The sequence below is a fragment of the Ambystoma mexicanum genome, chromosome 4p, assembly GCF_040938575.1.
Source record: "Ambystoma mexicanum isolate Mex_15411 chromosome 4p, UKY_AmexF1_1, whole genome shotgun sequence".
NCBI classification, from domain to species: Eukaryota; Metazoa; Chordata; class Amphibia; order Caudata; family Ambystomatidae; genus Ambystoma; species Ambystoma mexicanum.
This window is the reverse complement of record NC_090927.1, coordinates 1,004,766-1,076,854: the sequence shown is the minus strand read 5'-3', so window position 1 is coordinate 1,076,854 and position 72,089 is coordinate 1,004,766.

The following is a 72,089-nucleotide window of genomic DNA, read 5'->3' as shown; positions in this document are numbered from 1 at the left end:
ATCCAACTGCAATTCATGATCTTCCTGCGGCTGTGGTCCCTAAACTCCCTGCCACATTTGAGACTCCTGAAGTCCCTGCTGCAAATCTTGAGGTTGCTATAGCTACTGTGATTCCTGAAGCTACCGCTATTTCTGATGCTCCCGATGCCCAGATTTCTACTTCCTTCGCAGCTGTGCTCGCTGCAGCAGAATCCTCTGCTACACAACCTGATCCCGCAGCACCTACTCTTCCTGATCCCTCATCCGCCATGTTAACTGTTGCAAAGTCAACGAAGGGTTTCCCTGTTAAGACTACTGTTCCAGTTGTTCCTGCTGGTGTATCAATAGCACTAAGACTGCCAGACTCTACTCTACCAGTCTCAGGTGCGTTCCAGCCCGCTGGTTCTCTCATGGCACCCACACACCCAGTTGCTACAGCCTTGATACTCTCTACAGCCATTCAAGATCTCACTGCTGCTGTAACCTCTGAACTGTCTACTAATCATGGGAAAACCGCTGCTGTGACTCCTGAACTCTCTGCGCCTAACCCTAACGTTGTCATTGCTGCTCCGGATGTCTTGGAAAACCTTCCTAAAGCTACCAATTCTGCTGTACCTATGGCTCCACTTTCCAGCATCATACTGTTGCCCGTCAAAGCAAAATCCATCATGGAGCCTGCAGCAGTTTTTCGCAGTTCCTCTCTTCATGCACACACAGTTGGGGTCTGTGTTCCAAAGGCTTCGTCTTTTCTGATTTCTACATCAAAAGTTCAGAACATTGGTGCTGTCTCCGTCATTCAAGACTCTCACCTTGCAACCCGTTTCTGGTGCTTCATGATGTGCCTTTTTGGATTAAGACTCTTGTACGGTATGACAGACATTCTTCCTGTAGGTCGGTCTTCAGGGAGCCTGGAGAGGGGCCTGGAGAGGGGCATACTGTCATGCCTGTGCCATGGGCGCATCCATTTGCGCTCAATATGGACTATTTGTTTATCATTTATTTACAACAGACTCTTGGATCCATCTATATTTACTTTGGGGACTTTATTTCCTATTTGCGAGACTTTGGTGCTTTATTATTTTTTCCAACAAACTACGCATACCATAATGCACTTGGCTACAAGCATCGATTCCTGGCTGTTCCTATTGGTCATCAAAGGAACTACACCCCCCAGAAGCCCTAGGGATTTGCTCTGCTTCCACCAGCCCAGGGACAGAAAGGGAGGTGGCCGATTGCCTGCAGGTGTGCTTTGCCAGGTGCAACCAATTAGCCTGCCTCTGTGCTGGGCTAGGCAGTATATAAGGCTGCTGCCTGCAGTGGCTCAGCCTCTTGCATTGAGAGTCCTTCCTCCACCTTTCGCATCTTCCTACGGATCTTGTATGCTGTTTACCTTCACTCCTGCTTGGACCCTGCCTTGTTGCTTGCTCCACCCTGCTGCCTCCAGCCATAGCCTTCCAGGCTCCCTGCCTCACAGCCCTGCTCCTCTGGGCTTTCCACACTACAGCTGATCACGCTCTGCTGCCTTCCAGCCTCTGCCCTTGCCCTGCCGGGCTCTCCACATTGCAGCCGATCACGCTCTGCTGCCTTCCAGCCTCCGCCCTTGCCCTGCGGGCTCTCTACATTGCAGCTGATCACGCTCTGCTGCTTTCCAGCCTCAGCCCTTGTCCTCTGGGCTCCCTGCTCTGCAGTCTGCATCACTCCGGCTGCCTTCAGCCCTTGTCTTCTGGGCTCCCTGCTCTGCAGCCTGCCTCACTCCGGCTGCCTTAGCCCTTGTCCTCTGGGCCTTCCTACTTTGCAGCTTATCACGCTCCGCTGCCCACTACCTACCTTTTCCGTTGGGTTCTCGGCCTAGCAGCCCTCTACAGTCCTCTGCTACCTTCTACGTTCAGCGGCCCTGCCCCTCAGGGTCCACTCCTTGCTGCCCGGCCCTTCTGGGTTCCTTGCCGTGCAGCCTGCTTACTCTGCTGCCCTAAGCCCTTTTCCTCTGGGCTCTCTACCTTACAGCCCTGCTCCTGTGGGCTTACTCATTGCTTTCCTGCTCCTCTGAGCTCTCAACCTTGTTCCTTACTGTCCTCTGCTATCCTATCCTGTTACACGACTTTCCCTTAATTTCCTTCTGCTAGTTTGCTATCACCTCCTTTTCTGGATTTGTCTGTAGTATCTTCTCTTGTACTGTTTGTAGACCCTTTTGTACAGAGCTTGTCTGTTGGTTCCCATCAGTCAACCTCTGCCCCTTCCCTTGTCTCGTTTCTACATTACAGACACCCATAGCTGCTGTTCCAAGTCATGAGCAAACAGCGTGGGCCTCTGTTATAGCAAACTGTGCAGAAGGCTAGAGTATTTCCAAGGTTCGTGGAATACTCTTTTCCTATATCTGCATACACCCCAAGAGGGTATTCATTCTGTATCTTTTCCCTTGCTACTCTTGCCTACTCTTTGTTCTCTTTCCTTTCAGCTGTGTGTGTTCTTATCTGTCCACTTTATTTGGCACAACCACCCAAACCCTTTCTGGGTGTCCTGTGCCACTCTTAATAGAGTGCCATCCTTGACACCTGCTTGAAGGTAAATTTTGGAAGAAAGTGTTGTGCCTTCCCTCGTATGTCTCGATTCTGGCGTTAAGATACGAGCTGGACCTAGAATCCCTCAACGCGACAGTATTATGGAATTCCTTTGCCTTATACTGGAAGATGTCCGGACATGATCAAGTCGCTCCATATAAAATTCTAAAAGAAAGCCTGACTACTCCATACAATGGGATTCTAAAAGAGTGGGTGTCACAAATCTTGAAAAATTTAGCACACGTAGGAGCCTCTGTGGAATTACTACACACAAATCCCTGTGCAGTAAAAAAAAAGGTAAAAAGGTAACTCGGAATGATTGGAGCACGACAGTAGATGGACGTTTAAACCTAAAATCTGTCATCACATCAACCAGTGACATTCGCCCGGTAAATTTACTACCAAATAATTTGCAGCCGTTTCCGTCGAGATACCATCGTGATCAGTTCCTTTGCCTACGGCTGGACTTGTTGCAGACGAAAGAGATACTTTGGCAAAAACATGATAAAGATACACCTAACAACTTATGTCGATTTTGTGGAAACACTGAAACATCTAGTGGCGAGCTGTTTAGCCTTAAACTCTGAACGAACCGCCGCCTTGGGTAAGTTTGCCCCCCTTAACAACAACATGGTTGATTGGTGGTCGTTACTTTTAGCTGGTCACAAAAAAAATGTTGATATGTGCCACTGTAGGCTATCTGGACAGACTATTAGCAAAAGATCGGTCCTCTGGTGGTCATTGGAGTGCAGTTTTACAAATGAGTTCTTAAATACTGATGATTTACGAATTTAAAATAGTTATGTAGTTTCATAATACTGATTAATGGACATGGATTTTCTGTGACCATGCAGGATTATGTTATGTTAAGTGTGGAAAATTGATAAATATGAACTACAAGGAATTGTTCAAAAACTTTTTTTTAAAACTAAATACAATAAAAAAAAATCAAAAGTGCTCTGGTCTCGTCCCAAAGGACGGAATAGCCACAAGTATGGAGGAAAGGGGACGGGACGTAGAACTATGAATGGGAGCCATGACGAACCCCTGTTTTTCGTGAGCAGCTGAGAACCTGGAAGAGAAACCACTTGGCAATGAAGGATTAGAGGCTGCTTCAACTGCAGCAGGAGCTTCACAGCCCAAAGCTGGAGTCGGGGAGGCTGAGCCTAAAGGCAAGACTAAAACAGGTGTTCCCGAGAGTGGAGGTAAAAGAGTTCACAAGCCCAGGACCGCCAGAGTAGGTGCAATGCCCCCACAACGGGCAGAGCAAGAACGCCCATCTCTGCGCAAGTGCCTGTACGTCAAGAGGAGCTGGCCAACTGGACACCAATGAGTGGTCCACACAGGAGAATCAGAGGCAGGGGGACGTCAAGAGCGAGAGAGAGTAGACGGTACCATGGAAGCAAAGGAATTTTGTCATATCCCTAAGAGTATGTGAAACCAGCAAGAGTACTTTCAACCTGTGAACTGTTGTGAGATAAGAGTCAAGAATAACACAGTACATTCTGAGATACAAAATCAGATCCCGATGTGTCAGGAAAGCACAAAAGAGACATCTGAGCCCCTGTAATCTGAGCCTGCAAATAACATGCTGCAATCTGGAACACCAAAGCCAATTCTCAAGGAGCCAAAACCTTGAGTTTCCTGTGCTCTGATAAGAGTTAAAGAGTCCATTAGAAGAGTGAGCCCAGGACATTATATGCAAGGGAAAGAGCACCTTGAGACATTATACTCTGGAGAGTCAGTGACACTCACCCAATCACTCAGATTTTGGTCACTTTAATAAATATTTAAACTTTTGTGCCAGACCAGGGATACACATTATGCAGTCTATGGGCCATTATGAATCAAAAAAGAAAACCAGTCCTGAACAGCACTGGTGCTTTCCAGTTAAGATGTGTATGAACTTAAGGTAAGCTGCTAACTGGGACTTTGTCTTGAGACTGGTCAGGACTTTGAATGACTGAAGGGGATTTACAAGTCCTGAGTTGCGCTTTTACCATAAAAGGATCCTAATGCATATAGTTGTAAGCTCAATTTGAACCTTTAATAGTTAGAAATAAGTGGTTGAGTCAAAAAGAAAACAAGAAAAAATAAAGTTCAGTTGTATTCACTGTTGAACCTTTTGAAGTTCCAATAGCCTAAGTGTCTGAACCTCGACACGTGTTTCCCTGCCTTGCTTTCAGCCGGTTCTTCAGGAGGTGCAGTGAAAGAAATAATGCAGTGTCCCTCTATCTCTTTATCACATTATGCAAAAGTTCATTGTTCATTTGTTTGTATGTTAATTCCTTTGTTCAAACCATTAGTGATGAGCCTATAGACCAAGACGAAACTTACGTTGTGGGGCCACACTGCTTATAACAGTAGAGAAAGTAATTATCAAATTGATTAGAAATGTACTTACACATTTTGCTTGCTTAGACTACAGAGAATGTTGTTTGTTGCAGAGTTAGAGATCCTGTTGATGTATAAGTACATTTATTTGTTTGTCCTGCAATTCACCATATAATGGGTGTCAAAATAATAGTAAAGTCTGCTTCATAATGAATATACCTTAGTCAAAGTGTAGCCTGGTTCGATTATATAGATTATACCCCATTAACGTGCTTACCTGTAGGTATTCAAGGTGTAGCCCTGCAAGCATTTCCGGATGGTGCGGTTGCCATTGCTCTAGGCTTAAAAATGGCCGTTATTTATGTAGCACGATGACGTCACGCGCTTACGTGGGCGATGAGGTGAACGCGTGCACGCGCGAGTGCCATTTTGAAACTGTATATTATTTATTTATTTATTTATTTATTTTGAAGTATTTGCTCCCGTGGCGTGAAGTTTGACTCTTTGGATTTATGTAGATAATTAAGTGTGTTGGCCCCAAAACCAATGGTGTGTCTTTGTTCAAGGTTAGCCTCATATAACATCTGATGTTGAACATAATACAATGACCAGATAAGAAGCTGAACTTGAATCAATATAGAGAACAACATACATCATAGGTAGATAACATTTGATGCAATTTTATGGTTAAGAGAGGTTCAGAAAAAACTATAATAACGTTATAAATAAAGAGCTGTTTTATAGAAAATGATATAGTTCCTGATCAAAATTCAGGCCAGAGTGGCATGTGTCCATAGTACAAATCCATTTTGCCTCCTGTTTTCGTAGAATTTGTTGCATATTTCCTCCTCTGGGTGGTAGGCATATTTATTCAATTCCAAAAAATCTGAGTTCACTGAGATGTTCTTAATTGTGGTCTGTTTGAAAGTTGACTGCTAATGGTGATCTTGTGTCATGGTTGATGATGGCTCTGATGTGTTCTCCAATCCTCTTTTTTAGCTGTCTGATTGTGCTGCCAATGTAGATTAAATTGCATGCACATCTGATCCCATAAATTACATGAGTGCTATTGCAGTTGATTAGTTGCTTTATGTCTTTGTTTGTTCCATTAGGCATCCGGATTGTTTTCTTGGCATTATCTGAATATTTACATACCTGTCATTGGCTTTCTCTACCATTATAAGCAGTGTGGCCCCACAACGTAGTGTTGTCCTGTTTTATAGGTTCATCACTAATGGTTTGAACAAAGGAATTAATATACAAACAAATGAACAATGAACTTACGCATATGTGATAAATAGATAGAGGGACACCGCATTATTTCTTTAACTGCACCTCCTGGAGAACCGCCTGAAAGCAAGGCAGGGAAACACGTGTCGAGGTTCAGACACTTAGGCTATTGGAACTTCAAAAGGTTCAACAGTGAATACAACTGAACTTTATTTTTTCTTGTTTTCTTTTTGACTCAACCACTTATTTCTAACTATTAAAGGTTCAAATTGAGCTTACCACTATATGCTTTACGAGCCTTTGGGCCATTGATGATTCTTCAGGTCATTAGATAAAGACTCCCCCCTCACCCCTCTGATCCCACCTAACCTGTGCGCTGGCGGCGCTGCTATGCCAGGTGCAGCAACAATGGAGATGGTCATGGGACAGTCTCCAGAGTTCAGCACTTGCTGAACCTTTGTAGTGTGTTTATTTTACCATCACTTTGATTCAGGAGGAAGGCAAAATGGCATATATAACTGTTCTGCCACAGCCATTGGGTGATAATTGCGAGCAGCTAAAAGGACTAACAAAAGGGCAAAAGTGAGAAGAAGATAATTATTGGAAAGGTAAGCATTGATAGAGTCATATTATTTGGCTTTTGAACTGTGCCAATTTTGTGGGTTGAAACTAAGGCGCTGGATGTGCTTGAATGGGAGCAAAACTGAGCTGATGATCTTTGGGTCACATCAAAAACGGCCAAGTTTAATTCATGAATATATGACTTTCAAGATCAAAGACTCCCACATTCAGGCTTTAGAATAAGTAAAAACACTTGAATATACTTGGAAGCTTCATTGAGTGCAGAATTTCATGTCACCAACTTGAATGGAAACTGTCAGTACTACCTGAGACTTCTAAAACATATCAAACTTTACATGATTAAAAATAACAGAGCAACCAGGCTAGACTATGGAAACGCCCTACTGATACGAGCAAGCAAGGGCTGCATAGCTCGGTGCCAAACCATTCAAAATAACGCTCTAGGAATTTTTAGGAGGAAACCAGAAGGGAACATGTCACAGCAGACAGGAAAGCTCTTCACTGGCTAGCACTCGAGGATAAGATCACCTTTAAAACGATGACCATGGTACATCACTGCCTATTTGGGCTAGCACCTGCCTACTGGAAGGAAAAGATCCCCCACTATACTCCTGGTCGCTCCTTAAAATCAAAGGCATTGGGGCAGATGGCATGTATTCCTGCCAAACGAGCCAATGGGCTAGGGTGATCCTTTCCCATAGAAGAAGCTCAGATATGGAATGGATTACCGATGGACTTAATACAAGAGAACAACTACACTACTTTCAGGAAAGCTTTGAAAAAAAGTATCTTCAAATAAGCACACAGTTAGGATCTGAGCTAGCAAACTGAAGTCACATCTAATTTATATGTCATTGTCTAAATGTATGCGCCCTGATGCCTGTGGGCTTCGGCACAATATATATAAATAAAAAATAATAAAATTAAACAAATTATGAATGGCGTATATATTTTTCAAAGATGGGATAGACCACAATGAATGTCGAAAACTATATTTGTACTGTTCTACCACATTAGACTGTTAGGCAGAATCCTATGCAGTTCCCTTAGGGAGCACTACAGAAGATTAGGACTACAGGTATATGCAATAAATCCCCTTTGGTATCAGTCTGTACCACACAGATTTAGTTGGTAGCTGTGGCTGAGCAGTCAAACTTATCTCAAGAGGGAGATGAGCAGTATTCAGGGTTTACACTATAGAGCTACAGTACTATCGAACAGGAAAACACTGACCAAAGCTTTGTATAAAAAAAGCACAAGTTACTTATCAACTGTAACGTTCTTTCGACTGGATGTTCCTCCCACGTATTCCTCATCTTATGATAAATCGTTATCTCCAGCTTCGTTGCTTCGGAAAAAACATTTCTCAGCAGAGGGCGCTGTGCTCGAGGATGCAGCGTCGACTGTCCCTCGACGGGCTCCGTACTCTGTCGACGTCACTGATGGTATAAATAGCTCGAGCCACGCCCGTTGCTTCAGTTCTGTTTTTTCGATGAACTATAGGAGGAAAACTCTAACACTCTAAATCAAAAGCAAGTTAAAGCACAGTCAGGTAAAGTATACACACCCAGGTAAAGTATACACACCTCCCTTGATAACTATTAGACAAGTCAGAGTTAAAACACCACAATTTGTTAAACAGATGTGAGTGTGTAACCTGATGGCACTCCAATAGTTCAGTTAAAGGGAGAAAAAAAGGCAGAGCATAGGAATAAAACAGGTCTCAACACTTTTAGGAGTTCTCAGCAAGGGAATAAAGGCAGTATATATTGTAGAGCCAAAGTTCATAGGCCAGGCCCACTTTAAATGGAGCAAAGGGAAATGTGCCCAGGATCACACGGTTTAAAATGCACTAAAAGTCTTTGCAGAATGTACAAAAGAGGTTGGGGGATTCAAGAAGGTAAAGTTAGATGGTCTGGGGCCAACCCAGTTGGAAAGCCAAAGATTTAAGGGTCACCTTGGGCAAACCGAAGAAAGGGAGGCCAGGCAGGACACAGTACCTTAAAGAGAGAGGAAACTCCAGCGGTGGCAGTTGTTCCTGGCAGTGGTTGCAGTTCGTTGTTTCGACCAGGGTAAGAGAGTATCTCGTTGAGGAGGAAACGTGGAGTCGTTGCACTGCACAAGGATGAAACCAGCTGCGGAGTTTCGTCGGTAAAAGGTGCATTCCTTTTATTCGCGGTCAAAGTGGTGAAGCTTGGCTATCCGGCCGCCGGGGTGCTTGGCACAGGCGATTCGACCAAGAGACGTCTTTGGAAGGCGAAAGGGGTGAACTGGTTGGTCCCACCAGCTCAGAGGAAGAAGACTCGTCCAGCAGAAGATCTTCTCTTGTCGTCGGGAAAGCGGTGAGGTAGTTGCAGCAGGGCTTCACCGGTGGTGTCGTTGCAAATGGCTCAGCTTCTTCCCTCTTTGGATTCTTAGGTCCTATGGCGACTTCTGAAGTTCCAGTCCCAAAGGCCCTGCTTTTATGCAGAAAAACCCCCATTCAACAGCCTAGCTGTCACTCAAACATGCTAAGTGGTGAACCGGGCGGCTCACCATTGGCCCAATCCGAACAGAGTGCGACTTGAGTTGCTAAGGCAACGCAGTCCAGGGTGCCAATTCCCCTTCCGACCCATCCTGTGGAACCCAGACAGAGTGGCACCATTTGGAGGGCTTCTGTGGAGAAGCCCGCCAAAAAGTGGAACAAAGGGCTCGACCTTGGTCAGAGTTAGAAACGGACACGAACGCCATTTTAGAAAAGAGTTCTGGCAACAAAAAAAACAACCGTTAATTTAATATTAAATAAATAAACCGGCGGTATCTTTAACATTGCACCAAAAAGTGGTGCGTTCAAAATCAATGGGAAAATCCCATAGAGAATATTCCGGTGGAATATTTTGCGTGGTAACCACTGCCACCAGCCAGAAACTCGACAAGGGGGGACTGGACAGTGTCCCCTTGAAAACAGACCCATGGGCAATATAATTAACCCCTTCCAGTACTTCCACAATATGATGGTTTGTACTGGTCTGTTCACAATTTAGGACTAGTAAAGTCAATGGTGACTTTACATGACCTGGGAGACAGTAGTCAGTCCCAGGGTATGGAGTCTATGTTTGGGGGTCACTATGACACGCCTGAGTTACTGCACTGAGGGTGCTGTGTAACACATACACAAAACAGATGATACCCTATGGAGTAAAAAGAAAACCCCATAGCCCATAAGCACACAAAGAGTCAAAGCCATACCTCAAATCATGCCTAAGAGTAGGAAGAAAAGAGTCTCACTCTAGGCAGGAGAAAACAAAAACAAAAACAAATCCAGAAAAGCTGCTGGGGGACTCACTAGGTTTGGGAAATTAGCCTTATAAGAGAATTCTCCCTAACACTCTGTCATTATCAGGACATTTTTCCCCTGTACAGAGGGCAGAAAGGCCTTCAGCGCCAGTCTGATTGCCCTCAGCTCCAATAGGTTGATGTGTAGTTTGGACTCCGATGGAGACCAACGACTGCTGATTGTCAGATCGTTGGTGTGTGCTCCCCACCCCGTGGGTGAGGCGTCCGTTACTACTGTTATCTCCGGCCATGGTTGCCAAAAAGATTCTCCTTTGAGGATATTGTCGTTGCAAGCCCACCATAGAAGATCCTGAGCAACAGCTCTAGGGACTTGCAGAAGATCCGACATATTCCCTGAGAATTGGGACCACTGAGTTCTGAGGGTATCAGTTAATATTATCCCCATATATATGGTCGCCGTAAATAATATCGCCGGGAAAAGGTCGCAGCGATATTATATGGGTGACCATATATATGGGGACAGGGGCAAAAAAAAAATATAAAAGAAAAAAAAAAGTTTGGGGGTTGCGGGGGTGTCCCCCACATGTTCCATGCAATAATGTTGCCACAAAAAACGGCCATTTTTCAGCGATATTTTTGCATGGCGAGATTTTTGTGGCGACATTATTACATGGAACCGTTCTGAGTGCCCATTGGAGGGATCTCATTCTCAATCTGGCCTCTGGCACTAGGAAAATGCAGGACGCCCTGAGGCCGAGCAACCACAGAAAATTGAAGGCCGGTAGATGCTGGGCATTCTGGAACTTTGTTACCATCTGCAGAATGTGGAAAGCTTTCACCTCGGGAGGCGAGGCTTTTCCCGAGGAAGAATCCAAGACTGCTCCGATAAACTGGAGCTTTTGGGATGGTATCATGTGGGACTTCTTGAAATTGAGGGAGAAGCCCAATTTGTGAAGGAAGTGGCAGGTGACTGAAAGATGTTCCTGAGCTTGTTCGGGAGAACATGCTCTGATCAACCAATCGTCCAGGTAGGAGTAGACGTGAATACCCCCTCTTCTGAGACTCGCTGCCACCACCGCCATCAGTTTGATGAAAACCCTTGGGCGGAGGTCAACCCGAATGGCAGAACTCGAAACTGATAATGAGAGTTGCCAATCGCGAACCTCAGGTACTTTCTGTGCTTGGGATGGATTGGCACATGAAAGTAAGCACCCTGAAGGTCCAATGATACCAACCGGTCTTGGAGTTGTAGAGCCTGAAGGATCTGAGAAAGGGTCACCATCTTGAACTTGTCCTTCCTTAGGAACTTGTTCAAGTTTCTTAAGTCCAAGATGGGTCTCAATCCTCCGTCCTTTTTTGGGATGAGAAAGTTTGGGGAGTACCAACCCCTGTTCCTCTCCGCTACAGGTACCTGTTCTATAGCACCTTTCTCTAGCAGGGTTAAAATTTCCTGCAACAGGAGCGGGTCTGGAATTTTGACGCAGTTGGCTCCCGGTGGATGATTCTGAGGCCTTTTTTGGAAGGGGAGACAGTAACCTTGAGCTACTGTTTCCAGTGCCCAAGCATCTGAGGTAATGCCCCGCCATTCCTTCAGATGCTGAGAGATCCTGCCTCCCACTGGTGTATTGTGTAATAAGGTCTCAGAGAGATTTGGAGGCGGCTGCAGGAGCGGCTGAGGGCAAAGATGCTGTTCCTGAGGCTGGGTTCACACCTCTTGCACCACGAGGGAAGTTTCTTTTGCCTCTTGGAAAAACTTGTCCTCTTCCTCTACCAAAAGAGGAGTAGTATCTAAAAGAACGACCCCTCCAGGAAGATGAGCCGGAATAGGGTTTCTGAGGCTGGCACATGTAGGCACTTAGAGATTTAGCTGCCGCTTTCGAGGTCTGAAGTTTTTCTAGGCTTTCATCAGCCTTGCTGCCAAATAGCCTCGAGCCATCAAAGGGCATGTTGAAAAGTCTGGCCTGCACATCTGGTGAAAACCCAGACTTCCTCAACCACGCAAATCTGCGTAAAACCGTGCTTGCAGCCATGGATCTGCTGATACTATCAGCAGTATCCAGTCCAGACTGGAGACATTCCCCCATTGACTCCTTTCCGTCTTTGACTATATTCAGGAAGCCTTCCCTTTCCTCGACTTCTGGAATATGATCAGCCGCCGCCAAAATACAGTCCCACAGGGTATGGGTGAACCTGGCCAGGGTACAGGTAACATTTGTTGATTTAAGGGCCATGCTACCTGAAGTGAAAACTTTACGGGCCCAAGCATCAACTTTTTTATCCTCTCTATCCGGAGGGATAGTGGGATATGCTGTTTGTTTAGATGTAGATGCTGCCTGAATAACTAGACTTTCTGGAGTCGGATGCCTGTTTAAGTATTCAGGATCAGACCCAGCTGGTCTGTATTTCTTGGGAAAGTTACTGTTTGCAGCAGGAATACTTTCAGGATTCTCCCAGTTCTTCTCCACTGTCCTCTGCAGAGCCCTATGGAAAGGGAGAACTGGATCTTTTTTGAGGACCTCTGACAATTATGTCAGTCATATCATCCTGTTCGAAAACGGGTGAAGTGTTACCCCAACCCATGTATTCAATTACGCTTGTCATGAGACTCCTGTACCCTGAGTCTGCATGTTCTGCAGGATCAGGTCTGGCAAACTCTAATTCTGGTGATGTGTCAATGCCACTAGCAGAATGTAGAGTGTCACTCAGGTCTCTCAATTTAGATTCTGGATCTATGAGTTCCTCAGGAACTTGTTTTGTGCCATATTGTACTCCAAAAGGAGAGATTTCATCCTCCTCCGAGCCAGATTCCTCATAAATTGAGGACATAGGGCCTAAGGTGGTAAGGGGTTTACGGCGGCGTAAACAGCGCCGACCCTTACCGCCTGATTCCGAGGTCCCTTAGCGCCATGGAGGACTTAACACCTGCTTTTAGCAGGTGTTAAAATCCATGGCGCTAAGGGACCTTGGTGTTAATTACGCCACCATAATTTACGGTGGCGTAATTAACGCCTTCCCCACTCCCATTATGCCCTATGGGGCAAAAATGGGAATGGGGAAGGGTAAATGGGGATTGGGGACTTACCGCCCCGCCAACCTCGGAATGGGGCGGTAAGTCCGCCAACCACCATGGCGTAAACGTAGTTTACGCCATGGTGGTAAAGGTACGACCCAGGCGGTAACTTACCGCCTGGGTCGTAATGAGGCCCATAGACTTAAAAAAGTCTAATCTGGGTAATGGAGTAAATCTCCTTTCTTCCTCCACAATATTTGTCGAAGAAATGGAAAAATCCTTCGAAGTTGTCGAAGGAATCTTCGATATGATATGATATGATATGATATGATATGGTATTTGTAACGCGCCTATACACAAGTGTTTCAAGGCGCGACGAGGCAGGGAGGGAGGGAAACAAGGGGAAGACAGACAAACGATTCTACTAGGCCAGGTGTCATTCAGATCGCGCAAGTGCAGAGGTAAGGGGAAAAGGAGAAAGTGCAGGGGGAGGAGGTGGGGGGGGAAGTGCGGTACAAGGTAAGTAGCGTAAGAATAAATAAATAATAAATAATAAATAAAAGGGCCAGCTGGTGGCAAGTGCGAGGTAAGTGCAGAGCAAGTGCTGGGAAGGGGGCTGTAGGGATGCAGTGACAGTCCCACAGTGCAGGGGGAGCCAGGGAGGCAGTGCAAGTGGAGAGTGGCTGGGCCCTGGACCGAGGTCGCTGAGAGTGGCCCAGATGCAGGTTTAGTGCAGAATTCAGTGGGGAGTTAAGCAGGTTTAGCAGGGGAGAGGGAGAGAGAAGGCAGAAGCGAAGAGGAAGGTTTTGAGGTGCTTCCGGAACCTGAGATGGTTCTCCTCAAGTTTCAGGGAGGCAGGAAGGCTGTTCCAGAGGGAGGCCCCTGCTTCGGAGAGAGATCTACCCCCAGCTCGTTGCTTCGAGAAGCGGCTGACCATGAGGGAGTTGGAGAAGGATGAGCGAAGGGCTCGTGAAGGAAGATATTTAGGAAGAGAGAGTTGAAGGTATTTAGGCCCCAGGCCCCAGAAGGCCTTGTGGACAATGCAGAGCGTTTTGAACTTAATCCTCGCAGCCACTGGGAGCCAGTGAAGAGATTTCAGTCCTGGAGAGATACGGTCCCTGGGCTTGAGGCCAAGGACAAGTCTCGCAGTTCTGTTCTGGATAAGTTGCAGAGGGCGGAGAGTGGAGGCAGGCAGATTAAGATAGAGGCTGTTACAGTAGTCCAGCCTTGAGAGAATGACTTCGATGAGGACTTCGACACAGGCGTCGAAGACGCTCTTGGCTTCGATGCCGAACCGATCGACGCCGATGGCGTCGACAAAGTCGTGGAAGTCTTCGAAGACTTATGTTTTTTATGTGGCACCGGAGAGGTACTCGACTCTCGAAGAGCCCTCGACGACTTGGGGTCGACTTGAGTTTTTCGAGTATCCTCGACACTACTGGCTTTAACCATAGTAGTTTTCGACTTCCCTTTGTCATCCAATGGAGCAACTTTAGGGGTATGGCTCTTCTGAGGTTTATTCGAGGGGGTCGGGGCCGCATTCTCGAATACCTCCATGATATTTTTTCGAAATTCCTCCCATTTTCTGTGGGAATTCAATTTTGTCGGACATCGAATTTCTTCAGTCGATGACTCGGAAGATGATGAGGGAGATCTATGTCTCCTCTTCACTTTTATAGACGAGGAAGACGAAGAGCGTCTCGATCTGCTCCGAGATCGAGATCTCTTGGAATGCCTATGGCGATCCGATTCCTTCGAATCGGTCGATTTTGTATGTTTTTTGGACACAGCCTTAGCTTTAGAAGCTTCCCTCCCCACCGACAGTTTACCTCTCCTCTCACGAAGGGCCTTCTCCGTCATAGACTGACAGGAGCTACAGTCGTCGGTTTGATGACTTGAACCGAGGCACCAGAGGTGAGGATCCATAATTGACATTTTCTATCCACAGTCGATGCACTTCTTAACCCCAGTCTTGGGTGTCGAAAGTGTAGAAGAAGACAACATTTTTCACAGAAAATCTCAAAGCGCGCCGTTCTCGATAGCGAAGCGATCGGAAAAACGGAACTGAAGCAACGGGCATGGCTCGAACTATTTATACCATCAGTGACGTCGACAGAGTACAGAGCCCGTCCAGGGAGAGTCGACGCCGCATCCTCGAGCACAGTGCCCTCTGCTGAGAAATGTTTTGCCCGAAGCAGCAAAACTGGAGATAACGATTTATCATAAAATGAGGAATATGTGGGAGGACACAATCCATTCGAATATATATTTATTTTACACACCCTTAAATCAGCACACAAGTCACTAGTATTAAAGTAAATTAAAACAGTCAAGAAAAGTATACACAACTCCCTATTTAAATTGAGCGAGAGTGAAAATTGAGCAAAACAGCACAGTGTAAACCAAGCAGAAATGGCACTCTCAACATTTCTTCAGAGGGAGGGAAAGGGCAAGTTCCACAGGGTTAGACTCGTAAACACACCAGCAACACCTCCCAATTGGATTGTGAACAAGTTATCCAAGGCAGTACTTTAGCATAAGCAATACTTAGGTGAAAACCGAGCAAAATGGCACTTCAGCAATATTAAAAATGGAAGGAAAGGTGGTTATAAGAGTTCAGGTGCACCAACACATTACTTGATGAAACGTAATCTAGAGAAAGCAGTAGTAACAGATTTAGCCAGAGTCAATAGGCCTGTGCCAGAGTCAGTGGTACAAGGCAAAGTGCCCATGATCAAACGGTTCTAGTAGCTGCAGTCAAGTCTTTGTTTAACGATTGGAAAAGGCAGTTGCAGAAGGTAAAAAGATAATGTTAGACGATAGGGGTGGCCAACCCAGAAGGTAAGTAAAGGATTTAAAACACCTTTAGCAGTACCCAGCGAAACGGGAGGCCTGGCGGAAGAATGTACCTTGAAAGTGGAAAAGGCTCCTGCGGTGGTGGTAGTTCGTGCCAGTTCCTGCAGTTTGGGAGATCCAGCAGAGGAAGATAGGCTCTCGTCGTGGAGGAAGGCTAGAGTTACTGCACTGCCCAGGGATGAAGCCAGCCGCAGTGATGCCAAAACGGAATAAAAGGTACGCTCCTTTAAATCGCAGTCGTGGTGGACGGGTGCCTGGCTATCCGGTCTCTGATTGCTTGGCACTGGCGAATCCACCAAGGCAGGTCCTGGAAGGCAATTGGCGAACTGGTTGGCCCCACCAGCTCAAGGGAAGAAGACTCTTGCAGGTGCAGATCTTCTCGAGTCGTTGGAGAAAAGAGGTGAGGATCTGCAGCAGGGCTTCACTGGTGATTCAGTCGTTGCAGATGCCTTCAGCTTCTCTCCTCTTCGGGTGTCCTAGTTCCAGTGGCGACGTCTAGCCCTCCAGTCCGCAGAGCCCTGCTTTTATGCAGAAAAACCCCCATTCATACAGCCTAGCTGTCACTCACATAGCGGGGTGGTTATCCTGGCGGGATAACCCCCCAGCCTATCAGGGCAGAATGCGACGTGGGTTGTTTAGGCAACCCTGTCCAGGGTGCCTATTCCCCCTCCCACACATCCTGTCTACCCCAGACTCAGTGGCGCCGAGAGGAGGGCTTCTGTGCAGAATCCTGCCAAAAGGACGAACAAAGGATCCCCGACCTGGGTTAGGATTTCAGAGAAAGACAAGTGAAAGAAATAGTATCAAAGATCTGGCAATAAAAACCTACTGGAGTAAAGTTAATATTAAAATAAAACGGCGGTATGTTAGAGGCTGTCAGTAAAAGTGGTAGCCTTGAACAATGGGAAAATCCCATAGGGAAATATTTGCGGTCGAATATTTACGGTAGTAACCACTGCCACCAGCCAGAAACTTTGGAGAGAGGGACTGGACAGTACCCGGTCAAAAATGAACACCAGGGAAAAACTAATAACCCTTTCCAGTACTTCCATAGTAAGATGGGTTGTACTGGTTTTGTTCATAACTATTGACTAGTAAAGGCAATGGGGACTTTACATGCTCTGGGAGACAGTAGTCAGTCCCAGGGTATGGAGTCTATGTTTGGGGGTCACTATGACACCCCTGTGTTACTGCACTGAGGGTTCTGTGCAACACACATGTAAAAAGATGATACCTATGAGGGTGAGAAAAACCCCACAGACCATAAGCACGGAAATAGCCTAAACACACACATCAGCAACATGTCTAAGAGTCGGAAAAAGAGTCTCACTTTTAGCAGGAGAAAAAAATAAACCCTTCAAATCCAGCAAAGCTGCTGGGGGACTCTATACCAGAATGCAAGAGTTGTTTGTTGCATGTGGGGGAACCATCGTGATTTTTCTGACCCCTCTTTATGGCCAACCAATTGGGTTTTCTTACTAATTTGAATTCTGTATTTTCCCTTGCTTATGGAATACTACTGGTTCCCCCACATGCAACAAACAACTCTTGCATTCTGGTATGTTCTTGTTCTTCTTTTTCCTTTTCTTTGTACATGATGTCACTGTTACAACACTTGTGAATGTACGATCTTTTTTGAACCAATGGCACCAACCTTTGTTTTTGCATGTATTGCTATGTTGATATTCATTGTTTTCAAAAGTACAGCCTTGATAACGACCAGATTGGTCGAAACACGTGTCGGCTGTTTATGACCAATAAACCCTGCATACAGGCAGAAGACCTTTGGTTCCATATTCTGATGTGATTGCGTATTTTCTGGAACTGCGCATTGGATATACCTTTTATCTCATTGTTTCTGTATTACGTTTCCTGGTGCTTCCTAGGGGGCGCCAGAAAAAGGTTTCCATTGCCGCTGATCCACATACTTATATTAATTAGTGGTATTCACTAGCGCACTGCTACTTTACGACCCCCAGGTTTTTCTGCTGCAGGAATAAGAGCGGCATGTGTGTCAGACACATGTGTATTCACCTGATGTTCTGCCAGCGTTGGGATTCCTCTTTACAATTCTGGGCACTTTCTTGGTGTTACTCAATGGTGTTCACACTAAGAGCAAAACAATGTGGGATATAAACCACTCATATATTTAAAACAAAAGAATCTAAACTACAGAGCGGTGGTCATCCAGGCAGCCACGCACAAGAATGGACATGAAGAACCAATGAGTCAAAATCTTAGTAAATCTGATAAAGTTGTCTTCCAATCAACAGAAATATACCATTCATCCTCTTGTTTCTCGCAAAGTAAGGGGTGACCAAATAGAACTGCAACAAATGCACCACCCCAAAGATACAGCACTATTGGGGAACAATAACAACACGTAAAAACAGTTTTTGACAGGTACTCCCTACAGAGGGTAATGTCATACTGAATACCAAACAAGTTGCATGTATTCTGCATGACTTAGACTAAATCGTGAGTACATGTTTCACTGACGTTAGGAAACTGCATCAGCCTCATTATGTTATAGAGAGCATCTCAGGCCGAGGGACCACAGATACTAGACCTATTTATTTTGAGGCTCAATTGTGGTAGTTACCTATTAAAAAAAAAATTCGCTTTTTGATTAATGGCAGCCACCAGCCTCTAAGGGCAGGACCATGTATCAAACCTGTGCTGCTCGTCTTTGTTTTGTTCCCAAGACAAGCACCTTGCCCCTGAGGTATCCTCCTGGCCTGGGTTCCACTGGATTGAAGCCCAAGTCTTATATGATATCGATTTAATTTTTATTTTATTGTGCATTTGTAAGGGGCTTATACATCAAGTAAATTATGTTTTAAAGCGCCCAGAGGGCAACAGGGAGGTATAAAGGAAAATCAAATCAAATATAACAATGAAAGGGATGCTTATAGAGTTCCATAAAAATAACATGGTCAGAGTACGGTTAGATGAAGATGCTCATCTGTCAGAGCCAATTGAGGTGGAATGGGGAGTGCGGCAGGGGTGCCTGGGTGCACCTTTCTTTTTCAATTTATATGTGGCTGACATGGGAGAACATTTGGCTTCGTCGGCATTGGCAATTCCAGTGGTGAATGGGTTGAAGATCACTGGCTTGCCTATGCCGACGATATAGTCCTCATAGACAGTACAGCTATTGGACTGCAACGTCTGCTGAATAGGTTGCATTGCTAAGCAGAAGAAAACGGGCTCGCCCTGAACCCAAATAAGTCAAAAATAATGGTCTTCAGACAGAAAAACAAAAAAGGGGTCTACCAAAGTTGGTCAATGGGAGGTCAACAGATCCCAAGGGTAGAAGATCTGACAAATCTATGCTTCAAAATCTATGCCTCACCAGCAATACGCAAAGTAGAAAATTACATTTTAATGAAAGTGAAACAATTACCTGCGCAGATGAAGAAAATACTAATGAGGTATGGCAGATTCCCACTTATTCCATTAATAGAATTCTACCAAGCCAATGCAATTCCAGTCATATTGTACGGGGTGGAAATAAAACCGAAGTTATGGAATGCAATGTGGGAAAGAATGGAAGGACTCCTGTGGAAAAAATGTCTTGGGCTACCAATGTGTCTTTCAATGTTTAACATCAGATTTGAAATGGGTTTAAGATCTTTGAAAGGGCAAATGGTCTGTAAATTAGCCTCGCTCTTTCGCCTTATAACAACAGCACATGAAGAAACACTCTATGCAGACATAAAGGTACATATGGACAACAACAAATCAAAAATGGTGACAAACCTACGCGCACAAGTGAAAGTCTGCCTAGCAGAGGCAGATATTGGGATCCAACCATTAAGAGGCAATCCAGTGAAAGCTAGAAAAAGATGGGATGAGATGGACTGGATCAAAACGATTGAGGAAGTACGCATGGCGGCCAATCCAAATCCACACAAGAAAGCAAACAAGAAACTAGGTTATTTGAATAAATATCTGGTGAAATTCCTGGATTGGAGAGTTAGAAAGAAATTCCTAAGATTGTGGTTGAACGCAATACATACAGGGGAGGTGCTTGCAAAAAGAGGACTTAGAGATTCAGCAATCCATTTGTGCCAGGAATGCAAGAATGCAGAAGCACAAACTGCTAGACATCTATTAATGGATTGTGAAGGCAGCCGGCAAGCAAGAACAGTCCTTTTTGTAAAATTTGGTTTTGAATCAACACACTACATCCCAGAAATGTTTTGGGAGAGACTGATTGCCGGACACTCACAGGCCATGACGATAGCAGTAATTCAGATGCTTGAAAGATTTAATATAGTGCTCTGAAAGGCCAGGTAAATGCTATTTAAAAGGATAAGCAGATGAACAAGTTACTTTCTTACATGGTAACGTTCTTTCGATGGGATGGTCTGACGACGTATTCCATATCTATGACAGGTAATGTCCACAGCTGTGCTGCTTCGGAAAATCTTTGGCGTCTGTGTCCTGCGTCGATGACGTCGATGCGCCGTCCCCGAGGGCCTCCTCCGATGGCCGACGTCACCCGATGTGATAAGTAGGACGCACGACACCCATAGCCTCAGTTATAGTTTTTTCCCAGAACGTGTGCCACCAGTTTTCTGCCAGTCAGACACACAAGGCCTTGCGGAACGCAAGCTGCAATCGCACAAGAAATTCTGCAGCGGGGAAGGCAGGGAGGGAGCGATATGGAATACGTCGTCGGACCATCCCATTGAAAGAACGTTACCAGGTAAGAAAGTAACTTGTTCTTCGAAGGGATTGGGTCCTCCGACGTATTCCATATCTATGACAGACTCCCAAAGCAGTACCAAGCAAGGAGGTGGGAAAGAATTTAGAATACAAATTTAGCATGCCCAATCAAATTGCGGAATAGAGAACTGCCTTGCCAAAGGCCAGATCTTGCCCTCTGATGGAATCGAGGGAATAGTGACGTACAAAAGTATGTACTGAAGCCCAGGTGGCTGCATCACAGATGTGACGAATAGGAACTCCCCTCTGCAGGGCAGTAGACGCAGCCACTCCTCTGGTAGAATGGGCCTGCAAGCCAGCCGGAGGGTCCTTACCCGCCAAGCGGTAACACTCGGAGATAGGTAAAATAATCCAACGAGACAAAGTCTGTTTCGTCACATCTTGTCCCAAACGCTTTCCAGCGTAACCAATGAAAAGTTGATCGTCCACTCTGACCCGGGACATGCGCGAGATAAAAAAACTCAACGCTCTCCTAGGATCAAGCCTATGGAGCCTCTCCTCTTCCTTACCAGGATGCGGAGGAGGATAGAACGCCGGAAGAACAACCTTCTGGCTTAAATGAAATTCCGAAACCACCTTCGGCAGAAAAGAAGGACGAACTCTAAGGACAACCCTGAACTTGTGAAACACAGTGAAGGGTGGCTTAACTGAAAGTGCCTGTAACTCACTCACTCTGCGAGCGGAAGTAACCGCAACCCAAAACACAGTTTTCGGAGTTAACAGCCTCAAAGGGCAAGAATGTAAAGGCTCAAACGAAGCACCCTTAAGAAACTTAAGAACAAGGGTCAAATCCCAACTTGGCACCAGAAAACGTGACGAGGAAACACATTAGTGAGCCCTTTCAAAAACTGCGAAATTAAAGGAATTTTAAAATAGGAACACTCTTCAGACGAGCGCTTAAATATGGACAGCGCCGCCAGGTAACCTTTAATGGTCCCCACTTGCAAGCCCCTGTGGGCCAAAGTAAGCAAAAAAGACAGAACCATGGGAATGTCACATTCAAAAGGATCCACATTCTGAACTCTGCACCAGTGGCAGAACTTTCTCCAACGGCAACGGTACAGAGACTTAGTTGCCGGCTGCCTGGCTGAGAGCAACACCTCCATCACGTCTTCAGGGAGGTCCCAATCCTTATACCTCAACCTTTCAGAAGCCAAGCGTGAAGATTGAGGGATCTGACCTCTGGATGGAGAACCTGACCCCCCTCTCGTCTCGGTAGGGAAGACGACGTGGAGGGCAGATGGACAAGTCGAGAAGGTCCGGGTACCACGTCCTCCGGGCCCACGCTGGAGCAATGAGGATCATCCGGGAACCGAACCTCCGTAACCTCCGCAGCACTTGCGGGATGACGGGGACTGGAGGAAATGCGTACAGCAGTGGGAATGACCACTCCACCACGAACGCGTCTCCTAAGGCTCCTTTTGGAGGAAATTCCCGCGAGCAAAACCTTTCGCACTTCCCGTTGACACTGGAGGCGAAGAGATCCCCTTGAGGGGTCCCCCAAAGGGCGAAGATCTCCAGGAGAATCTCCTGAGCCAGCTCCCACTCGTGAGAGATCGAGCTCTGCCTGCTCAGAGCGTCCGCCGTCTCGTTGTCGTCTCCGGCCAGATGAACCGCCGAGATCGAAACTTCCTGCTAGATGGCCCAGAACTCGAGCTGCATCGCCTCCCTGCACAGCGGAAGTGACCCTGCCCCCCCCTTTTTGTTGAGGTAGTGCATGGCCACCGTGTTGTCCGTCAGAATCAGGACACTCTTCCCGTGCACAGTCGGCAGAAAAGCCTTCAGGGCTAGCCTGACGGCCCTCAGCTCCAACAGATTGATATGGAGTCTGGACTGCGACGGAGACCAACGACCGCTGACTGTCAACTCGTTGGCATGAGCTCCCCATCCCGTGAGGGATGCTTCCGTCACGATCGTCACCTCCGGCCAGGGCAGCCAAAATGGGGCCCCCTTCATCAGATTGCCCTCGACGGCCCACCACAGAAGGTCCCGGGCTACGGAGGGCAGCACCTGAACAGGGTCCGACAGCCTGCCGGAGGACTGAGACCACTGGAGCTTGAGAGCCCACTGCAAAGATCTCATCCGCAGACGAGCCTCCGGCACCAGAAGAATGCAGGATGCCATGAGGCCGAGCAGTCTCAAGAACTCGGACGCTGGGAGATTCTGGGCAAGCTGAAACTTGTGCACCATCTGCTGAATGTGAAGAGCCCTCACCTGAGGAGGAAAACACTGCCCCAGGAACGTGTCGAGCACTGCTCCGATGTACTGGAGCCGCTGCGTTGGTGTCAAATGGGACTTCTATAAATTGAGGGAGAAGCCCAGCCTGTGAAGGGAGTGGCAGGTGACGGACAGATGATCCAGGACTTGCTCGGGAGAGCTCCCCCTGATCAACCAATCGTCCAGGTAGGGGTAGACGTGAATCCCCCCTGTCCTGAGATGCGCTGCCACTACCACCATGAGCTTGGTGAAAACCCTCGGGGCGGAGGTCAATCCGAACGGCAGGACCCGAAACCGAAAGTGCGAGTCACCAACCGCGAACCTCAGGTACTTCTTGTGCTTGGGATGGATCGGCACATGGAAGTAAGCATCCTTGAGGTCAAGAGACACCAACCAGTCATGAAGTTGAAGGGCCTGGAGGACTTGAGAAAGAGTCACCATCTTGAACTTGTCCTTCCTGAGGAGTTTGTTCAAACCGCGCAAGTCCATGATGGGTCTCAATCCCCCGTCGTTCTTTGAAATCAAAAAATAAGGGGAATACCATCCCTTGTTCCACTCCGCTACAGGCACTAGTTCTATGGCGCCTTTCTCCAGCAGGGCTTGAATTTCCTGCACAAGGAGCGGATCCGGACTCTTCAAAGAGAGGTTCCCTGGTGGATTGTCGTGAGGCCTCTGCCGAAAAGGAAGACAGTAGCCGTGGGTTATGATCTCCAGAACCCACACATCCGAAGTAATGGCTTGCCACTCTACAAGATGCTGCGCCAGCCTTCCCCCAACTGGCGAACCATGGGACCTGGCCTCATGACTGAGTGGTAGCGGCTGCGGCATTGCCTGAGGGCAAAGAGGCAACTGCCCGAGCGGCCTTGGCACCTTGAGTACCTTTGTTTCCACCTCTGGCACTCTTACGATGTCCTCTTTGACTGCTAGCTCCCCTCGCTTTACTGAAGGACGAGTAATAGCGAAAGGAACCTCCCCTCCATTGCTGTCCCCTAGGACGAAAAGGCGAGGTTGGCGAACTGCAGCGCCCAACGACTTCGCTGCAGCTTTGGAGGTCTGCAACCTCTCAAGGCTCTCGTCAGCCTTGCTGCCAAAAAGGTATTCACCGTCAAAAGGCATGTTGAGGAGCCGGGACTGAACATCAGGCGCGAACCCAGACTTCCGCAACCACGCAAACCTGCGCATTACGGTGCTCGCCGCCATGGACCGGCTGACACAATCCGCCAAGTCCAAACCCGACTGAACGGCCTCACACATAGCATCCTTGCCATCCTGAACCATAGCAAGGAAACCATCCCGTTCGTCCCCTTCGGGAATATGATCAGCCGCTAATGCAACACAGTTCCACAGAGTGTGTGTGAAACGAGACAAGGCACATATGGAGTTGGCCGCCTGAAGCGCCATACCCCCTGAAGAAAACACTTTCTTTGCCCAGCCGTCAAAACGTTTGTCGTCCCTATCCGGAGGGATAGTAGGATACGACGCCTGCTTTGCCGGGGCTGTAGCCGCCTGCACCACCAAACTCTCTGGGGTGGGGTGCCTAGACAAGTAGCAGGGGTCGCTACTGGCTGGACGGTATTCTCGCGACAAAGACTTGCCCACTGCCGGGAGACTCTCCGGAGCAGTCCAAGCCGCCGCCACCCTTCTCTGCAGAGCCATATGAAAAGGCAAAACCAGGTCAGTGGGTGGACCGAGATCAAGGATGTCTGTGAGATCATCCTGAACGAACTCCCCTGGGGGAGCTGACCAACCCAAGAACTTGGTAACCCGAGACATAAGGCGCCGATATGAAGAATCGGCATGAGTGCCAGGCTCCGGCCGACAAAACTCTACCTCCGGAGAGGTGTCCAGACCACTGGCATCATGCAGCGACTGCCTCAGGTCATCAAACTGGCTATGGCCCGAGATAAGGTCATCTGGAACCGTAACCGGAACCAGGCCGCCATCAGAGCCTTCATCACCCTCTGAAATGTTCTCCAGGCGGGGAGAGGAAGACCTCTGTGGACCAAAGCAGTGCCGGACCTTATCCATAGCCTTTCTAGGGGCAAACCCCATGCCACGGGGCCCCTCCGACACCACCGCCTCGAAAGGCGTCGAGGGCGCCGAACGAAACGGCGCCGGCGTCGACAGAAAAGGCGTCGAGGGTCCCGAACGAGTCTGTGCCGGCGTTGACAGCAAAGGCGTCGACGTCGAGTGAATCGGTGTCAACGTCAGCTGCAGCGCCGCCAGCATCGGCGGCGTCGACACAGTCCTCGAAGCCGGAGCTCCGAGCGCGTCTCTCGACAACCTAGGCGCCGACGGCATCGACGACCCTCTCGGAGGCGGAGCCTCGAGAGAAATCGTCGACGACTTCGGCGCCACATGCGTCGACGTCTTCTTCGAAGACAGCACAGGATCACACGGTCTCGAGCGCGTCGAGGACCAGGACCTGGCACGGGCATGGCGAGAACGGCTACCCTTGTCTGAGCGGGACCTCTCCCGTGAGCCGTGCCGACCACTCGAGCCCGAAGGCGTACGAGCGGTGTCTCTCGAGCCGTGCCGACCGACCCCACTCGGAGGCGCGGACGGACCGGTGCCCTGCAATTCCAGAATCGCTAGCATCTGCTTCCCGATGGAAGCCCATTCCTCCGGTGTCGCTTGCATGGAGGGATAAGCGACCCGCCGACGGGCGGAGTCCTCGGAAGAGGACGGGGAAGGCGACCTATGCCGGCGCTTCCTGGAATGCCTCGAAGAGGCGGAGGAGTGGCGAGACCGACTCCTGGAAGGAGACCCACCGGACTTCCGACAATGACGCGGAGAGTCGCCCCTCGAGTCATCCGTCGAAAGCCCCGCAGACCTCGACTTCCGGGGCTTAGACACCCGGCCTACCGACAGCTTCTTCTTGCGTTCCCGCAAGGCCTTTGCAGTGAGCGACTGGCAGTCGACACAGACGTCCGTATCGTGGGCCTCACCGAGGCACCAGAGGCAGGCGTCGTGCGAGTCCGTGACCGACATCTTGGACCCACAGTCCCCGCAGTTCTTGAAGCCCGAACGCGGGGTTGAAGACGAGAAAGACATCGCCACGAACAGGTCTTAACAACAAACCGAACAGATTCAACGAACCAAGAATAGAAAACAGCAAACTCCAACGAGTCGAGGCGTACCGAGATTCACGAAGCGAACACGTTCGCGGAAAAAACGGGACTGAGGCTATGGGCGTCGTGCGTCCTACTTATCACATCTGGTGACGTCGGCCGTCGGAGGAGGTCCTCGGGGACGGCGCATCGACGTCATCGACGCAGGACGCAGACGCCAAAGATTTTCCGAAGCAGCACAGCTGTGGACATTACCTGTCATAGATATGGAATACGTCGGAGGACCCAATCCCTTCAAAAAAACACATTCTTTTTAAAGAAATCTTTTAAAAGATATTTTAGGCGAGGAGGGGAAAGGAAGCTGAATTTGGTTTATGGACATGATTTATTGAATATCGGTTTCAATGAGCAATTGGACAAATGGTATGCTAGGCAATGTGTTTTTCCTTTTTCTATTTTTCTCTTGTTGTTTCCCTTCGCTCTTGTCTTATGTATCATTGAGATTCTCTCGATGAGTTTTAATGTCTTTTATGTTTTTATGTGTTGTTTTCTTATGGATGTAAAAGGTTATGTTAACGAAATACAATAAAAAAATCTATAATAATGAAAGATAGAGACGGACAAACTAGGCATTGTGAGCATTAAGATCATACAAGTGCAGAGAGAGAGAAGCGATAAGGGTGTGGGGGGGGGGGTAAGTGCTAGGTGTACCAAGAGGGGAGTGCTAGGGTGTGAGCAGCTTAAGTGCCTAGGTGAGAGTGGGCTGCTGCCAATAAATATGTAAGTTCAAGCCTGTGCTGGGAGTGGATTGAGGTTGAAGGCGATTGGATGTGGGAGTCCAGGACCCAGGAGGACACATAAGGACCCTGCTCACCAATCTCAGCAACTGTGGACAGAGCAGGGAGGAAGGGAAGGAGGAGGTTAAAAGGAAAGTCTTGGGGAGCTTCCAGGATTTGAGGAGATCCGGCTCAAGACAAAGAGGAAGGGGGAGGCTGTTCCATAGGAGGGAGCCAGCTGAGGAAAGAGATCATCCACCAGCTCGCTGTTTGGCAAAGCGCTTGACACACAGGGAGTTGGTGCCAGAGGAACGTAAAGATCTAGAGGGAGAGTATTTAGTGAGAGCAAGGTGTAAATAGCTTAGTCCCTGGCCCTAGACAGCCTTATGGATGGTGCAGAGGGTTTAGAATTTGATGCTTTTGGAGTTTTTAGGGCTGCAGAGATGCGGTCCATGGGCTTGAGGCCAAGGATAAGTCTTGCAGCACGATTCTGGATTAGCTGGCGGGGTCGTAGAGAAGAAGAGGGTAGAATAAGGAAAAGTGCTATTGCAGTAGTCTAGCCTAGAGAGAACCAGAGCTCTAGAGACATTGAGCTTCTGGGGGAAAGTGAAGAAGGGAAGAATTCCTTTGAATAGATGGAGCTGCAAGTGGGCCTTCTTGGCAAGTGAGTCTAAGTGTAAGGAAAGTGAGTGTAAGGAACTCATGGTGACAACAGTAAAGACAGACACAAGTAATCATAGTTCAAGGGTGTTTATTAAACTGTAAATGCATTGTTGAAAAACGCCTAACCTAAATCTAAATTTAAGATGGGAGCAATCTTCGACCATCAAATGAAAAAAAAGGCAGTCCTTGTTGCGTCTTGTCAAAGTAAAAGGCCTTTACTAAAAAAACTATTTCCAATTCCTTACAAATAACTACACAAAGAGTGTGGCATAGGGTTTTCAAATGAAGAAAAAGGTGTTCACAAATAATAAGTCAGGATGTGATTGCCTGGAGATCACCCTTCCCCACGTTTTTAGCACGGGACAAGATAGGACTTTGTAGCACAGCACACACTTGGGCCTTCCCAGCACGAGCCAACAGTTCCGTATAAGCTATCGGGTTCTTCGATGGTTAAGTCTCTTTTCAATCAAGGTCTCTTGCCTTTGAGGGCCTGATGTTCTCAACAAACAAACACAAAGTTCTGTTCCACAAAAACTTTGGGTAATGGCTTCACCGCTGGGTCCCCCTCTTCTGGACGCAGACCCCTCACATGTCATAACCAAACAATTCCTTTCTCAGTGAATGTTGGGTGAGGACTTTTCACCCATGGATCTCCCTCGGTCGGGATTGGAACCGATTTGACATGGGGGATACTTCACTTCATCTTGTCTTGCAATATTTCGAGGTTTCACAACATTGTCTTTTCAAATAATGCAGTGTGAATTTCCCTCGATTGGGTTCACTCATGCCAACCCAAGAAAACACAATGTTCATCCGTTCATTTCACCAAGCGGGATTCATTTCCTTCAGTTTCCCAATCATCTTTCGTTCAAAGACTGTCCACGGTACAGAGGATTTTACAAGACCCCTCAATGACTACTTTGACCTCTTCTCGCCTTTTCCCAAGGCTTTCTGGTTACAGTAGTTTCAACCATCAGGTAATCGCCCAGAGTTCCCTGCGTGAGCGCCAACGTGGTGCTGGACTCCTTTGTTGCTGGTTTTTCACCTCTTACATTAATAGTATCTTTTTGCTTTTCAAAGTTCAAATTAGCCGTTGGCTATTTCTCGTTCAACACAGTTCCTTTTCTTTTCGACGCTCCCCGCGACTCACCGGCTCTGATGAACTGCTTGGCTTACTTACCATAGAGACGAGCGTCTCTTCCCGGCTTAGTAATCAGCGGAGGAGGGTCTTGTGTACCATTGACATCTGCTGCAACCCACGCTGGCTATTGTTTGCAGACTTATTATTCCTTCTGCAGAGTATCCACGGGACTTGGTCGCCCTCTTGGTCTGCACCGTCTTCTTCCTCCTCTTGAACTACTGTGCTGAGTTATCTCTCACGTCATGCGGTCTGCCTTGCTTGTCCTGCGCTCTTGTGCTGCACCTTTTATCCCTGCGGGGAAGGAAAAAGGCAGTCAGGTGTGTGTCATTTTCGTTAATGGCCTTACTTTGCCCGACCCTTATATTGGGACATGTCAGTTAAACAGCTCGGGTGTTAGTCCATTGTCTTCTGTGTTGTGCAAAAATGTTCATGTGGAAAAGGGGGGGGGCAGTGTTTTGGAATATCCTATGTGGTAGGATGGGGAAAAGGTGTTGAAAGAAGGGGGGTACCGCGTCTCGCCCGTCTGTGTCCCACTCCGACTCCCCAAGGACCCCCCATCCAGATGATCCTCCCTCACTGGTCCACCCCGAGGATCTGGATCCAATAGCGATGGCCGTGTCCTGGCCACCTGGATGACAGAACCCTGGGGTCTAGCTAGGGAGACACCTTCAGGTTTCTCACATACCCTTCCTCCATGCGATGTAGCCACATTTGTTTCACAGGGGAACCGGGAAAGAAAATCTAAATTTCCCTGGTATTTTCCTGTTCGGTGTTACACAGTGAAACAATAGGGTTGTGGGTCGAGAAACCATCGCATGACCCTAGGGTTGGAGTCTTTGCATTGGCTAATCCAAACTAGGGGTGAGTGGTCTGTAACGAATGTGAACTTTTGTACCAATAGATAATACCTAATATGGATAACAACTGTTGGGATGGAAACAAGCCTATCCAACCCCCATAGGCACTTTCACATAAGATGAAACCCATACAAAGCAATCTAATGTACAAGGGAGGAGCCGCCTACGCTCCTGGGCACCAAATAGAAACCTCGTAGTGCATAGAAGTGAATGCTAACACTAGAAATGGCCACACTATGATGCCATTTTTTATAGGCCCTAAACGAGACGGGCCGCAGACCCATGCTGCTTGCGTTCCACGCTTGCAGAGCTCAATTTCTACATAGCATGCTGGCTCCGCTTGAGCCTTGTTCCCATGTAAGTCCATTTTCCGCTTGTCCCTGCAGTGCTGCGAATAATCTGTATTGCCTTCAGGAATGTGCCTGACACAGAGCGTGAGACGGTACCAGGCCCCGTCATGTGTCTATTCAACTGCGCTAAACTGCCATCGAGCATCTGACCACCACCCAGCCAGCCCGGAGCCGGTCACACATCACTAACTCAGAGAAGCACGCGATCCCCAGGTCCTAACTCCAATAAAGCGCCCACCGAAGATCCAAAGCCTACAGGGCGGTATTTCTCCCTAGCAACAACACACGTCCAAGCAACATGAGAGGCAGAAAAAAGTAAATCAAAGATCAATCCCCAGAGGGGAGACCTTATGTGCTAGGACTGTGGGATCAATGGAGCCCTGAATGTATGGCTCAGCATGACTGCATCCTATCCTCCCCTCTCCCTGGCACCCCCTTCCTGAGCCGTCCATGTGCCTGCCATAATGAATTAATAGCATGCCTTAGTTGCTTAGTTTAGATAGGAAACAGTGTATTTCATGAGTGACCTGATCATCACTGCGAGGATGAGCCCAGTGGACCCACGTGGAGCCAGATTGACAGAGGAGAACCAGCCAATTAGTGCTTGGCATCCCCTATGGAGCAAGCCCATGTGTAGGGTGCCTCCAATCGGGAGCACCAAAATGTCTCATATAGCTATGACGCGTTTTGTGCTTATACCCCATGTTTTCTGATGTAAGACCAGAGCGCTCTCGAGCAGCAGAGTTCTTTGCTGATATTTGTACGAGTGAAACGTTGTTATCCTTGCAAAGCTATCTCTTGGCTTATTTCCTTAGCAGGTTGTATTTACTCTGCTGTGTGCGTATCACGGGACTTGCCTTCAATTGGTGACCCTGACACGATTTCTCAGCCCCGTACATGCGACGATATCCAGATGGCCTCTCTGGAATGGCTGTGCCCACCTACAGTGACCGGTCCCCCAAAAAGCGTATGCAGCAGAAGTGGTCCTTGCTGGTGCCAGATTTTCAGAAACTTTCCTGCTCGTTGGAGCTGGGTAGGCCCATTGTTGTGGAATACCCGCAAACAGAGGCTGTCGGACGAATGCGGACACGTGAGTATAGATTGCAAGGAATAACAATGTCTGGGGAAGAGGAACGAGTGATGAATGAAAGTGGACGAATAACGTGGATTTTTTTAATGTTGAGTTTTTTTTATATATGGCCTTTATTTTATTCATTTACTAGCATTTTAGTTATATGATTGGTTATTTATAACGCGTTTAATACCCAGAGGTTTCTAAGCGCGGACCCAGGGATCGAACCTGTGCTGCTCCGGGTCATCTTGCTTCCAAGGCAAGCACATTGCCCCTGAGCTATCCTCCCGACACAAGGAGAATATAAAAGAGGAAGGAAAGGGAACCTACTGGAGAAGGGATAGAAGGTGGCAGCTACAGTGGAATGTCCTGACCAGTGCAGGAAAATAAGAATACAGAGAAGATTAGTAGCCCCATATAGTTAGAGGGCTTGGGAAAAGGTAGCAGTTGTTGTTTTCGCTTGTTATTTTAGTTCGTTGTTTTTGGTGTACTTTTTTCATACGTGTGGAGGAGGCCCAGGAGTTGCATGTATTTATTTATTTATTTATTTATTTATTTATTTATTTATTTATTAAATTTATATAGCGCGCAGGCAGCCCAGGGGCATTGTGGCACTGTTACTTGCAAGGAAGACTTAGTTACAATGTGTGCAGATTGTGCCTTGGGTTACAGTGGGGCAGTGACCTGTGATCAGATATACCACATAATACATCATACAATACAATTATGAGGGCTAGGCCATGTAATTGTTAGATGAACAGGGTCGTTTTCAGGGTTTTCCGAAAGGCGGTCAGTGAGGGTTCAGAGCGCAGGGAGCTAGGGAGGGTGTTCCAGTGTACGGCAGCGAGGTACGGGAAACTGGAGCCCCCTGCTCTGGTCCTTTTTACCCTGGGTACTGAGAGCATGCTGGCATAGGGTGATCTAGTGGGTCTTGTGGAGGAGACCAGGTGGATCCTCTGGGAAAGGTACATTGGGGCGGCAAGATGGACACATTTGTGGGTGATGCTTAGAGCCTTGAATAGGATCCTCTCCTTTATGGGGAGCCAGTGGGACGCTTTTCTGGCAGCGGTGATGTGCTCTCTCTTGGCAATGCCTTGTGCAGCGCGTAGGGCACTGTTCTGTATTACTTGGAGCTTCTCAAGATTTTTGTTGGAGGTCCCAAGGAAAAGAATATTGCAGTAATCAAGTCGCGAGCCGGTTATGGCCCTGGCTATGTTAGTGCAAGTGTCTTTTGACAGATAAGGTCTGATTGCGTTAAGGAGTTTTGCATGGTAAGCGGCCGAGGAGGCAATGGCGTTTACTTGTCTGGTCATGGATAGATTGGAGTCTAGGTAGACGCCTAGTGTTTTTACCGTGTCAAGTACTGGGATCGTGATTGAGTCAATGGTGAAATGACTGAACTGAGCGTCAAGTTTCTTGATGGTGCCAGGGGAGCCTACGAGTAGGAGCTCAGTTTTGTCGGAGTTAAGGCAGAGGCCGTTGATAGCCATCCACATTTGAATTGTGTTGTAGATGTTGTTGAGGGTAGCAGAGTCCGTGTCATAGTCGCCTGTCAGAGTGAGAAGGATCTGTGTGTCGTCGGCGTAGTTGGTGTAAGAGATGCCCATGGCGTCAAGGATGAGGAAGAGGGGGCGGGTGAAGATGTTGTAGAGGGTGGGGGAGAGGCAGGAGACTTGGGGCACCCCACATAGCATGATAGAGGGTGATGCAGTGGCTAGGTCAGAGAAGACCTGCATGGTCCTGCCTTGGACGAAGGAGGTGATCCATGTAATGGCTTCTTGAGAGAAGTTGGCTGTGGAGGAGAGGTGGTGGCAGAGGATGTCGTGGTCTACAAGATCAAAAGCTGCCGACAGATCCAGGAGAAGGAGCAAGACAGGTTTGCCTTGGTCGCTTGCGTCGTCCATTTGGTTTTTTAGGTCGAGTAGGGCGGTTTCTGTCCCATGCCTAGGGCGAAAGCCGGATTGTCTCAGTCCAAGGAGGTTCTGTTCTTCGAGGAAGTGCTGGACCTGCAGGTAGGCTGCTTTGTCTAGAATCTTGAGGAGGAAAGGGACAGTGGTAATGGGGCGGTAGTTATTAGGGGAGGTGGGGTCAAGTGTGGGTTTCTTTATGAGGGGTCGGACCCATGCTTCCTTTAGGCAGGCGGGGACTCTCCCTGTGGTGAAAGAGGCGTTGACGAAGGCTGTTAGGAAAGGGGCCAAGGTGTCTGCGCAGTCTTTGATGATGGAGGCAGGACAGGGGTCGCCTTTGCATTTGGAGGGTTTTATGTTTTTCATAATGTTGATCATGTCGTTTTCTTGGATGGTTTTAAACGAGAAGGTGGGTGGGGCCTCAGTGGGTGATGGGGGCAGTGGTGGTGGGGAGGGTGTAGTGTGGGTGGAGAGTGTTAGTTTGGTGTTCAAGATTTTGGCTTGGAGAGAGCTGATCTTATTGCGCATGGCTGTTTGGATGTTGTCACACCATTCTTTGTCCTTAGTGAAGTTTTGGGGGGTGGGTGTGGGGTTCTCAAGTTCCCTGAAAATGGCGAACATTTCCTTGGTGTTCGACTTGGCCTCAGTAATTCTCTCTTCGAAGGATTTAGCTTTGGCTTTAATGATGGCTTTCTTGTAATTAATTGCAATGGATTTGAAGTTGAGTTTGTCTTTCTCATCCCGGGATGTTTGCCAAAGAGCTAATGCTGCCCGTTTGTCGGAGTGTAGTTTTAGAAGGTCTTGGGTGAACCACGCATAGCGTGTCTAGTGGGTTTGGTTTTCCGAGGTTTAAGTGGGGCGATGGTATTGATTGCTGCTGTGATGGCCGTATCATAATTTTTTGCCAGAGTTTCTGGGTCGTTGGAGAATGGGGCTGTGAAGGCAGGTCCCTGTAAGAAGGGTAGGAGTCTTTCTTTGGTCAGTTGACGGGCACTCCTTGTAAGGGCAGGAGGCAAGGGAGGAGGGGGGTGGGATGTGGTTGTAGTGGTGGGGATGTTAAAGGTGATGGTGTGGTGGTCGGACCAAGGGGTGGGGGTGTTGCCCGTGACTGTGATGGGGCAATTGTGGTGGGCGATCCAGTCTAGTGATCTGCCTAGGGCGTGTGTAGGGTTATTGATGGTGTTGACGAATCCTAGGGTGGCTAGAGCTGTGTCAAGTGCTTTGGCTGTAGTGTCTTTGGCGTCATTCAGGCCAAGGTTGATGTCTCCAAGGAGAATGGCTTTGGATGACTTTTTGAGGTTGTCCGCCAGGAGGTGGGTGATGGAGGCCTGGAAGTCTCCTAGGGGGCCTGGTGATCGATAGATGAGGTGTAGGGTGATGGTGCATTGGTGCGAGATGGTGAGGTTTAATTGAAGGTAGTCGCTGTTATTGTTGATAGTTTTGTCAGCCTTTCTGATGGTGATTGAGTCTTTGGCTATGAGTGCGACACCGCCTCCAGTGGTCATGCAATCTTGTCTCGTGATGGCATAGCCAGGTGGGAGAGCGAGGGTTAGGGCGGGGCCTGACGCTTCATGTAGCCAGGTTTCGGTGACCATTAGAAGATCTAGATCTAGGGTGGTAATAAGGTCGTGGATGTCTAGTGCATGCGCATTGATGGAGCGGGCGTTGATGAGGGCACATTTGAGGTGCGGTTCAGGGGTGACATTGATGGTCGAGGGTGGCATATCCGAACCGGTGTGAGGCATGTTTTCTGGGGTCATAGACACAGATAAAGTGGCATTTGCATCATTAGGTAGCAAGGCAGTGGTAGAAGAATTGCAAATAGCGGTAATTTCATTCAAACTAGTGGGGGGCATGTTTTCTGGGGTCATAGACACAGATAAAGTGGCATTTGCATCATTAGGTAGCAAGGCAGTGGTAGAAGAATTGCAAATAGCGGTAATTTCATTCAAACCAGTGGGGGGCATGTTTTCTGGGGTAATAGACACAGATAAAGTGGCATTTGCATCATTAGGTAGCAAGGCAGTGGTAGAAGAATTGCAAATAGCGGTAATTTCATTCGAACCAGTGGGGGGCATGTTTTCTGGGTCATAGACACAGATAAAGTCGCATTTGCATCATTAGGTAGCAAGGCAGTGGTAGAAGAATTGCAAATAGCGCTAATTTCATTCGAACCAGTGGGGGGCATGTTTTCTGGGGTCATAGACACAGATAAAGTGGCATTTGCATCATTAGGTAGCAAGGCAGTGGTAGAAGAATTGCAAATAGCGGTAATTTCATTCGAACCAGTGGGGGGCATGTTTTCTGGGGTCATAGACACAGATAAAGTGGCATTTGCATCATTAGGTAGCAAGGCAGTGGTAGAAGAATTGCAAATAGCGGTAACTTCATTCGAACCAGTGGGGGGCATGTTTTCTGGGGTCATAGACACAGATAAAGTGGCATTTGCATCATTAGGTAGCAAGGCAGTGGTAGAAGAATTGCAGATAGCGGTAATTTCATTCATACGTGCGAGTGACACATTGACAAGAGTCTTAGACATTGTATCCAATGCAAATGGCTCACGGTGGTGCTTGATAAGTGGGGTCAGCTTCGTTGTGTGGCTTAGTTTGTGGTATAGATGCAGTACTGGGGAGGTGGTCTTTCGGTTAGTTGTAGCTAAGGTTCTCAACTGTAGTCGTGCATTGCATGCACTTGTGGGGATGGGCAGAGTGACCAATACGCTAGGTAGAGTACGTGTGCGTAGACGGTCTCGCCTTTTTGCGAGTGTGTGGGGTAGTTCCGGAGTGCGGGACTCCTTACCTTTTGATTCCAGCAAGTGTCCGCGGCAAACGGCAGACTTGTATGGTGTGAATGAGAAGTGAATCGAGAAAGTGTGGAGGGAGTGAATGGGAACGCTCTAAGGGGGAAAAGTTAAACATTTTAACGTATATATTGTTTATTGTTTGTTAGTTTTATTATTTATAATGCGCATCATACCCGGGGGTAAAATGGCGCAGCAGTTACAAGTATATACGAGGCTTAGTTACACAAAAAAGGTATATAATCTACATACAGGTCATAATTACAAGAGGGTATAAACAGGTAGTATCTATTTACAGGTGTAGGATACAAGAGTGGTATATACAAATGATACAGACATCTTACAGAGTCAATATATACAAGGTTTAAGGTGTTTATAGATATAACCGGGTGGGTGGAGAAAAGTACAAGTATACAGGCAGTGAGTAGGGCAGTTCTAATTACCACAGGGGTAGCAGGTCGAGCGAAGCAGGGAGGCATAAGGTACTGTATCAGTGGGTCCTAGATGCTTGCTTGAGCAAGAGTTACTACTGGTCATTAGATTCAGCCACATAATGATGTTGAATCTGAAGTTTTGGTAAGATTGGTCTATTCTCAGTGTGGGAGGCAGGGAGTTCCACAATTTGGGTGCTTTCATGGGGAAGCTGTTGCCTCTGATTGTGGAGCGTTTGAAACTAGGTATGGAGAGGTGATATCTGTTAGCTGATCTAAGTGGTCTCAGGGGGGTCTGTTTATGGAATCTCTCGGCCAGGTAGATGGGGGCAGCATTGTTGAGAGATTTGTGGGTAAGTGACAAGGTTTTTAGAAGAATTTTGTCATTGGTTGGGGGCCAGTTGGTCTGTCGGCTGCTCTCGGAGATGTGATCTCTTCTGGAGATGCCTAATGCCGCTCTAAGGGCATTGTTTTGTAATGTTTGGATTCTTCTGATAGTAACTTTAGTCGATCCTAAATAGAGGGCATTGCAATAGTCCAGGCAAGACAGGATGAAGGCTCTGGCCAAGATGGTGCAGCTACTGTCCGAGAGAAATGGCTTACCGATGCGAATGAGTTTGCACCTGTAAACCGTGGAGGACCCTAAAGAATTGACCTGTTTGGCAAATGAGAGGTTTGAGTCAAGATAAAAGCATAGTGTTTTAACCTCATTTTCTACTTTAATGCAATTACCATCGATTATGAATGAGGAATAGTCAGATCCTAGTTCTTTTAGGTTAGAGGGGGTGCCCATGATGATGAGTTCAGTTTTATCATCATTCAGGCATAGGCAATGCGTGGCCATCCATGCCTGGATGATGATGTACACAATTTACCAAGGCCAAATCCTTGTCATAATCCCCAGTAAGTGGTAGGAGGATCTGGGTATCATCTCCATAATTAGTGTACGTGATATCGAGATGATCCAGATCATCGAAAAAGGGGCTTAGTAATAGTAATATTCTTTGATATAACTATAATAGTGACAATATTGATTGACAGTACAGAGATAATTGTGACGTGCATGCAATAAGGGGTTTTTGATTGACACTACATGGATTAAAGATGTCGGCCGACGGGGAAAACACGGAGCAAACATAGGTGTGACACACATTCTACACAGACGACGACCATGGGGACAGACACACCCCTAACCCACATATTTAAAGCCTTACCCCTATACAGTGACAAAATCAAAAAATACCACAGCCAGTGGGTGACGGAGACTAAAGGGAATGGAATGTCTCACTCATGGCCCGAGGAAGGATATGTCGATAAGTGTGCATTGGAGCATATGTCAACATGCTTGACTGCCAAATACAAGGTGTTACCATTGTTAGGGAGAATTCCCATAAATGGCTGATTTCCCTTACCTAATGAGTCCCTCAGCAGCATTGCTGGATTTCTAGGGTTTATCTTATTTCACATGGTAAGAGTATGAGCCTTTTTCCCACTCTTAAATGTGTTTGCTGTGTATGTTTTTACCATTTCTGTGATCTTGGGCTCTGGCACCTCACCTACTCCATGAGCATCATTCTTATGTGTGTTAAACAGCACCTTCAGTAAAGTGACACAGGGTTGTCTTTTAGACTTCCCACTAGTTCCATTTTTCTGGGACTGACTACTGTCTCCCAGGAACATGTAAAGTTGCCATTAACGTGTGTAGTCTCTTTAAATCACAGACCCAGTACAACCCACCTTACATGGAGTATTGGAAAGGGTTAATTCTTATGCCTTTTTGTCTGTTTCTCTTGGAGCACTGTTTCGCTCCCTTTTCATCAAGACTTGGCTGGTGGCAGTGGTAACTACCCTATTTTTCATACAGCGGTTATCTTATATAACCATGGTATTGTTTTAGGCTATTTTATTAGCCTCGAACATAAACCAGCTTGACCAAATATATTTTATTTTGGCTCCGGCTGGGTTAATTCACCATTTCTTTTTGTTAAAGTCTTTCTCGTGTTTTACTCTGCGCGCCAAACCAGGTTTGGTCCCTTTGTTCGCTGTCTTTTCGCGGACTTCTGCACAGAAGCCCTCCTCAAGGAGTCTGAAAGTCTGGGTAGGCAGGATGTGAGGGAGGGGTCTTAGGACCCCGCCATGGGTTTCCTTGGTAACCCAAGTCGCACTCTTGCTGTGTGATTGACAGCCAGGCTGTGTGAATGGGGAAAACTGCATAAAAAGCAAGTCTCTGGGACTGGAAAGGCAGAGTCACCACTAGAACGAAAGAACCAACGAGGAGCTGACAGAAGAGGACCCCCTACAACGACTGAACTGCCCGGTGAAGCCCTGCTGCAGGTCCGAATATTCAGCATCCGACAACAGAGAAGATCCTCCAGGAAACTTCTCTCCTTGAGCTGGTGGGACCAACCAGTTGGCCCAAACTGCAAGCCAGGACCCCTCCTCTGGTTGAATTCGCTGTACAGAGCTACAGTGGGCCGGATAGCCAGGAAGGTCGGACCCTGCTTGGGTTTTAAGAAGCGCACCTTTTATTTGTTGTTTCGCTCTGCTGCTGGTTTCTTCCCTGTGTAGTGCAGGACCCTCCAGTCTTCCTACTTCTTGTCAGTCCAACAGTCGTTTCAGGAAGAGTGAGCCTGCAAGAATTACCAAGACCGTCCGCCACAGCTGCAGCTTCTTCTCCGTTTTAAGGTACTGTGCAAATCTCGTTGTTCGTTTCGTTCAACCGCGGTGAAAGTGTTTGAAATCTTTCTCCACTCCGAGGGCTTGTCCTTCTCTTCTCTTTGAACTAACTTTTCTGCCAACCAACCTCGTCCGAAATCCGTGGCACAAACTTTACTGCAAACTACCCTGAACCGTGTGATCTTGAGCAAAAGAGTTTTGACCCATTGACTTTGGCCCTTAGCCTTTTATATTTGATTCTATCACTGTAGCTCCTCTTGCTCAATTGCCCTGAGTACCTACCTGTTGGTGTGGTTCAATTTCTCTTAACTTTGTCTTTCCCTCCCTTTTAAATCGCTGGAGTGCTATTTTGCTCCACTTCATTTTGTGAGCTTAACTTGTCTGGAACTTATTGGGAGAGGTGTGATGTATTAAGATTGTGATTTTTAAACTGCTTTATGATCGTGAAATGTTATATAACTAAAGAGTAAATACATGTATATTCTTTTACTTGGAAACCTTGAGTCAGTGTTTGCTTGAATCATAGTAATTGATGTCCTTTGTGTAAGTATTTGATACTGCTCACTTGCTCTTGAGATAAACCTTGCTGCTCAGCCATCGCTACCACTTAACTGTGTAGTACAGGCTTGTACCAAAGGTATATTTGTACTGTCACTTGTAATCTTAATTGTGTGTGGTGTTCCCAAAGGGTACTGCATATAATTCTGCCTAACAACCATTACAGAACCGAAGGAAGATACTGGATTTGTGGAGGATGTTTAAGGAAACAGAGACCCCAGCGGTGGGATGGGTAATACCAAACAAGGAGAAGGAGAACACCGGAGTGACGAGAGCACAGGTGCTGCCCGCAGACTCACCTCCCTTGCCACCTGGGGAGGAATGGAGATCAGGGGACTTCTTGTTCAGAATTGATAGTGCACCTATACGGGCTGTATGTGTGGAAAGGGAAGGGGAAACAGATATCCTGGGATATGAGAATGTAGGATCAGGAAGAGGGGATGAGGAATATTGGAGCGATTTCTAGGATACAGAAGAAGGGACAGTGGGAGGAGTGGAACAGGTACCTCTGACAACACCCAGAGTGGAAAGCTTGTGGGACGGGAGGTCAAGGAAGCGGTTTGGGAGAATAACTTTGGCGATGAAAAATGGAGGTGCCCTGAAAATTGGGAAAGCAAAGACAAAAATGCGAATCCCCCCCGAATCCACAAAGGAGCAGGCCGGTCGCATTATGTCCCCTGGGCACAAATGGACACAAGCAACCTTCTTAAATCCTTCCCCCCACTCATGGCGGGCATGAGGAAATGGATATATGCATTCAAAAAACACACTACAGGGGGGCCCCTCACAATAGGAGATATTAAAAGCCTGTTGGTATCAGCGGTGGGAGATCAGGCAGAATCAGTGTGAGTGAATTCGTCACAAGGAGGGGTAGCTGCCTAGCAAAGTTGAGACATACTATGACTTCTGTATGTAGTTAGTTATATTTAACTTGGTGGTGTATACAACATTTCACCAATGATTCATCCTAGTGATGTAATCTAGAACCCAGTGTGAGTGAAGGCAGGGTATCCAGGAGTAACACTAAGCAACGACTCCCATGATGGGGCATCATTCAACAATATTAGGGCAAAGTTTGGGATGCACTGCGGAGGACCTTCCCAGATACCCCCGATTTACAATCAATAATGCAATGCACAATAGGGGATGACGAAGATGCTGCACATGTATATTCTTTGGGTTCAGGATATGTGGAGAGCAGAGACGGGCACCGCTTGGGACCAATACAAATCTTTGTTTTATTTTATCGTGAAACGTGGGCTTCCAAAGGAAGTGCAGAAGGCACTAGATAAGATAGTGGGGGTGGAAGCAAAAGGCTGGCCTGAGATTCAAACCATTATAGTACACCATTGTAGCAGCATCAAAGAGTGTGAAAAGGAAACTATACAAAGACTACAGGATGAAGAAGTAAAACTAGTCAGAATAAACTTGTGAAAGTAGCCGTGGTGTCAGTAGCACCGCCCCCAGAACAGATGGGAGAGGAGGGGTGTGCCTCAGTGGCCACACAGACGAGGATGGCAATGGTGTGGGCAGACAATGGCGAAAGACAGTGTGGAGGAAATCAACAATACGCGGGAACCCAGTTGAAAGGAGGGCAACCAAGAGGATGAGGTGCGTTCCAATGAGAAGGGGTTTACAGGGGACAAGGACAGTGAGGGGGCGGCCAGGGACAGTGCTGGTCATGCGGAATGTGGGGTCACTTTGCCAGAGAATGTAGTAGTAGGCCGGGAGAGAACTACAGCTATAATCAACCGCCCTAGGGTGGCCTCCACACTGGGAGGCCACAGGGGCCTCTCCAGGGGTCAACAATGATTTTATACGAAATACACCAAGCGTACACTCAGTTACCTCCCCCGATCCCAGGCCTATACTGCCATCCCCCACAACAACCACAAGCCATGCAAGCCATGCAACAACATCAGTGCCGCCCTAACGTACAGGCCGAGGGAAGCCGGCACCCTTTCGCCACTGCACCCAACGGTTCTGTGGCCACCCTACCAAGGAGCGACAGTTGTGGGAGGGAATCCATTCTCATTCCCAGGTACAGACACCTACCCTGACTATGACAGCCCACAGGGAGCATTTGTATGTCCAGTATGAACTGGGTTCTCCCAGCCCTTTAAGATGAGTAGCAATACCCTGGAAATGGATGGGGATGCAGATTTTTATTCATACATCACTCATCAAAACGACTCCGGTAGGCAAAAGGGGAGTCAGTTTTAATAACAGGTATATAAAACAGGGAGTACAACGAACATCAGCAGTCATTCAATCCTCTTACTCAATGAATTTTAGTAGAAACTGAGGTTATATTGCATAAAACCGTCATTATTGACGTTGACTTGTGTCACTACCTACGTGGCAAACTACAAAAACCTATTGAAGGGAGTGATTGGTTCTAAATGAATGTCTAAGCATACATTCCATATCAGTGTAGGACCGTGAAGAAAAGTGATAGGGTGTTTAACATCAGGTGGGGCAACTAAACCCTCCCTAAAACATGGCCACTATGAACGTCACTAAATACACCACGTTCCATTGGCTACACAAACTATAGGACTCTTGATTACACGGTCCTCTATAATTGGTTGGCTTCTAACCCCCATCAGTACTTTTCCACCTATGTTTAGCAGCATGCAGACAGAACATCCAGGTGTTAGTGGGCTGATCTAGGAACTAACTTCCCACCAATTATTATATCAATCCATCATCACCTCAATGATCCAGTGTCAATTAGTGCTTTGAAGTTTAGCCTCGAGTTTGTACTGCACTCTTGAGAATTCCTTTTTGATAAGACTTTTGGCTTCCTGGCTCATCCTATGTCCGTCTGCTGAGATTCATTTTTGCAATTAAAACTTGCTTTTAACTGTAACACACTGGAGTGAGGCCTTCTTATTCATGTTTAGTACTGCTTTATAAAGTACAATAAAAACATCCATCTTTTATTTGTCCATATACATCTATAGTTATATATATATATATTGGCGCTTGCCGCAGTCCATCTATTATAAGCTTAGAGCTAGCTTCACGATCATTTTGCTGATTGCGTTTCAATAACATCGGTACACGTGTAAACTGACTTGATATTTTCATCTGTTTCTGCGGCATAAGCTTCTTCACCCTGAGCCCAAGATGTCCCTTATCCTTGTTGCTTTCTTGCTGCTTTATAGAATATCTGAATTCTCTGATCTCTGCATCGCTTCTGTGTGAGTCATCTCTTTCTGTGTGCCGTCACCATTAATTCTTGCCTTTTATCTGCTCTGCTTCTTCAGGAATCCCATTCAAATGACCATCATATTGCCTTGCATGCAGGTACGGTTTTCTCAATGGGTACCTTGTCTCCTAGATTCTCTTAGGTACCAGGACTCTTATGGGTACTGCACAGAGTGCATTCTCTGCTCTTTGCTGATTCAATGGTTTCGCATACGTCACATACTTTGGTTCCCATTCTATAGGTAATATGGGCGGGCAGTTGGAGGGGGGGGAGTACTTTGCTCCAACTCTACACTTCCCCCTCTGGGCGATTTATCAACCACTCTCTCATCATCCTTCATATTTAGACATCCTTGTCTGAAGAACCACTTCTTAGCAATCCATATTTTATGACTCCTTTCAGACATCCTGCTGATTTCACATGCTCATCCTTGTTCCATGTCATGAGCATGCACTTTCCACTTGGACTGAAATAGATCCATCTTCCCACATATTTCTTGTGGTTCTTTGGGTACAGGAAATTTGTTCCCTCAGGAGCATGGATACTGGCTTTCACAAAGTCTCTGATCTCTTCATCTGTTATATCTTTGGACTTCCATCCTGGTTCAACATCAATCATAATCTTCATCCCTGTGGCTTTCTTTGTTGTTTTTCTTCACTGTGAGATTATTATCTTGATCACACAAAATCTAAGCAAGATCAACACGATCAGGGCGCCAAGAAATTTGAACATATCTGACATCCATTGTGGAACCCAAGAGAAAAGTGATCCAAACCAACCGTCATCAGCAATGTCTTCTACGTCATCTTTCATCTGGCCATGGAGTTTCGTCAGTATGTCGACGGCCTCAGTCAAGGTTCCATTCTCATCATCATGAGAAGGTATGAACGTGCAACAGGATTCTCCAATTTTTGCACAAACACCTCCATCCATAGCTGTGATCATATCCAAGGCGTACCTATTCTCGAGAGTCATCAGTCTTAGGGCTCTCATCTCTTCTCTGATTGCATTGAATCCCTTTATGGTAGTGTTAATTGTCTGCAGCAATTCCCATCTGGTTATCTGTAGCCACTTGGTATTGCTCCAACTTGGATTATTGGCATGAAGGTCAATGTGAACACTGAAGCAGTTTGGCTGCATAGTCTGTTCATTTTGGATAGAATCAAAAGCTTCTATTGATTTGGCTGAAAAGTAGTTTTCTCTCTTTATTCTTTTTACCAGCTTCACAGATCCCTTCTTCCTCTGATGAGCATCTGCTTTTGGGAAACTGCCAAGATTCAGATCACTCTTCGGAATCACTGATGCTGGAACGTGGACATTCACCAATGCGCATATTCCTCCACAGTCTTTAGGCAGCCTTATGTAGGCCTTGGATCCACAAGCCCAATAATGATCCATGATTATTGCTGTTCCATGCACCATTCCTGATGTATCAAAGATACGATCACATTTCTGATTTTCTCCCATTTTTCCTGTACCATTCCCTCTGAAGCACAACATTGAACTCTCCAAAGGCACTATTTGCAGGGGTCCTCCTCTGTCTTCGAACCATGTTAATAATTTAGAAAGTCTTGGCCACAATGATTTGCATACCTCTTGTACATTCAAAATAGTGGATTCAGGACGATTAGTTACCATCCAGGCTCTGCAGATCACCACTCCTTTTTCCCAGCCATCTGGTGATAACACTGATCCCCAGATCTGCATCTGACCTCTGTTTTTCCAAATTTGAATCTCATCTGCAGTTTTTGCTGCTGTCTCCAGTTTCTTGTTCACTTCTCTTCTGATTTCTGCTCCTTTTACTCCATGTTTCTCATATCTGATCACAAGCCTTGTTGTTTTTGCATTGTTTCTTGTCTTTATATCTTGGATATAGTCATCTTCATCTGGATCTGTCTTTTCAGTTACCCATTTGAGAGTGGCATCTTGACCCATGAACTGGCCTCTTGTTTTGCAAAGTGCCACGTGTGAAAGACAATGGGCCTCATTATGAGTCAGCCGGCCGGAAAGAACGGTGGTAAAACCGCCTCCACCGTTCTTTCCGGACCGGCTGATTCCAAGTCCTGCAGGCGGGAGGTGTCAGTCCCGCCACATCTGACCTGGCGGGTTTAACACCACCCGCCTGCAGGCGGAAATGGAAACACTGGCTCAGTCATAGACGGAACCAGTGTTTCCATTGTCCCCAGCCCCATGGAGTCCTGTCGGACTCCATGGGAATGGGGACTTACACAATTCCGCCTCCGGAATTCCCGGGTCACCGGGGTTGTAATGCCCTGGTAATTCTGGGAATCACGGAGGCGGAATGGTAATATGAGTCCAGCGGTAACCTGCCGGTTTTTCCGGCTCGGTTACCGCTGGACTCGTAAAGAGGCCCAATGTGCTATTTGGACATGTATTTCAACAGCTATGAAGATCTTTGACTTCTTCTCCCGACTTCCTTCATGTGTTGGTACCATATATTATTTCCCAAGTCTGCTGTGCTGTCCAGGTAATCATTTAATTCATAATTATCTTCCTGTGTGCTTCTTTTAGATCTCAGTCTTTTCATATGAGCTTCCATAATCATATCATGAAGTGTACCCATGTATCTTCTTCTCACTGAATTAATCACAGGAACATCCATCTGGGTTCCCTGTGTAGGAGAAAGTTCAGAACATCTCATCTGCTCAGCAGCCCATTTAGGCATGAACATGTCTCTTATAATCTCCATCTGGGATCTTCCTTTTGAAACTGCTTTTGGATCAATTGTCATTGGACCAGGTGTATTTGCATGTATTACTTGTGTAGGCTCATGTTTTATCGACCCCTTGCCTTTCCTGGTTTTCTCAGTCTGTCTCTGGCATCTAGAAATGGTCTCTAAGACACTTTTTGTATGTGAAATATTACTAACATCCATTTCAAGCTCAGGCAATTTGCCATCTCTCTTTGGGACAGGAATAACTACATATGGTCCAGGCCGCCTAGTAGTTGCCACACGTACAATTTCCTTCTGCTCAGAAATGTGTACAGGAGTGTTAGCTCCATGTGCACCAATGTAAAATTCCATTCTCACAGTCAGGGAAATCAGTACAATTATGAACACAATACAGGTGTAGATTATACAGTATTACGTTAACCTGCAACATCTACTTCTTGGATTTAGATTACCCATCTTGACCACCTAAGGAAGAAAAACCCTAATCTTTAATGTTTCATCATGGTGAACTGCTTCTGGAAACTGCCGCCTTGATTCAGCAAGTCGCCCTTGATCAATTGTCTGCTAACTGGATGATGAAAACACTTCTTCCTTCTTAGGATTTTGTAAAAAGGCTGGAATGCGGGTTGTTCTCCCCACCACCAAAGGATAATTGCACAGTACTAAATTAAAATAGGTGAGAATGTTTCTAGTAAGGTCATCACTGGGTAACATCATAAGTAAATTCAAAGAGGAACTCTGTGTTATACGAATCTGGACATTGTACCCTTTTCCAATTGCTGTGTCCACGATTAAAATCTGGCATAATCGGGGGGGGGGCGCTGTTGCGCCGAAGCAAGATGGCCGCCTGAGTCTACAGCTCCGGACTACGAGGGCGCATATCATCCGTTTTTTGACCGTGCAAATGCAGCTGATCCATCCGTTATTGAGGCAGCCGTAAGATCAGGCTACAGGCTATGCTCACCCGACTTTGGGAGCCGGACACCCCCTGTGAGCCCCGCTCTTCATAACCAGCTGCGCAGCGTGGCAAACTGCTTCCCCGCCCTGAGCCAGAGCCCTGTGAGGCTCGGATCACTGGTGCCACCCGACACCCCGGCGCAGGCGGCCTGTGTGGGGGAGGGGCGCAGAGACGTGTGTGCCGAACCGAGCGGCCACGCAGCTTGCCTGGTCACCCGGCAGGCCGTTGCTCGCATTATACCTTGCGGGCCGGTGTCTGAGACCTAAGACAGTCCTTTCCCCTACTCAGGACCGGAGCCTTATGTGATCAAGGCCGCCGCGGCTCTCCGTATGCAGCTCTCACTAAGGTAAGGAGGCCGGGGAGTGGGGAGCGAGCTGCCTTCCCCCGTCACCGGGGATTCAACTCCTGCGGCCGCGGACTGGCCTAGAGTCCTTTCTTCCCTGCTGGGGGGTGGATCCTGTTGCGGCGATCGGCCTTCAATGCCCGCGGCGGATTGTGCCGTATACTACCCCGGCCCCATTGGGAGCTACTCTGAGCCTGAAGCCCACACTATCCTGGACGCATTTGGGGCCTCTTCCCCCCCCATCTCAACTCACCATATGCATTGATGTACACCTGTGGGACCAACGTGGGAATCCTTTGACATACCCCCCCGGCTCCCCTCATAGGGCCCTGACCTGTGCGTTGCCGCCTTGACACTGGGGTGGCATTGCAGGCACCCCCCCACGAGTTTCCATGGCTAGCAGGCCAGCGCACTCACCTTGTGCACCGGCGCAACTTTGACTTTAGCACTTAGCTCACGCATACCTGGGGGGTGGAGGTGCCGCCTGGTGCCCGGCTCCCGCCTAATAATACACCGATCCTGCTGTAACTGTGCCGCTGCTGCTTCCCTCCCCCAGCGTCTCCACCTGTTTGGGGCATCCCCGCTGTTGCCGCCACTAGTGTGATCCCTGCACATCGTGAGACACTGGTAAGGCTTAGTAGGAGGGCTTGAAGCATACCCTGCCTGCAAATTGGCCACTGACCCACTGCTGCGGAAAGCCACGCACCTGTAAACCCAGGAATTCTTAGTCTGCAGCCACTGCCTGGGGGGCTGCACCACCTCTAAGCATCTATTTTTCGCCAAAATGTCTCTTGCACCCGAACCCAAATCCCTCGCCTTGCGATCCCTGCTATGCTGGAGGACCTGTGAGCAGCGGGCATCCCCTGATGCTGGTTCTGCTTGGGGGCACCCCCTCTGTATTGAGTATCCACCAGGCCGACTAACCCAACCCTGTGAACTTTGTACAGCACGGCACTTGGATCTTGCCATACCCCTACTTGGTGGGAGAGGGGCCTCCCTGGGCCCTAACACTTGTTCCATGCTATACCGAGCCTGCAGTATTATACCACCGGTGCCTTCAACTCTGCCGACTCTGCTCTAGGGGGTTATACGCACCGCAGCCACCGCGGGGCGGGTCCTGTCCTTCTGAGGGCGCACAAATCACTTAAATTGCTGATGGAGAACATGACCTGGCTGTAACTTGTGCACTGTCCTACTGACCCGGAAGGCTACATACTACGGACCCAGGTGTCTCTGTGCTGAGGCTGGAGTTGCGGGAATCTCTCTTCCTCGGAACACCTACTTTTGTCCGGGATCCCGGTCCCCGAGTCCGACCTTCACCATGACCAAGGGAGCTGGTGCTGGGAAAAAACAAAGCTCGTTAAATATGTTTACAAAAACACGGTCCAAGCCCACCACTTACACACCCCGAGGAGCAACCTGCCACCTCAGCTCCACCGGCTTCTGACGACTCACAGAAGATGCTGGAATACATACAAGATGGCTTCACCACACTCCACACAAAACTGGACGATATGAATGGGACAATCTCCTCCATAAAAGCCCATATCGAAAGAACGGATGGCAGAGTCGCCGAGGTTGAAACCAGACTGGGAGCTGCTGAAGATGACCTGGGCTCGCTACATGCTGTAGTCTCCACGCTCACCAACCGGGTGGCAGCAGTGGAGAAGAAAAATGATCACCTCGAATCCTGCTCGAGGCGGAAACAACTTGCGCATTATTGGAATACCCTAGGACAATATTACTGAGCCCATGGAAGATTACGTGGAAGGCATCCTCATGACACTCCTTGATGCCCCTAAACCATCCTCCCAGTTCGCCATTGAGAGAGCACACAGAGCCTTGACCGCAAAGCCCAGGCCAGGTGCTCCGCCGCGGCCCATTATAGCCAGGATCCTAAATTTCCGGGACTGTGATGCCCTCCTGCGGGCGGCCAGAATCAAGGGTGAACTTCTCCTTGGAGCAAATAGAATCCACCTCTACCCGGACTACTCTGTGGCGGTGCAACGGGAGCGTCAATCATTCACAGCTGTGAAGAGGAGACTTTGTGACTTGGGGGTCAAGTACTCCATGCTGTTCCCCGCAAAACTTCGTAGCGAACATTCCAACAAAACTTTCTTTTTTATGATCCCTGAGGAGGCCTTCAAGTTCCTCGACAAGCACTTCCCTGGCTGACCCACGGATGCCACAGGCCCAGTCTGTCATGATACCTAATATATTGCTTTAAATCAATGATAGTCCGCTTCTAGCCCCATCCACGATGTTCCATGCCATGCACTTCGCCTCTGGTTATTCATCTGTTTCTTCTTCTGGTTGGTTGGTTCCTCTGTCTCCCGGTCCTACTGAGGAGCGGGGTCTCGCTATGTTTGTCTATTAGTAATATCTTACAATTACACCAGTTTTGTGGTTTGTTCTGTTGCGGCCAGATTCCCCTGTTGGAGAACTGGTGTAGATGGAATGTTTATACTTGAGATCTCTCAGGGCTGGAGTCTATGAAAATGCATGAACATGATACTACAGTCCGCCTGTCTCCACCATAATCCTCCATACATGTAACCTGAACTTAACACACTTGTTACTCTAACTGTATTTGCACTCTATTTGCCCTCGTCCAGTCCGCAACGGCTAGGACGGCTAACGGGCCCCCAGGCGCTGATGCCGAGTTGTTTGTTGATGCTTTGTTGTGGGTTGGGATTCATCCCTCTGTTTGGGGGAGGGGTGTGGGCGGGGGAGGAGGGAGGGGATGTTTTGGTTAAAAAAAGTCTCGACAGCCACCGGAGACGCCACACGCTCCACGGCGTAACACCTTACATTTGCAGACATGAGGCCACATACATTCAGATTGTGCATTTTCCACTTACCGATAACCCCTTTACAGTAATTCAATCATTACTCCCTGAGTTATGGCTAGCACCGACTTGACCTTTATGAGCTGGAATATCCGGGGGTTAGGCAATTACAAAAAGATGCAGCAGATTCAGCTCTATGCTGAGCGCCACAGAGTTAAAATCCTGTGTTTACAGGAAACCCACGCTCGCTCTGAGCAATGTGAGCGATTCGCTAGACAATGGGGACCCCAGAGGTACTATACCAACTATTCCACCCAAAGCCATGGCGCCCTCACCTTAATACACAAGAGCCTGAAATTTACTTGTCACCAAGCCCACATAGATCCACTTGGTAGGTATGTATTGATCACTGGCATGCTACAACATCAGGAGGTGGTTATCCTGAATATATATGGTCCCAATGTTGACGACCCCGATTTCTACCTGCACCTGGCCACTCTACTTGAAAGCTACCCCCTGATTGCTATTTTATGGGGTGGGGATTTTAATACAATACTGGATGTTACCCTAGATAGATCGGGCTCTAGACCTCGCCAACTGTCTAAAGCAGCATATGCTGTCCTTACCACACTTCCCCGTCTGGCACTGGTGGATGCCTGGCGTCTGATGTACCCTGATTCTCGTACGTACTCCTTTTACTCCTCAGTACATGGTTCCCAGACAGATGGCTCATTACAGATATGTTGGTCAGATGCCTATCTCACCTGGCTATACTCCCCAGGACACTATCAGACCATTCACCGGTACTTATCTCCTTAAACTGGGGACCCGATACCAATAAAACCAGGCAGTGGAGGATGAGTCCTCATTCACTTCTTGACCAGGTTTTCGCATCCGAACTGGAATCCTCTATTGAGGAATACTTCGAGATCAATACGAAGTCTGTGTCAACACAAGCGGTACTCTGGGAATCCTTCAAAGCACACACGAGAGGGATCGCCATCTCCAAAAGTTGTGGAATCCTGAAGGGCACCCGCGCCGATATTGCCGATAGTGAATCGGCCCTGGCTGTCCACAAATCTCAATATGCTGAAGATCACTCCCCAGCCACCCAGCGGCGCTGGGAACTGAGCTGGACAGGTTCCGTGCCCTTGCTGAACGCGAGGTTAAGTTCCTGGATTCCCCTCAAACGGCGAGGAAATACGGTAAAGGAGAGCATCCTGGTCGAATGCTGGCTAGACTATTGCATCGTGAACTTGGAGCCCCCAATATTCCGGCCATATCTAGACCTGATGGCTCACTCGTCACCTCCCCACAGGACATCAATTCTGACTTCCTTTCGTTCTATACTTCCTTATACTCGGAGGCCGATGGGCCCCAGGTTCCCGAAATTGACTCCTACTAAGATAATCTTCCCCTTTCAGTCCTCTCAGCAGACGCAAGCAGCTTCCTTGAGAGACCCTTCACGTTGGAGGAACGTATTGAAGCCATTGACTCGTTGTCATCTGGGACGGCCCCTGGCCCGGATGGGCTCCCTATGGACTTCTATAAAAAATACAAATCTCACCTAGCACCACACCTACTGGCCCTGTGGGAGAAATCATGTGACAGAGGAATACTACCCCCGTCTCTCCGTGAGGCACTGATTACAGTGCTCCTCAAACCTGGCAAGCCCCCTACTCAATGCGGTTCATACCGACCTCTCTCGCTGATTAACAGTGATATTAAAATATATGCGAAACTGCTAGCCAACCGCTTAACCCCGTACATGCCCCACATCATCCACCCCGACCAGTCGGGATTTGTCCCTGGTAGGTCCACTTCCCTGAATCTACGAAGGCTCTTCAATGTGATCAGCAGGATCAGCCCGTCTACACAGGCGGTTGCAGCCACGCTGGACATGCAGAAGGCATTTGACTCGGTCTCATGGAAATATCTATGGTGAGTTCTCGAGAAATGCAAGTTCGGCCCCAACTTCCGATCCTGGATTAAGCTGCTCTACACCGCTCCGTCGGCCAGAGTCCGTACAGAAGACAGATGCTCCGTCTCCTTCTGGATATCCAGAGGCACACACCAAGGAAGCCCCTTTTCCCCACTCATCTTTGCCATAGCCATGGAGCCCTTTGCTGACATGGTTCGGAAATCACTCTCGCACAGGGGATTGCGAACTGCCGGCCTATCCGGTATAGTTTCCCTCTACGCTGACGATGCCCTCCTATACATCCGTTCCCCTGAAACCAACCTTGCCCCCATGCTGGTGGATGTAGCCCGTTTTGGAGACATATCTGGTTTGAAAGTAAACTGCTCCAAGTCTACCTTATTCCCACTCACAGACTCGACACAACCCCCCCCGGACCTACATGGGTTCAACTGGTCTCCCTCTGGTTCCACATACCTGGGGGTGGTGGTCTCCCGACACACGGCGCAACTACGTGACGACAACTATCAGAGTTACCTCACTAAACTGGCGTCAAAAACCTCTTATTGGACGAGGCTCCCCATCTCACTAGCAGGCAGAATTGGAATACTTAAAATGGTTGTACTACCCCAATTGCTTTACCGATTTACCAATCTGCCTGTGTGGCCCGGTGATGCTTTTTTCCAAACACTGTGTTCCATCAGTAACACCTTCCACTGGCACTCGGGCGCGGTCCACCTCAAACTGTCCATGCTGACCGCTCCTCAAGATTCTGGGCGGATTCAGAGCGCCAGATTTTATCAGGTACTGGGTGGTGGCCCAATCTGAATTCGCTGCACATTTGTTCAACACCATCGACCCCCCCCCACATATTCGCCTAGAGAGGCTGACGGTCAGTGACCGAGTGATTGGATCTCTGATCCTCAAGCCGATCCCCCATGACTGGAACTCTGCAGACCCTGTCGCTAGCACATCCTTGGCATTAACCAAACTTTGGGCAATGGTCGACGCTCCTCACCCATTTCACGGGGATCTGCCATTACGGAACTTCCTTCCCGATATCCCACTCGTTCCACGATCAGTAGTTTCTCACTGGGCGGATGCCGGCTTTCTGATGCTCCGCGATGCCTTTGAACAAGGAAACTTTATCGAGTGGGCTGATCCCCCTCTTTTACTCAAATGCCGACCCTCGGTGTGGCTGCAATACTCTTCACTCCGGGAGAGTCTCAAATCCAGGTATCCCGATTTCCCTGCCTTGCCGCCCGACGAGCCTTAAGTTGGTGAGCTATGTTCCTATCTCTCCTTCAGGGGTAAAGTGTCGAGAATCTATTCCTTACTGCAGACTAGAGCAACCCCCCCTTCACCAAGCTGAGGCGCAGGTGGGAAGAGGATCTCGAGGTTGAAATTACTGACGAGATATGGTCTCGAATGTGTGCTCGAACCCAGGATGTGTCCTATAACACCAAATTAAACTAATTTAAACTAATTCAATTCAAGGTTCTGCACAGGTACCACCATACACCAATGATACTTCATTGCATGTTCCACACCACCCCTCCCACATGCCCCAGGTGCGGCATGGATCAAGCTTCCTATATCCATATGCTATGGTTCTGTCCCCATCTAACCCAATTTTGGCTAGACATCAGCTCCACACTGTCAAACATCCTGGAACACGCTATTGCCCCACCACACTGCACTGCTTGTTCCATGACCTCCCTCAATTGGCCCGCGACTTTAAGAAACTAGCAGGCCTCTGCATGCTGTTGGCAGTTCGCTGCATATTACTGTGTTGGCTCCGCCCAAGGTCGCCTACCTATACACAGTGGCTCAGATCAGTCACATGGGCTCACGACACTGAGCAGTCCTGGAACGCAATGCAACACCCGCACTCCAGGCCGAGGGACATTTGGCGTTGATTCCGGGAATATATGACCGCCATGGCTTCACCATCAAACTCTCCGCCCTCCTCTCCGGTGGGCTCCCCGTAGATGCATACTCCTTTGGTACAGTTGTTAGTACTTTGTATATTGCCTGTTTTCGTTGGTGCTTCAGTCTACTCAATATGTATTGCCTAATATGTACATTGCTTGTATTTTAATGCTGGCGCCGTGTGGCTCTGTAACACTCACCTGATTCCCACGGAGGCGCAGGTCTGGCTTCGAGTGCTGATGCTTCTTCAATGGTGAAGCGCAGGACTCTGAAGATGGACAGGAAGGGCCCCTCTAATCTGGCTTCTCCGGCTCGCAGGAATATTCCCCTGTGCGTGAAAAGGGAGTATTACCTACTGACTGAGTTATGCTTAAGCCTCCCACTCTCTTCCAACCCTCCACAATACCCTTCCACGATTCCCTGTGAAGTCTCACCTTAGGGTCAGGAAGGATGAGCTCTCCATCCTGCTTCTGATGCAGGGGCGCGTTGAAACCCAGTTACTTCACTGGATTGAGGATTGATGGGAGTTCAGGTAAGCTTGACCATTCAGGTAAGGCTCTGTAAAAGTTCTGTTGCAAGTCCAAAAGTCCAAGCTTAATAATAATGTTCATTGTCTTTTTCCCCTTAGGGGCCGGGGTTCGGAATGCCGGAGATATGGCGCCGACCCGAAGTAAAACGTGCAGTTCCAGTAAATGACTGGTAAGTTCTGGATGAGCGCTCGGTAATGTCTTTGCATTCGCTCATTCAATGTCTTTGTCTTTTTTCCCCATAGGGGCTGGGGTCCGGATGCCTGGAAGCGGCAAGACCCAAAATGAAATGGGAATGACCCAACAGGTAAGACTTAGAAGGAAACTGAGCTTTTCCTATTCCCTTCCTTCTCTCACCTTGTTCTTGTCTTTTTCTCTCTAGGCTCTGGGAAGTGGCTGTGGACCCGGATGATCGCTGCTGAAGATGGTGGCGTCCAGGAAAGGTGAGTGAAATGCAGCGCTGCAGCGATCGTAGCGAAATGCTTTTAAAATTATGTCTTCCTTTTCAGGATCGTCGGTGTGATGTCTCTGTGGTGCTGATTTAGCAGGTAAGGTCTTTTGTCTCCCTTTGCAGGTGACCCAGGATACTGACAGGCGTGGCTGAGGTCCAGATGCAGGAGCTGACACGGTGAGCGTCCAGCTGCGAGGAGCAGAACAACACGAAGCGTGAATTGCTGATCGGGTGTGGTTTAAATAGCTTTGGAAGAAGTTCCAAGTGTGTATCCTTCCTCCGATTAGGTATGTATCCTTAACCCGACCACACCCGGGTGGAAAGTAGTCCCACAGGTAAAGTAGTTCCATTCAGGCCTCAAATGGGCCTGGATGTGGCAGCATGGTCTGCATCAGGTAAGTGCACATTAAAACACTCGCACACATGTCTAGCTGTATGAGCCTGGCGCCTAAGGCGCCAGGACAGAGGTCCAACATGAGCCTGGCGCCTAAGGCGCCAGGACTGTGTCCAAAGGGCCCCAGCTTGGGCCCGCTGGCACTCCCCTGGGGGAAATGATACCTGCCTCTGGGGTTGCTGGGTCGGACCTGGCTCCTTGGAGGTAGGCATCATGACAGTACCCCCCCTCAAGGCCCCTCCCAAGGTTCTTCCCTCCGGGGGTTTTGGCTTGTTCAGAAATCTCTGGTGAAACCTTTGTACTAATCGAGGTGCGTGGACATGGTTATTAGGCTCCCATGATCTCTCCTGAGGTCCATATCCCTTCCAGTCAACAAGATAGAAGAGTTTCGACAATCGGGTTCCTGGTTGTACGGGCTTCAAAAGTGATGCATGAAAAACTGGATGAATACGCATGTTGGACGGTAGATCCAGTTTAAAGGCCACTGGGTTGGTTATAGCCTTGATGGGATAAGGTCCTAGGAATCTGGGATTGAAGGTTTGCGGGCCCTTGAGGGATAAATGTTTAGTTGCTAGCCATACCTGGTCTCCTACTTGGTAAGGAGGAGTTTTACTTCGGTGCAAATCAGCGTTTTCTTTATACTTTTTCTTGGCTTGCTGTAAATGAGTTGCAGCTTCTTTGAAGGCTCGGGTTATTGTGGAATGCAGATGATTTACTGCGGGCATTTCCAGGGTCAGAGGTGGATCTAGGTCAGAGGTCCGAGGATGGTGACCATACAAAGTATAAAAGGGGGTTTGTCCGGTTCCAGAATGCACTGAATTGTTGTATGCATATTCTGCGATCCAAAGGATGTCTTTCCAATTTAACTCGGATTGGTGTAACATGCACCGAAGATATTGCTCGAGAGTCTGATTGGTTCTCTCGGTTTGTCCGTCGGTCTGGGGGTGGTGGCTGGTGGATAACCGCACATCTATTTGTGCTAGTTGGCAACACTTCTTCCAAAAATGGGAGATAAATTGACTTCCACGATCCGAGACTAATATGGAAGGGAAACCATGTATGCGAACTATATTCTCCAGGAATTCCTTGGCCAAGGTGGAAGCAGAAGGCAAACCCTTTAAAGGGATAAAGTGGGCCATTTTGGTGAATAGGTCCACAATTACAAGGATTGTGTTGTAGCCAGCACAAGGAGGCAGGTCGGTTATAAAGTCCATTGACAGGGTGTGCCATGGTGCCGGTGGAATATCCAAGGATTGAAGTAGGCCGGCTGGCCTTTTCTTTTGAGCCTTGTTTTGGGCGCAAATACCGCAAGACAGAACAAAAGACTTTATGTCTTTTCTCCAAGAAGGCCACCAGAAGTGACGTTTGATTTTTTCCTCCGTTTTAGCGATACCAGGGTGTCCTTCCATTAAAGATTCATGATGATGGGCAATAACAAGTTCTTGCAATTCTTTGCTTGGCAGAAACAACCGCTCCTGGAAGTAGGGTAAGTCATCCTTAACGGTGTAATGAGGACCCTTCTGACTCCATTCCAATAAGGTTGAAGAGTCTAGAAGTTGTTTTACTGGCGTTTGGATGTCCTCAATAGTTTGCAATGAAGTTAAGCCTAAGATTCTTTGCTCAGGTATGATGGGCACAGGTTCTAAGCTCGAATTAGGTTCTTCCATGCCAATCCAGGATAAGGCGTCTGCTTTCCCACTCTTGCAGCCAGGGCGATAGGTAATTACAAAATCAAATTCCGCAAAGAATAGAGCCCATCGGAGTTGTCGAGAAGATTGAGCTTTGGCCGTCTTTAAATACTGTAAGTTTCTGTGGTCCGTAATTACGGTAATGGTGTGTCTTGCCCCGAGAAGGTAGTGACGCCAAGCCTTGAAAGCAGATTTGATGGCCAGTAACTCTTTATCGGTAATTGCGTAGTTGATTTCAGGAGGTGAACATTTTCTGGACCAGAAGGCCACTGGGTGTAGTTGGTTAGTTTTTGGGTCTCTTTGCGACAGGACAGCTCCCATGGCCAAACTGGATGCATCGGTTTCCACTATGTACGGGAGATCTGGGTGCGGGTGTTTCAATACAGGTGCAGAGGTGAATTTGGTTTTCAGGTCCTGGAAGGCTTGTTCGGCCTCAAGAGTCCATTCGAAGCGTTTGTTTTCCTTTAGGAGAGCGGTGATGGGTTGGACTGTTCGTGAAAATTCCGGGATGAATCTTCGATAGAAATTGGCAAAGCCGAGCATGCTCTGAACTCCCTTCACCGAGCTAGGAGATGGCCATTTGTGGATGGCGTCCACCTTTCGCGAGTCCATTCGGACTCCTTGAGGTGTCAGGATGAATCCGAGAAACTCAACTTCTGTGGTATGAAAAACACATTTTTCGAGTTTTGCAAATAGTCTGTGCTGGCACAATTTCTCAAGAACTGCCCTAACATGTTTTCTGTGATCAGATTCTGAAGAAGAGTACACCAGGATGTCGTCAATGTAAACAATGACACAGACATCGATAAGTTCCCGAAGAACATCATTCATAAAGTACTGAAAGGCGGCAGGTGCATTGCACAACCCGAAGGGCATCACCTGATATTCGAAGAGCCCAAATTTGGTGCGGAATGCAGTCTTGCATTCGTCGCCTTCTTTTATGCGCACCAGGTGATAAGCTCCTCGGAGATCTAACTTGGTGTACACACAAGCGTCTTTCACCTGGTCGATAAGCTCAGGGATCAAGGGCAGAGGATAACGATTCTTAATCGTTATTTGATTTAGGGCGCGATAGTATATACACGTTCTAAGGTCGCCTTCTTTTTCCGGCACGAAGAACAGAGCTGAAGAGACAGGGGACTTGGACGGGCGAATAAAACCATTGGCTAGGTACTGATCTAAATACTGACGCAAATGCAGGTTCTCAGGTTCCGTAACAGCATAAATCCTACTACAAGGTAGTTGAGCATTGGGTACCAGATCGATTAGGCAATCATAAGACCGATGGGGAGGTAACGTGTTAGCCTGTTCTTTCTGAAAAACGTCTTGGAATTCTTGGTATTCTGACGGTAGCTGTACAGGAGCGGAAGTTACTGAGGCTAGACCCATAGCTGGATTTCTTGGATAACAAGTTGGTTCACAATCAGGGAAACTTATCTTCTTTGCTCGCCAGTCAATTCTGGGATTATGTGTTTCTAACCAAGGAATTCCAAGAATTACTTGAAATTGTGGGGCCTTGATCACATCAAACACGATTGCTTCCCGATGTCCATCCTGACCCACCAGAGTCACTTCAACAGTGGGATGCGTTACAGGCCCTGAGGCTATTTCGGTTCCATCTTCTGTAGTAATGACATCTTGGGTTACTTTCAGGCGGAGAGGAAGCTTAATCCTGGAAGCCAATTCACGGTCTATGTAATTTCCAATAGCTCCACTGTCGATGTATGCTTTTATAGCATGCAACTGCTGAGGCTGTTTTGGGTCCACGAGCACCATTGGCATGACAAAATGCGAGGTCAAAGAGTTAGTTTTCAAGCTCGGCAAGCGGACCCCTACGCTTGTCGGGCTAGGTCGTTTCCCGAATCAGGTGTCAATAATTCGTTATCAGTAGCTCCAACCACCTTCTTAAGTGGTTTGACTGGACAATTTCGAAGAAAGTGACCGGAAGACCCGCAATACAGACAAAGTTGCATTTGCCGCCTTCTCTCTCGTTCTTTCTGCGTTAATGGTCCTTTAACACCACCGATTTGCATAGGTTCCGATACGTCGGTACTCTTGGAGTTAGCGTGGGTTTTGATCGGTTCTCGGTTTTCATACTTGAACTGATCTGCTTTTCTATTTTGGAGTCTGTGATCAAGTTGAACCACCAAGTCTATGTAGTCTGCGCAGACCTGGGGTGGGTTTACTATCTGAGCTAGAACATCCTTAAGCTCTCCGCGCAGGCCTCGATGAAACAATATGATCCTTTTGTTTTCTGGCCATCCAGTTTCCACAACCAGTCTGTTAAAGGTGGCAATGTAGGACAGAAGATCCTGATTACCTTGTCATAAGGATAGCAGTTCGTTATCAAGGGCCTGTCCTTGAGAGTGTCGAGCGAACAATCTTTCCATGCTGGCCTGGAAGCCCTGAAAATTCTGGAGAATGGGATCATCCTGATTTACCAATGGAATAGACCAATCGGCAGCACTGCCACTGAGGTAAGATAGTATAAAGGCTACCTTGGTCTGATCGTTAGGGAAGGCTCCGGGTCTGCATAGAAAGTGTAAACGACATTGGTTCATAAAGACGGCATATTTCTTGGGATCCCCCGCAAAACGTTCAGGCGGGGCCAAAGGCATGTGTCCAGGTAGAATAATTTGTACCGGGTTACTCAAACCCATTGATGTGGAAATGTCTCCGGAATTAGGTAAAGGAGTGTGCCCTGCCTGGGTCTGTAATAACCTTTTGGCTAGGTCATCTGTTCTTTCCTTGGATAAGATCAGTTCTCTTTTGAGTGCACCTCCGCCCGTAATTCCCCAAAAAGCTGGGCCAGCTGGTCAGTCTCGGAAGTCTCCATAGCGCCCAGGTGGGAAATTGTGGGTAGGCTTTGCTTTCTGTAACGCTCACCTGATTCCCACGGAGGCGCAGGTCTGGCTTCGAGTGCTGATGCTTCTTCAATGGTGAAGCGCAGGACTCTGAAGATGGACAGGAAGGGCCCCTCTAATCTGGCTTCTCCGGCTCACAGGAATATTCCCCTGTGCGTGAAAATGGAGTATTACCTACTGACTGAGTTATGCTCAAGCCTCCCACTCTCTTCCAACCCTCCACGATACCCTTCCACGATTCCCCGTGAAGTCTCACCTTAGGGTCAGGAAGGATGAGCTCTCCATCCTGCTTCTGATGCAGGGGCGCGTTGAAACCCAGTTACTTCACTGGATTGAGGATTGATGGGAGTTCAGGTAAGCTTGACTATTCAGGTAAGGCTCTGTAAAAGTTCTGTTGCAAGTTCAAAAGTCCAAGCTTAATAATAATGTTCATTGTCTTTTTCCCCTTAGGGGCCGGGGTTCGGATTTGCCGGAGATATGGCGCCGACCCGAAGTGAAACGTGCAGTTCCAGTAAATGACAGGTAAGTTCTGGATGAGCGCTCGGGTAATGTCTTTGCATTCGCTCATTCAATGTCTTTGTCTTTTTTCCCCATAGGGGCCGGGGTCCGGATGCCTGGAAGCGGCAAGACCCGAAATGAAATGGGAATGACCCAACAGGTAAGACTTAGAAGGAAACTGAGCTTTTCCTATTCCCTTCCTTATCTCACCTTGTTCTTGTCTTTTTCTCTCTAGGCTCTGGGAAGTGGCTGTGGACCCGGATGATCGCTGCTGAAGATGGTGGCGTCCAGGAAAGGTGAGTGAAATGCAGCGCTGCAGCGATCGTAGCGAAATGCTTTTAAAATGATGTCTTCCTTTTCAGGATCGTCGGTGTGATGTCTCTGTGGTGCTGATTTAGCAGGTAAGGTCTTTTGTCTCCCTTTGCAGGTGACCCAGGATACTGACAGGCGTGGCTGAGGTCCAGATGCAGGAGCTGACACGGTGAGCGTCCAGCTGCGAGGAGCAGAACAACGCGAAGCGTGAGTTGCTGATCGGGTGTGGTTTAAATAGCTTTGGAAGAAGTTCCAAGTGTGTATCCTTCCTCCGATTAGGTATGTATCCTTCCCCGACCACACCCGGGTGGAAAGTAGTGCCACAGGTAAAGTAGTTCCATTCAGGCCTCAAGAGGGCCTGGATGTGGCAGCATGGTCTGCATCAGGTAAGTGCACATTAAAACACTTGCACACATGTCTAGCTTTATGAGCCTGGCGCCTAAGGCACCAAGACAGAGGTCCAACATGAGCCTGGCGCCTAAGGCGCCAGGACTGTGTCCAAAGGGCCCCAGCTTGGGCCCGCTGGCACTCCCCTGGGGGAAATTATACCTGCCTCTGAGGTTGCTGGGTCGGACCTGGCTCCTTGGGGGTAGGCATCATGACAGGCTCCCTCTGTTTTCTAGTAAACTGTCAAATCAAATAAAAAAAGTTTTAAAAAAAAATATCTGGCATAATCTGCTTCTTATCAAGGCTTAAGCATGCCTCAGTCCAAGTCAATAAGCTACTGTGGCTTTAAGAACAAACATATCTTCTTTCACTATGAAATGACAGCACAGAGTGTTCAAACTAGTTTTCCTTGACCCTTTTATAAATGACTTAAAAGGAGTGTCTCAAACCAAGCCCCAGTCCACTGGGTTCTTTGTCTTTCTACTTGTCAGCTTCTGTGCCCTTCTTCCTCATCATCGATCTTGTCTGCACGTGCTGTGGTTCTTCCCCGATGCTTGTACTTGCCTCGTCGGTGCAGGCAGCGGAGTCTTTGCTGGAAAGATGTTTGTGTCTCCCATGAAAGTCCAGGCACGCCTACCCTGCACTTTGACAGCAGATGGCGTGATGTCCTCCACAATGAAAGAGCCACAAAAGCAGGACTCGTCAGACTTTTTTCTGACGTGATTGCGGATTAAAATGGCATCTCTTGGGAATAGTTTGGGAATAGAAAGTTCTTTAGATTGGTCTGTTGCAGCATCTCCTACTGTGTTCTGTACTGCTCTACACCCTTGTCTCTGCAGCTGTCCTGAAATGACAGAGATACTGGAAGTCATATAGTTCAAATACTCACGTAATTCCAATACTGACGTTGGCTGAGCATCACTTCTAACTCTGGATGGAGGCATTAGGGGTGTTCTCATTCGCCTCAAAGTCACATATTCATGGGGTGTGTGATGGTGGTCAGAACCTGGTTGGTTCCTCAAAGCATATAATGCTAGTGGTAGACAATGCAACCACCCCTTTTTCAAGGTCAGCTTCAACTTGGCTATTCTTTCTTTAAACAAGCCATTTAGCCTCTCACAAATTCCATTTCCTTGCGGATGATAAGCCGAAGAAAACTTGTGGTTTATACCAAGCAACAAGCTAATCTGTTCAAAAATTGTATTAACACAATGAGGACCATTGTCTGACCTCATAACTTCACATACTCCCCATCTAGGAAATACTTCCTATGCTAAAAACTTTGCTGCAGAGGTGGGATCTGGGTGTGTACAGGGGCCTGCTTCAATCCACCTTGAGAACGGACACACCACTACGATCAGGTATCTATATCCATTACATACTTGTATCATATCGACATAGTCGATATGCAAGTGCTGGAAAGGGCCATTAGGACTCGCAAGGACTCCCCTAACTGTGTGCAGTGTATGCCCAGCCGTGAATTATTGACACACCATACAGTTCACTATATAAAATAAAACATGCTCCATCAAATTCGGTACAAACCAATCCTCAGCAATAGTTGCAGTAAGATTCTCCCTAGTTGTATGCGCGGGCTAGTGTAGCTGTTCTAACGCACACCCTTAATAAGGCTACAGGCATTACCAGTTTACCAGTGCTGTCCTGTCACCAAAATGTTTCAGAGGGGTTTAAAGAACACCCTCTTCGCGTCCACAAATTATTTTCCTCTCGGGGTGCTTCCCCTGGATTTCCACTAACTGCGTTTTAGACAAATGGTTATACCCTTCAGATCATTACAGTCATTCTTTCATTTACATCACAAGTTTCAACATTCATCATCCCTATATCTGTAGTTGCTATGCGCTTAGCCTCAGCATCCTCTGCTTGATATCCAAAATCTGCCCACTTAGTATGGGCTGCGCATTTAAAGACTGCAATGCCTACTGGGAGTTGTAGTGCCTTTATGAGCCTATCAAATAAGGTGGCATGTTGCACTGGCGTGCCGTCCGCTCGTAGGTAGCCCCTCCTCTTCCAACGTGCTAGCCCTGCGTGCACCGTTGACGTCACATAGGCAGAGTCGCTGTACACTGTTACTTCCTGGTCTGCGTTACTCTCGATTGTGAGTATCAATGCCAATAATTCTGCAGCTTGTGCAGAAAAATGAGACAGCAATCGAGTACTAATAATAATAAATTCCCATGTGCTTTACCACAGCGGCACCTTTATACCTCTGTCCATCATTTCGATCTGTCCTTGAAGAACCATCAATAAAAACAATCTCTCCTCCTGCTAATGCATTCTCCTTTATTCTAGGGAGGTCATCGCAGAACTATTCATAGTTCGCGCAATCGTGTACAGCTTTCCCTCTGTCATTGGCTCAGCTGTAAACATGGCTGGATTCACTATTTTACATCTAACTATTTTGATCGCTGGGTTGGATATAACTACCTTATAGGCAGAAGCCCTTTGAGAAGTCAACGTGCCTTTTGGTTTTTCTAAAATGGCAAATAGTGCGTTCTCAACAAATAACGTCATGGAACATCCCATTACTATGCTTGCAGCTTTCTCTATGACGAACGCAGCAGCAGCCAAACTTTGTTCGCATGGTAAATGACCCCTCATCACTGGGTTTAAGATTCCACTGTAATATGCAAGGAGCTTGTACCCTAATGTGGTTCTCTGCGTGAGCACTGCTGTCATAACAGTGCCGTCTGTATGTGAAAACAAGAAGAAATCCTCCATATAATTGGGAATCCCTAAAACTGGAGCCGTGCAAATTGCCTTTTTCAATTCATCAAACCCGTTTTCCATCTCCACAGGATTTTTTCCTGCGTTGCCTGTGCTTTCTTCAAGGCCTGTAATAGGGACCTTATATACGAGCTCTAGTCAGAGACCCATGTTCTGACGTAGTTAATCCCGAAAATCTCTGCATGTGTTTTATCGTGTGTGTCTTGGCCATTTTCAAAATAGCCTCAGCTCTTTCAGGAGTAACCTTTTTACCTTCATGAGAAATCAATTGGCCTATGTACAACACTTCTTGTTGAGAATATTGTAACTTTTCCTTGTCAACCTTATATCCTTTGTCAACGAGTATAATCATCAGCTGGACAGAATCGCGTCTGCACTCTTCCTCGGAGGTGCTGCCAACTAGAATGTCGTCTACGTATTGCAACACAACGCTTTCCAAAGCGATATTGCTTAAGTCCATCTGAAGGACTCTATTGAAAATTGATGGGGGCTCACAGTAGCCCTGGGGTAAACGAGTGCTTTTTGGGCGACTTTGTCTGAACGTAAATTATGTCAGATCCTGCAAGTCTTTATGCAATGGGATTAGAAAAATGCGTTTTTGAAGTCAATCACTGTGAAATATCGTGCGTCAACAGGTATATTACATAGAATTGTAGCCGGGTTCGGGACTAGAGGGAACTCAGCCTCTACAATTTGATTTATTGGCCTAAGGTCCTGTATTAAACACCACAATGCCCACTTAAATGTTTTGATAGGGTACACAGCAGTATTACAGGGTGACTCTGACATCACCAGAATGCCCTGTTCCATCATGGCAGAAATAGTCTTAAAAATACCTTCATCTGCCTCTCAAGACATGGTATATTGTCGAGTTTGTGGTAAAATCGCTCCTGGTTTTTCATTTAATCTTCACTTCTCCAACTCCCTTTAGTAAACCTACATCATAGAGGCCTGTGGTCCATAATTAAATTGGCACCTTTGCCATATCTTCGTCAAAATATTCAGGATGCTTTTGTGCTAACATTTTTTGAGGAACTTCTCTTTTAATCGCTCTTACCCAATAAGTAATGCTCATCTCAAATATCACCTCATCGTCAGATGGGTGATCCCCAAACAGGTCTTCATCAGTGACGTCAGTGGCGAGTACTGCGCGCTATTGTTTGCCCTCAAGCAAAGCCATTTCTCCACGCACTATCGCTGCTTGTATCTCTAAGGGAAAGACTTGTCCCTTTTCCTTGAGCATAGGTGTCCTTGTCCTAAACAAAAATTCATCGGGAGTTCTCATCGTTCTTCCTGCCAGTGCTGGAAACCATGCCATTAGAATGCGAACCCCATACTGAAAAACCTCTGGTTCTAATGGAATTGCTCTCATAGCTATTTGTCCTGCAAATGCCATGATAATTTTGCACACATTTAAATAATGCATTCCTGGCACTGAACACACTATACCTTCGTCAAGATTGTCATATTCAATTTCGTCATTAAATCTCGTCCCAGTATATTATCAGGTGTTTGCCTCGAATATAGCAGTGGCACCTTCATGTCACATTCCCCTAAATAAACTGGTAATTCTTCTGTAAAAGAAACTCTACTTGTAGCTACTGTGAATCCCAGAGTATTCATGGCATTGCGAGACATTGAAAATGTTCCCTCTCGTATAAATGAGTGCTTTGCACCTGTGTCTACAAAAATGAAAAATATTAGCCTCCTATACTTACATCCACCCTTGGTTCCTCATGGGGGTTTGGAGTCATGGATAGTATTTGTTAAGATGGATTTCTGAACTCGGACCTGGAGGGGCAGAGGGTCAGAAGGCCAGCCTTGTTTCTTGGAACAGGACAGCCTCTGGACAAGCCAGACCAATCAGGGTAGCGATGGCGGCGGACAAAACTAAGTCTCAAGAGGGGTGAGGGTGACGGAAAGACCTCAATGAGCACACAGAGCAAGGACACTTACAAATTATTCCAGACAGGTGTTATATTAAAAATATAGACACATTTATTACAAGGCCTTTGCAACATCGACCATAGCAAAGAATCACAATAATACTAAAGTAAACCAACACATCACAATCAATACAATATATATACAAGACCGAGGGTTCTAAGGAGTAAGGAGCACGTAATATCTAGACCACCTAGATGGGGAGGAAAACAGGCAGTGCAAGCAATCATTAGACACCGTTCGACATCCGAAATACACCCAACTAGGAGGAAGTCTGAGCCCTATGAAGAGAGGAGCCTTATGCTCAAAAGTACCTGCACGCGCTGGTGCTAACGGACAAAAGAGGGCCTCTTCAAGGATATCAGGCAGTTCAGGAAGGTGAAGGAAGCGATGCAGAACAAGTCCCCTCTACTCAAGCAAGGCCTCCACTTGTGGGCAGACTCAGGGTGAGAGTGCGGGATAGAGTCACTATTTCGCAACAGCGGAAGAAAAGAAACGGGCTCCTGCGCGAGGGGCCACCGGTTGGGGTATGGACTACTCACCGGTCCCCGATGCAGGCAGACCCAGACTTCTCCAGTTCAGTTCACGTTGCTGGCAGGTTCAGCTGCGATGATCAGGACGTCTCGACACGTGTAGATTCTGTGTAGCAGGATGCAGGGTAGAGGGTGTCCCAAATGCAGCGGACGTGCACAGGTTGTTACCACAGCAGGCCAACACGGCAACCGCGTTTACTCTGGTCCGGGTGCACTCGTCTCACTTCAGACCTGGGAATGCCAAGTGTACGAAATTCGGTGTGAGGGTGCCGTTGACGCAGAGCAAGCAGTAGACCAAGTTTCGAGGGCTTCCCCGAAACGGCGGTGGTGACAGAGCAAAGCGTCCTGCGTAAGCTGGTCAGCCCACTGGTTGGCCCAGGGACACTTCCGAAGAGGCTTACTTGCAGGGTTTGATGAAGGTGCCGGGAATAGTTGATCCCACTTAGCAAGCCATGCCCACCTGGTGCCTTCCTGCTTGCCACTCTGCTTCCCTGCTTAAGGAGCCCTCCAGCTTCTTTTCCTTTGCAGATGGGGAGCAGGTACAAGTGGATCTAGGTCACCTGGCCTAAGCCCCGCCCACCTGGTGCCTTCCTGCTTCCCGCTCTTTTTCACCACTTAGCAAGCCACGCCCACCTGGTGCCTTCCTGCTTGCCACTCTGTTTCCCTGCTTAAGGAGCCCTCCTGCTTCTTTTCCTTTGCAGATGGGGAACAGGTGCAAGTGGATCTAGGTCACCTGGCCTAAGCCCCGCCCACCTGGTACCTTCCTGCCTGCCGCTTTTTTTCACCACTTAGCAAGCCCCGCCCAACTGGTGCCTTCCTGCTTGCCGCTCTTTTTCACCACTTAGCAAGCCCCGCCCACCTGGTGCCTTCCTGCTTCCAGCTCTTTTTCACCACTTAGCAAGCCACGCCCACCTGGTACCTTCCTGCTTGCCGCTCTGTTTCCGTACTTAAGGAGCCCTCCAGCTTCTTTTCCTTTGCAGATGGGGAGCAGGTGCAAGTGGATCTAGGTCCCCTGGCCTAAGCCCCGCCCACCTGGTGCCTTCCTGCCTGCCGCTCTTAGTCACCACTTAGCAAGCCCCGCCCACCTGGTGCCTTCCTGCTTCCCGCTCTTTTTCACCACTTAGCAAGCCACATCCACCTGGTGCCTTCCTGCTTGCCGCTCTTTTTCACCAATTAGCAAGCCCCGCCCACCTGGTACCGTCCTGCTTCCCGCTCTTTTTCACCACTTAGCAAGCCCCGCCCACCTGGTGCCTTCCTGCTTCCCACTCTTTTTCACCACTTAACAAGCCACGCCCACCTGGTGCCTTCCTGCTTGCCGCTCTGTTTCCCTACTTAAGGAGCCTTCCAGCTTCTTTTCCTTTGCAGATCGGGAGCAGGTGCAAGTGGATCTAGGTCACCTGGCCTAAACCCCGCCCACCTGGTACCTTCCTGCCTGCTGCTCTTTTTCACCACTTAGCAAGCCCCGCCTCCCTGGTGCCTTCCTTCACCATCGCTGTCTTGTGGCCAATGCTGGATTTGACTTTTATGGACTTCATTCATTCACGATGCGTCACTCTTTCTCAACTCTCATGCTGGACTTCCTTTGCATCTTGTACTCATGGTGGCCCTGAATCCTGCTGTTCCCATCTTCATCTTGTATCCTGGCTTGCAACATTATGTGTTACTAATTACTTCTGCAATTGTATTCGCTCTCCACTCTTGCTTCTGCACTCTTTTTGACTGCTTACTCTCTTTTCTCTCCTCCTTTCCCTTCTCCCTTTTCCTATCTCCTCCCCTTACTTTCTTCTATGCACTTACTCTATCAGAATTGTCCCTGGACCGAATATGAAAGCAACCTCTTCTGTTTCCTCCGCCCTCCCATTACTGTTTTTTTCCTCCCCAACACGCCTCCAGCACTATCTGAAATGTCATCAGGCCTAGTATGATAGTCGCTTGTTTTCTTCCTCCCCTCCCTTTCTGCACCGCTCTCCCTCACCTTTTGTTTTTCTCCAGCTCTACCAGAAATGTCGTCAGGCCTAGTACGATAGTCGCCTGTCTGTTTCCATTTCCTTCCCACTCTCCCCCTCCCTTCCTTATCTATGTCTTAGCTCTTGCACTATCTGAAATGTCGTCAGGCCGAGTACGATAGTTAATTTCACATCCTTACTGTTCATGGCCTGTAAGAATGTGGTTGTATTTTCCCTTGTTCCCTCCCTTGCCTTGAAGCGCTTCAAAAACACATTGTGTATAGGCGCTATATAAATAAACGATCATATCATATCAATGGGTCGAAGCACCTTCGCAGACCTTCTAGGACGATCAGATGCAGAGGGGTCTCACAGGACGACAGCAGTTCAGGGTGCCAAACCTTCAGCGGGTCACCAGCAGTTCCTCGACTCAGCTTCTTGTTGCAGAATATTTGGCTCCTTATCCCTTGTTCGGTGTGAACTCAGGAGATCGACATGGTAGTGGTGTTTTCGGCCTCCTCTTATCCAAAGTTCCGTTTGTGCCAAATCGGAGAGGACCCAATGGGAGATCTGCTCACAAACACTCATACCATACGTGGACCTATCACGGACCACAGTGGTCCCAGGCATTCAGGATACTCCAGACTCTCTGGCACCCAGGATGTGTATTGGGACCAGACATCCCAGCCCACATCCTGGAGGCACACACAAGGCATGCAGAAGCCCGCGAAAGCGTTGTGTTTCGCGGGAAAGTGCATGACCAAATAAGGACTGCCCCAGGTCAGCTCGACCTGGGGGAAGGTGAGGGGGCAAGACGGTCAGCGGACAGGACAAAGAACCTCGTGGCATGGCCATTTTGGAGCCAGGCCACTCATTTGTGCCAAACGCGGTAAGCGCGGATAACATGGCAAAAAAGAGTTCAAAACACAAGAGAAACGATGCTGCCACCAGTCCCGTCCGTGACACACTGCACAGTTCATAATAAGTCCAGCGAGAGTTTCAAGGGCTTTTGGAATGACTAGAGACCCAAGAGTGCGGTAATGTAAGTTACGGTGCACTCTTGTTTCATGTTGCACAAAAGCTGCAACATGAGGAAAGGACTAAGGGAAACAGTCTCCCAGTACTGACTGTCTTAAGGGCATGTCAGTTTCCCCATAAGAATTGAACGAAAGCCCAGAGGAGTGCGGCGGAAGGCTGCGCTTCTCTGGCAAAGTCTAGGTCAGGGTGTAAAACAACAGCAAAAAGGTTGGGGGTTGCCACATGGAGGGAAAATTACATACAATTATGAAATCTTTCCTAATAGTATTGAACATATCAGGTCTCCCAGTGGGCTGTCCATTTGCGGGTACAGCTTTGTCCCATCGCTTGTGAAAGGATTCCCTCCATTGGCAGTGACATCCCCTATTCTAGGAGCAATTACCTGACCTGTGTTCGTGGTTTGCTGAAGCTGCATAGGCGATTGTTGCAACTGTCATTCTGGCAGATTAACTGCTACCTGCGGTGGTTGCAAGCCTTGCTGCATTCTTGGCACTTGCTGCTGCGCTGTTTGATTCTGTGCAAATCCATCTCCATTCTGCTGCGAATATACAGGTCGATTTGACATACCCCTCTTGAAATGTGGCCATTTTGCACGAACCCTTGACTTCTACATGTGCGAAACAAGTGCCCTATCATTCCTCACGTCCAACAGATAGGCGGTGGTCTCCCAACCTGCCCATTTTGCATATTTGGATTACCATTCTGCCTATTTTGAAACCCACCTTGGTTATTGTGAAAGTTTCCCTGATTACTCTGCCAATTCCCTTGATAACCTCGCCACCCTCGTCCTCGGAATCCCCTTCCTCGTGGAGTATAACCACTATTGTTTTAATGGAACTGTCTTTGATTATTCACCTGCAGCATGTTTCCTGCCTGCTGTGAGTTCGACCCGTCTACACCGGTCAACATTGCCCATTCATTGGCGTACTTGGATAGTTTTTTCTGCACAAATTTTGCCTCCTTGCCTTTGCAAGCATCGTCTTTTTTATATTCTTTTCTTGCAGTAGTCTGCAGTAATAAGCAATTTTAATTTAATTTATTATTAATGTGTTACAGCTTATTATAAGCTTTTCACATGACATAAGAAATTACATTCAACAAAAGAAAAAACAATTGATCATAAAAATAAATACTAGCATATTAAATGAATAAAGAGAAGAAAATAATAGCATAAGGAGCAAAATAGGCAAAATAAGCAAAAAAGGAGAAAAATAAAATAAAAAGAATTAAGAGTAAAAAGAGAAATGAGTTACATTCAAAGTTCAAAGTTAAAAGAATGTACGGATGTGTTCATAATCCACCAGTGGATGAATATTAATTCCTTTACATATTGAAGACTACAAGTCCAAATAGTAATTGCTGATGGGAAAATTATAGAGAGTTTTATCCTGATAAAAACTTTCCCATAGTAAAAAAGAAGGAGAACATCCATGAATTGACAGTTTGCTATATGTTTATGCCCAATGATTTCTCGACAGTCATCCAGACATTATACATGGCAATGTATAATTTCATTCCGTTTCCCTTTGCGTTAACGGCTCTTTGCCAGAATTCATTAATAAGCAATGGTCAGCTGAATTTCCGACCATGGTTTAGCCTCTATCCCCACTAACCTTTTGAGCTGCTTCTGTACTGGCAGCCCTCAACATAATGTATGGTAGAACACTGGAAAAGTTTTCCCCCAAGATTCACGCGTTTCCAACGCCCAAGATCCCTGAAAATATTGAATGTAAACCAAAGGATTATTTCCTTCTTTCATCTTTTTTGTCATTTTAGCTCCCATTTCAGACATGCCCGGATATAATACTCGAAGCATTTTCCAGATTGCTGCTCTACAGTTATTTAACGGTGCTCCATCGTGAGCGGTATTGACTGTAGTCACACCAGGGTACCCTGCCCTCATCCACACGTTATCAGCTCTCTCACCAAGTATGACGATTAAAAGACCTTTTATGTCGCCTATAGCCAACGTGTTTCCTCCCATCATTTTCTCTAATTCATGTATCCATTTCCCAGCGCCAGAAGTTAAAATTGGGAGTTTACACCTTAAATTATCCTTATCTTTCTGGGGCCACGGTATATACTGTGGTCAGGCCCCTCCTTTTTCTAACAAAGGAAACTGTGACACCCCAAACTCATTCTCCTCTCTCATCATTTGTCTGTCCACTGCAAGGACAATATTGCCACATTGCTGTCTACCTGGCAATAATCTTAACCTTCTTATATAAGGCAGCAACTCCCCCCGCTGACAGTGGAGTTGCCCCCTAGGTCGGTCTGACAGTGTTAATGGCTCTGTCACGTTAGACACAGGCATGTTTAAATCCAACCATCTTACTTCCTTATCCATAGAAAAGCATCCCTCAGACCCACATACGTCATCTCTCTCTTCCCCATGGAAGGCTTCCCTTTCTTCGTCTGACATTTCCTGTGCCCAACTCGTACAACTTCTCTCGTCTTCATTTCTATTTAGAGTCAGACTGTCTAAAGACAGCTCCTTATGTCTCGCACTACATGAGGGTTCCCCCGTGTCATACAACTGAGTGCTCTCGAGACGGTCATTTTTTCCCTTCCCCTTTGGCTCTTTGAGCCTTCAAGTCATGGTATACTTGATATATCGCTTCCCCAATGTTCCTCAAGTCAAACTCGTCTTCTAGATTTGCTCTAGACTTGCCTTCTAATGACCTGCATTCTGGGAAGAATTCCTCTATATCCTCCAATGCTACTTTTGGATTAGGATCTCTTACTTCCTTCTCCAAGTACTCAAGATCGCGCGCTCTCTGCCTTCTTCTATGCTCCATATCATCGTCAACTTCTCTTCACTTTCTAGCTTCCTCTCACTCTGTCTTCCTCTTTATTTTTCATATCCCTTCTTTCATATGCCCTTCGTATCTCCTCATCCCTTCGTCTTTTCATCCTTTTATCCCTTAATTTTTGTTCCTTCTTCTATTCTTTTTCTTTCTAACCTCTCCTGTTCCTCAGCTGTTCTTTGTATTTTGTCACGTTTTCTTTGCTCTTCTGCTGTCTCTTGATAGAACTGCTCTCGTCTCTGTCTAACTTTCCTTTTCGCTCCTTCGTTCTTTAATCGTTCTTCTTTCCTTGTCTTTTATCTTGCTCGTCTTGATCTCCCCTTTGTCTTACATCCTCAATGCATTTACCATGCAGTTTATGCTAAATCTGACCTCCCATCCATTAGTTCTCTAATAGCACTACCTCATCAATTTCACCTCTTTCTACCTTCTATCTCTTTATTTCTCTTCCTATATCTAGAGATGTGCTTGCTCGATCACTTCTTTCTTTATCGCGTCTCTCCTTGTCCCTCGGGACCTTGGAGCTTACATCTTTCTCACTGGTTTTCTCCGGACCCTCGTCACTACTTTGCGCAGGTGACTCATAAACCGGGTTGCTGTACCCTGTCGCTGCTTTAAGTTCCCTTAATGGGTATAACCCATCGTATTTCTTATTCTCGTCTTATTTCAGGCGTAGCGGGCAGAGTAGAGGGCTCTTCACCCCCTTTCTGCATACCTTAAGTATCCAATCTAAAGGAGGCTCCTCATCTTTCTCTTGTTGATACATTGTCCAAAGCTCTCAGCTCGCGAGGTGATCTTCTAGCTTCTTCCCAGTATACGCAGCATGCAGATATGTCGTCATATGCTGTAAAACTGCCTTCGACAGTGATCCGCCTTGTGGCCACGGCATAAACATTTTGTCAGCTGTTCCTTTAACCCATTCTGCACTTTACTGTCTAAGTTTAGGTGCATGTTTTGGCAACTGTTTGCAAATATGCACTAATGGAGTAACATCCTCCATTCTTAATGTGTCTATTCTTTAC